The sequence below is a fragment of the Triturus cristatus genome, chromosome 5_2 (genome assembly GCF_964204655.1).
Source record: "Triturus cristatus chromosome 5_2, aTriCri1.1, whole genome shotgun sequence".
NCBI classification, from domain to species: Eukaryota; Metazoa; Chordata; class Amphibia; order Caudata; family Salamandridae; genus Triturus; species Triturus cristatus.
The window spans coordinates 175335485-175407573 of NC_140588.1; positions in this window are offsets into that span (position 1 = coordinate 175335485).

A 72089-nucleotide genomic window follows, 5' to 3' on the forward strand; every position below is an offset into this window, starting at 1 on the left:
AAGCCCACTTGGCATCTGAGATATATTGTTTATTTAAAAAAGAATGAGGTGGTGTCTAGCCTGCAACAGGCCAGGCCCCCACTCCTAACGCTTCAACAGATTTTCTGTCACTCCTCCATCAGGGGAAATCTTGGTGGATTTACCCCCAATCTACTTTTGAGGGGGAAGACATCTCAATGTTCCCAGGTTTATATATCCCTTGGCAAGTCAGAGAGCATTTGGAATCTTTTGGGTGTTTTCTTACATATGGGTCTGCAGCGCGAAGGTAAATACCAATTTTACTGCCATTGTGAATGGCTGCAGTATTCAGGCTCTGGATCAACCAGTTACCCAGGAACCCTACAAGTCTTCACTTTTTCTGAAATACAGGTAAATCCAGTGTGGTGTGTCTTGCCTGGATTTCACTGTTTTCCTACCCAAAATGCCTGCAAATGTCAAAGTTTGGCAAAAAATCACACATTTTCCAGGGATCTGCAAATTCCTACCACCCAGCCTGCTCACACTTCTCCCAATACAAACGTCACCCTACACAAAAACGGACCAAACCAGGTCCATGCAAAGACCAAATTGACTTCATATGGTCCCAGTTTTCATTTGTTTTTGTTGTGTTGATATCCCATCCTCAAACTTTGTTACTGGGAGGAATGCTGAATTGTAGGAATTTTGTGAACCCTTGACTCCCCATGGTGTCTAGTTTTAAAAAATGTCTGGGTTTCGTAGGGTTCCCTGAATGATGACTGCCAAATGACCATGAAATGTATAGTTTTCTGGGTTCACATGTCGGTTTCACACCTGCTTCTACCACAAACTCAAAGTAGGAGCAAAGGACAAAAAATATGAAAAAATGACTACTACTTAGAAACACATTCAAAATCTGTGATGAAAAAAACATATTTTTATGAATCTATTTGTTTTTTAGAGCTGGGAACATGGTGATCTCAGCACAGCCAACATTGGGTTGATGCCTTTTTCCCCTTTTTTAAACAAAACAAAAAAAACACATTCTGCTTTGGTTATTTTCTCTGTTCTATTCACGGAAATCCACAAATCCTGGGTACCTTTAGAATCCTCAACATGTGGCCACAAACTTAGCCAAGATAGATTTTAGGCAAAAAAACACTATGAAGGCTTGAACACGAACTGTCCAAAACATCAAAAAAGGGATCCACACTAGAGGGTGGAAAAGCCTCATGGACTAAGGGGTTAAAGCCTTCTTCTAAATCAGACCCTTGATGTCTTATTACTGCTATTGTTCCTTTGGGAGATGTATTTAGTCTATGATATGATTTTGATGTCATCCAAGAAAGATACATTGAGTCACACAAGTTCTAGCTGCTACATTACATCATTTTCGTTTTTAATTCATCCACCAATTAGAGAGCCTGGGATTTCCTAGCTAGCATGGAGTGCTGAAATGAATATAAGCCTATCTACCTTGCCCCTGTCCTGACATTTTCTCTTTTCTTTCTGAATATTTTCTTGAATATGTAAACTGCTGACAGATATAGTGCACATACCACATCAGTTTTTGTAATAATCAGGAATATAAAAAGTGACCTAAAGTATGGCAAAATTACACTAATAACTGTTTTCTAATATAATACAATTCGCCTCTTTGCAGTTATCAAAGCTGAACAGTGCAACTCTACAATCGTGGCTGAAGCAACGTGGTATATCCACAAGGACAAGAGATAAAAAAGAAGAACTTGTATCTAAAATAATGCAGTTTATCAGCGAGCAGTAGACCAGTGCAAAAGGAGTACGTTATTTATGATTATTGGTGTTTTATGAAAAAAATAGGCAGATAGGTTTGTGGTTAAATTAATCTTCTGCCATTAGATATGTTTATCGGGTTAAACAATGTTTTTGTTAGATTTGAGGGTATTTTGTCCTTTATAAAGTTTCAGTAGAAAGAAAGTCCTTATGTTTCTTGTTTGGTTTGTTGTGCTCTCCTTCCGTCTAACCGTGTACCCAACTACATCAACAACATTCGCAGTGAAAGACACTCACAGTGACAAAAGCATTACATCAACATGGCCATTACCTAGCTATCATGATCTCAACAAGGTTCTAGTGCTTAAACCGCTAGTGCTGGAGTTAGATTAGGAAATCTGCCAGGTTGAGGTCATGTCACGATGAAGAAACGTTCATCCTGATGTCTTTCTGTCTTTTCGGAGAACCTTTTAGTAAATGCATTACTTTGAAAAGATCTGGCTGCTGCTAAACACTTTAAAAGGAGAAGGCATAAAATATCGCAGCGTTACAATACGTAATATTATAAATATCAACTTGCTGCATGAAAGGCTTCCAGTGCAGTTTAAGAAAACTGACCAGGGAAGGAGTGGGCAACACATGAGCTTTTCAAACGGTTGTAATTCCTTCCTGGACCTTAAAATAACAGAGTTAAGGTGGACACAGACAGCAAAAGAAAGGGGCAGGTACAACGTCCCCTCATGTGTGTGGTGGATTTATACTGGCAAGGCAGTGCATGAAAAAAAGAGAGCAATATTAATGTTAACGAGCAAAGAAAAAAGTGTCATTTCAACTTAAATTGTAAAATCCAAAAAAGTACATGTGTAAATTCAACATTGGAATCTTAATCATCATGCTGATTATGCTGTGGTATGCTATTCTATGCTATGCTTGGAAGTGGTTGAAAGGCAGAAAATGGCTGAACTTAAGAAAGAAATATCAAAGGGGTAGGCGCCTCTATCATTCCAGTGGTATAAATTACGTACCTATTAGAGCTCAAGAAGAATTTTCTTCTACCACATATTTTGCTTATATGCTTCCTGAAACCTCTACTTAGAATTTTCTTAGGTTATGTGTTTTATCTTTGCAATCACTGATATAATCACTGATACACAAGGTTTTTAGACGTAGACCTGAGAGCAATTTATTTTAGAAATAGTCCCCATTTATTGACCAAACAAAGTGCTGATATGTAGTATGTAATACAGAGAGAGAGACGCATCACTTCACTAACTTAATGTCTGGAACTAAACCTTTCACAAAGGAGAACTGATAATTGCACATGTCCAGAGATTTCGTTACTTGTCTGATGCTTAAGTTTTACTTTTCCAAACATATTGTACCTTACTGACCATAAATTTGGAAGTTATTATTGACGACCAAGGAAAATGATCATTCAGTGTCAAACTGTTTGTGAATCCATTTCTGTATTGAAAAGATTGTATGTTTCTTTTATATAAAATTTGTTTTTGTATTGTATATTTTTTATTTCCTTGTCTAAACGATCCTGGATAAAATGTTATATGATCTTCACCTCTTAATATGTCTTCAATATTTCTTGAATTGATTAAAGGATTATAACACACTAATGTATGCTTCCTGGTAATCTCTTGGCAAAATAAAATATTCATCACTACTGTTTTATTTAATAGTAACATGCTCTAAGTGATAGAATTGATTCATGATTTAAACATTCCAGTTCATATAATGTTTGTCTTAATGATAACAGAGTGTGCTAAATTTTTCAAAAAGTATAGCTATGTTATCTTTGATACAATCTCCTAGCTTTCAACTTTCACAGAAATATGTAAATGATTCTGGAAAGTCAAGGATTCATTTTGTCAACGTCAGGTTATTCAGGGAGGACAAGATCAGTCAGTTGCTGATAATGTTTTCAAAACCTTTTTTCAAGATTGTAATATCTTACGTTTATTGCTATTATGTTATTTGGATGACCTGTTTTCCAAGTGTGATATCTGTTTGCCCTCAGCGTGTGTTTAGTAAAAAAAATTCATAAAAAAATGTTCTTGACACTGGAACATTTAAACATTTAAATGTACCTATTGCAGCAGTTCAAGAAAACCCTTTTATTGTTTTACAGGACCTGACCCTCTACCTGTTTAGGATGGCAAGCATTTGCTTTGAGATTAAAGGATAATTGTATTCTCAAATACAGTCTTTTACTATATAGTGGAATAGTTTGCATACATTGTAAATTGATGTGAATAGGTACAAGCTGAAAATAATAAAAATAAATGTGGAACTGTGTGCTATTTAATTATTACAATTATACCTAACATTGGTAATTGGTGTTTACCCCTCTGTTCTATTTTTTTATGTTTCCTCTTTGAAGATAACCTCATAATTGTTTGTGTTTTAGCCTCCTTGAATTTCAAACCTGAGATGCCAAAACAGAGTAACACAATTTGTTTTTTCCGAACAATTCTTTTGCATTCTTTGAGAATATAAAACTAAAAGTATGTGCAGCAGCAAACAGGTCACATACATAGAACGACCCCCTCTATGAATTCCTTCATAATGAAAAGGAGAAGGGCCCTTCCTTGTTGTGTTGGACAGGAAATCATTCTGAACTCAAATATATTCCTCTTGACAACTAAACAAGATTTTGGCTTAGAACACAAAGCCTTAATAATTGCACTTCGAATGCTGTTTTCCACTGAAAAGGCCAACGGTCCTTATCATTTTCTTTCACTGTGTCTAGGGGTTTGTATAGTAGCACGTATATCTCATTGACGGGCACCCAACATTCAGCCAATAAGGTAAATGTTCACTGTTTTTTACATTCCGCTAGAGGTTTCCATAGTGCAGAGTTCCATCACTTGTGTGATTGTATGTGCAGGAAGTCCCTGGAGAACCCTCTAACAGTCTCTCAGCCAGGTAGTGTTGGTTTTGGTTTTTTGAGACATTCAAAATACTTGTTTCATTCTTGTAAATGACTGAATCTTCTAAAGAGAAGTCATGTATTTAAGGCCTTGTGCCACTTGTGGGCTAGAAATGCTTTGCAGCTCATCCACACAAATGTGTATTTATTGCAGGTAAGGAAATGGGTTATTAGTTGGAAGGGATGAAAGCCTCACTCAAATAATAAACACAATCATTGTCAGAGTGAATGACAAAAATGACTAAATAAACCTCTGCATAACTCTCTGGTAGCTTGGCCCAAAAGTAGTCTGGCTTAAGGTAGTATAGTATTTATACGTATTTATATGTATAGTATTTAAACAGCACTCAAACTGTAACAAACAGAAAACACAACACAACAAAAACCCCAATCCAATTTTGAAAAATAGAGTACATTTTAATAAATAAAATGACACCAAAGCTACATAAATCCACGAAGTAGAATGGAGTTATGACTTTTAAACTTTCACGTGTAAATATTGCCAAAAAGCACAAAGCGGCACTTGCTGTTATCTGGTTGCGCTGGGCCTGGGTAAAGTCATAAGTTCAGGTCGACTGCAATATAAAAATTTCCTAGCATTCGTAACGGAAAGTTTCAAGTTTCAATTCCATTACAGACACAGAGGCGAGGATCATGCTTTACTTTCTTCGCTTTTATTGAACAGCAGCCACATTAAAAAAATTGTGGAAAAAGTACTTAAAAACCCATGAACCCTTGGTAGTAGTGCTACAATAGTCCATCCAATAAGTACATAGATATCAATTCAAAGTCCTCTGCATTGTCCTTCTTCCTCTTTCATCGTGCAACATCATGCCGAGTAGTTGCAATCTATTCTTGTTTGATGGAGTCGGCTTCTAGAGAGGTCCATAACAATTAGGGAAGCATTTTATCCCGCAATAGACAGCGATAAACAGTAAATAATTCTCCCTCAAACAAAACTTATAATGGCATTCAAGAACTCTTCAATAATAAGGGTATATTACTTGCTTAGAGCTCGTCTATCTGTGCATAACCCTGATTATCATTGTCTACACCGGGTGGGACCTTCGATCCTCAACCCCAGGAGGTATAATCCTCGCCTCTATGTCCTTAATAGAATTTAAACTTTCCATTGAGAAAGCTAGGAAATGCTATATTCTATGCCAAGACCATAGGCGAGGATTAAGCGTGTTCAAAGCTTATCCACCAGCAAAGCTGCCACACTAGGAACTGACTTGAAATGGAAATGTTTAAACATTGAGTCCGAGGACTAGTCTACAGCGCTCATAATGTTTTCCAAATGTGCCCCCAAGGATAATGCTTTAGAAGCCATTGCCCCACTGGTAGAATGCACACCAAACATCTTTGTGTCGATAACGGCTTCTTGCATCGCCCAAAGTACTCACCTGGTAATGGTGGGAGAAGACACACTTTTGTGGGGGGGTTTGAGTGCACTGAGCAGTTGGCGTTTGCCTGGGGGATGAAGATCTTCCGTCATAGCCTCATAAGCCTTGATGCACTGTATCACACACATTTTGGGAGAATCCACAAAGGCTGGATACGAGACAATACATGAGTTGGTCTTTGTTCATTTAGAAATGTGGAAGAAAACTCCTTCCGGAGTAAACACTGTCCAAGTGATGTCCAGGGCCCTGATGTCTGATACCCTTCTACAAGAAATCAAACATAAGAGAGATGCTAGATTTGGCTAACAGTTGCTTCCAAGACAGATATTTGTTTTGGGGCCATGAGAGAAATAAATTGAGCGCTGAATTTACATTCCCTAAAACCAAATATCTTGGTTCAAGTAACTATAATCTGATGCCTCGAAGCAGTTTCCAAACCAATGGGTGTTCCCCATGGAGTGGCCCTCAATCGGGACATGTCCCACTGAGATTGTCTAATGGAAGGTATTTACCGATCTATATGCCATTGCCTCGACTGCGGGGAGGACAAGAAATTCAAGATATGGACAAATCCTGACCCCGGGGGATCCATGTGTATCTGATTACACCAACCCATCCATCTGGACCAAGCTGATCTATATCTCTTGACTGTACTGTTTGCCCATGCCTTTAAGAGTAAGTCTGCAGACTGGTGCTAAAGTCCTGGGACCATCCATCGTCCCCTAGAAAATACTCCACGCCCTAAGCCGCAGTGAACCTTCTGGAACCAGATGATGAAGGTTCTCTGGTAGATCTTTGAGAAGAGCTGGAAACATGGGTAGATGGATTGGAAAATTCCACGAAAGTTCTATTAGAACTGGATACGAGACTTGAGACCTCAAAGAGGGGATTACCACCAGTGCATCGCCCTTTGTCTCCTGATTTGGAACGCATTTTCATGGGATATGGTGGAAAGGTATATCCCATGTCTGCTGCCCAGCTTTGTTAAAAGTCATCTGTCGCAGCAGCCATTGGATCTGGCCTCCAACTAAAATACCTGTCCAAATGGTGATCCAAGCGGGAGGCATATAGATCCACTGAGAATAGGCCCCCACCTGGATGCTATCGCCTTGAACACCAATCCGCCACCTGGTTGGTTGAGCCCAGAAGGTGTTCTGCCATGACCGAGATTTGATTCTTGAGGCAGTATTCCCAGAAGCTCTGAACTAGGTCCTAAAGATGGTTGAACTCTCTTCTTAGTCCAGCACGTCACTGAACACGAACTGGCCATCACCTCTAGGCCATTTTCCTCCTGTGGAGAATTCTCCACAGTGTGCTCCCCAGTCGAAGCTGCTGACATCGGATTCTATCACTAGGTCCGGTTGGGACCTGATGATGGAGCAGCCATCCATGCCTCAATGTGGGCTAGCCACTAACGGAGTTTCGCTTTTGCGTTGTCTGACAGAGGTACACTCTGAGAGTATGTGAGGCCCTTCCACAGATGAGATATTTTTAGTTGCTCTAGGGCCCGATAGTGAAGTGGGACGGGAAAAATAGCCTGAATGGACGAGGAGAGGAGACCTACCACCCTTGTGATCTTTCTCAGAGAGGTGGACGGGCTGGACAACATGCGTCTTACTTTGTGTCTGATCTTAGCTATCTTTCAAGATGGGAGGCTCAGACTGAGTCTACTACGAAGCCCAGAAAGACAAGGGGCTGAGTTGGGAATAAGATTGATTTCTTTTCATTGATAAGGTATCCCAGAGACTTAAGCAGGGAGAACGCCAACTGGAGGTGTGTCGTCAGGGTCTGCGGGCATTGATCCATCAGAAAGATATTGCCCAGGTAGACAATGAGACATATCCCTCACTCTCTGAGAGGTTCCACGGCAGGTTTGAGGACGTTGGTGAAGCACCAGGGAGCCGAGGACAGTTCAAAGGGGAGCATTGTAACTTTGAGTGTGTGTTGATGCCAGGGGAACTGCAGGACGTGCCTATGTGGCGGGAGGATCGGAATCATCCTTGATGTCTAAGCGTACTAGCCAATCATTGGTTAGAAGGAGATCGTGAAAGAGATGAATTCCCTCCTTCTTGAAGTGGCGGAAGACCAGTCCCTTGTTGAACTCCTTGAGATACATGATGGGTCGTGGACATCTGTCTAGCTTGTCCACCACGAACAGGTTGCTGATAAAAATCCTTGAGGGTGAGGGTGTATGGGGGCTATGGCTCCTTTGGAGATGAGGTTCTGCACCTCTGAATGGACCAGAGAGGCCTCCTTGTCAGAGAACCTTAGCGGGGAAGGGGATAGGGTTATACAGGGGATCTGAACCCCTGAATAGTCTGCCGAACCCAGGCATCTTATGTCGCAGATCTACAATTGAGGGCAAAATCTGCCAACCTGCCCCCCAATCTTATGTGGGAAACAAGACATTGCACTCACCGTGAGAGGAGCCTTGGGAATGGCCACCTCTTGGTCCTCCTATGGAGCCCCTGTGCCATAGATATCCTCTGGTGGGGTAGAACTCCCTGAACCTGGTTTGGTCCTGCCATTGTTCACGTTTAGAGGCTCAGCCCCTGAATGAGGCCTGGTGCTGAAAGCAGCTGCTGAGCAGCCCCTATCATGGCCAGCCCTAGCAGGATTTGAATATCTTTTTAATGGATGAATGGGCTTTGTCAAGAGAGTTGAACGTGCCCAGGAAATGTGCTCACTTCTTTTATAAAAGGATCTCTGGAGAGTACTCCTTGGGCCACAGGTACTGCTTCTGAGGTGGCTAGATCCCCCAATTTTGGGTCAATTTTGATGAGCAGGGATTGTCTCTGCTCTGTGGAAAGGGTGCAGTTGGTGTTCCCTAAGAACAAGGCTGGACTGGCCCGTTCCATGCATCGGGTGTTTCCCCGGGAGGCTGGAAGGGTGGGGGGGGGCTTCTGTTGTTGGGGGCATCATTTTTAAAAGCACTGTAGAGTTCCTTGTATATCCAACAGTTTTAAGGCAACAATAAAAGTGCTGATGATTAATGTACCTACTGGAGAGAGATCCAAGTTTTGCCTAGAGGCAGTTCTGACTCCTCTTAGGTAGCGCAGATCGTTAATATGCCTGTTGCAACGAGAGTGTACTATGTAGATCACAGAACAGTATTTTATGTGATTAGATTATCTCATTGGGTTACTGCTTTTGACAAAGAGATCATTTTGCTACTGTACAGTTCATAAGTTACAGTCATATTCTAGGTTAGAAAGTTATGTGTTTTTGTCCAAGTCTTTCATTATCCTAAATTTGCTAAAAAGGGGTTGTTTTGATAGAAATAAATGCCTATTTGTAAAGCTAACCATAACCACTGTGCTACATTCTGAATCCCGAGTTTGTGCATCCCCAGACCAAGCACTCTTAATAAATGCCTAATAGAATGGATGACGTGAATACTTCACCTTGTAGTCCCCTTTGTCTTATGTAACACTGAATTACACACATATGATTATTTTCTCTGTATGTGTTTGTGATGTAAAATGCTCCGACACCCTACACTTGTATGAGATATGCTATAAAAGATATGAAATACATGTGAGAGGGGTTATGAAGACATGTGAGGTATTGTTGGAGGTGATAGTGAGAGAATTATTGAAGAGTTCTACTAAAGATTCCTGTATCCTGCTGCACTGTAAGGTCATCATTTACTGTGTTGGAGAATGCACCATTTCGCCATTTTTTTCTCAAATTTTCTTTGAGGGAGTACCCCCCCAAGCCTCCTTGTAGTAGTAAGACTTGCTTGCTGCTCTTGATCGCTGTGAACCGTGTGGAGGCTGGTCTGACAAAAGTTGCCACGGTGGCTTTTGGTTCCCAGTCTGGCCCTGCCCTGCCTAAGAATATGATAGCCCTTTGCGACCAACCCAAAAGTGCTTCTGGGGAAATGAGGGCCCCTGAGGTTTTTGACACCCTCAGCCATGTCGAGTATTTTTGTGAAGGGCCCAGCGAGATGAAGCAGCTTGTCTTGTCAAGACTGCCAAGAGCGGTCAATGCCCTTCTTGAGGGCCCGGATGTATTTGGCAAGGAATGTCGCCAACCAGGGGCCTATTTCAGCAGTGAGGGATACTTTGCCTTGCAGCGATGGGCCGGGGCGGTTACTGACCTCTTTATCGAGGGATTTGCGGAGTCTCCCCATCACACATGTGGCTGCCTTGTCCGCCAACACCCAGTCTGAGTGGGTGCAACAGGTCCTCGGGATTGAGCACATGGGAGTTTATGTCCTGTGTGCTCCTACTGCCACCGGGCAATTTAGAATTTGAGGAGAGATGCCAGGGCCTGTCTGGCTCTACATTCCCATCCGAGCCGGTGGGGGACTCATCGCCGTCGGGTGGAGCAGGGAAGGCAGGCAATGCTGCCAGACTCGGAATGCTCTTGTGCTGAGAGTATTGTCTGGGGGAGAGGGTCCTACTGGGTCTGGGATGGCGTGACCCAAGAAAGTGCGCTTCAGCCTATCAATAGCATTTGGATCGACACCCAGGTCATGGACGCGCTTTTTCTTGGACTTCTGGGGCACCTCTGGCTGACTTGTAGGCAAAAGGGTGGATGGCCCTTGGGGTTCTTGCCTCGGGGTGAGGGGTTAAAGGCACCTCACTGCAATGTTAAGAAGCTTTTGATCCAAGGGTGCCATATCCTCAGAGACTGTCATTTTTATAGAGGCGTAAATTTCCTTTCAGAAGTTATCATCTATTGGGAGGTAGGTAACAGGCTCCTCCTCCATATAGGAATCCTGCAATTCCTGCATCTCAGGGGCGATTGGGCTGGGGTAACTCGGGTAGTGTTTATATTGGGCCTGAGAAAGGTAGTTAAATGTAAGCCCTAGGGACACCACATGCCCTTAGGTATACGAGGCAGATTGTAAAATGGGTATTATCACTTGCGCCTGGGTCGGTGTCCCCTTAAATAATTTAATTGCACCAAAGCTTAATAGCACTCGACAACGCTGCACTGAGCATTTGACATATAATGAGGTACTTCCAGTACAGACCCCTGTATGGGGTGTCTCTGGTGAGCTTTGGAGCCTCGCAGGTGTTATAATGATCCCACGGGGGCATCAGGCTCCAGGTGAAGTGGGGCGAGGCAGGTGGGTGCGGCCAGTTGTGTTGTCACCGATTGGGGTTTTGAAGCTGATTGGAAAAATCGCGACCGGTGTGCTCGAGCCTAAGAGAAGCCTCACACAGGAGGCATACGGGCGCCCTCTAGTGGTTGGAAGAAGGCACCACACAGTCCCGACATGCCTCGGATAATGTACCCGGCCCAAAAGGGCTCAGCAACCGCGTAGGAGTGGCAAGTGTTCCGTATGTCGTGCTGTGCCTGAAAGGCAAAAGTCGTTTTCAACAACAGTGGTCCCCAGAAAGTGAAATGGAAACCAAAGGAATTAATATAGACTCAATCGTAGCAATATTTAGTGGACTTGTCCAGCCGGACAGAGGTCTGATATTTACTTGTAGGTTTAGGATATAATCATAGAAAACAATACATAAAATGGGACACAATCCTGTGTCCTACTTAGCCAGTAGAGTACATAAACAAGGGAAAAAACGAACAAAAGGGGGCTCAGGCAAAGCTTTTCCGGTTTGTTACACAAGGAGGATATACAGTGTTACAAGAACAGATCACTACAAAACACCTTTACAGCGGAATGAACGAAAGGTTTTTTGCGTATAAGGTGTTTTAGGGTGTCGACAGCGTTTTGATCCGTTTGAAGGATGAGCGGATCATCATCAGGACTTAAATAACATGCCTGTTAAATAGAGCCTCATTAGCCTGGGGGAGCAAGGGGGGAAGGAAGATACATAAGCGAAACAGTTAGGAGGATTACAGATAACTAGGAAACTTAATAGTGGCAACGCAATGACAAAAACATGCATTTCAGACTCTGAAAGTTCTGATTAGCATGCATTAAGATACGAAAGCCACATAGGAAGAGGTAGGTTGTGAGTAGTATGGGATGTGAAAAAGGGCTGGTGTGCTCAAGTGGTATATGGACCATGTACATAGTACAATGTGTAGACAAGGTGTGGTGGTTAACCTAGTAAGGTAAGGCCACGATGGGGCATTGAGAAGAAAGGTTAGATAAGTTGTTGCGCCATGCTAAATAGTTAAGTGCACAGACAAGCGTATGCAGGAGTGTCAAACAAGGCGAGTACAATCGCTGCGCAATAGGTGACAATCATGAGCCATGCTGAATAGCTAAGCGTACAGACAAGTGTATGCAGGAATGTCACCCAAGGCGAGTGCAATCGCTGCAAAATAGGTTAAAATTATGACAAGTGAGGGTGGGGTATTGTAGAACATGCTTGGACTGTGGAGGTTACTCAATTGTACATTGGAGGCAGCAAGGCTGAGTAGGAACTGGTCATATAATTAGTCAGGCGTCTTAGTGCGATAGTATCAGCAGTGATGTTGAGTCTAATCAAGAAGTGTGGGAGGGTAAAATAGTGCACAGGTAGCATCTAGGCAGTAATTCAGACACAATTGAACGGTTGTAACGTGCTGACAGTTGCATACATAGGCTCAGTTACATACTAAATAAAGAAACTCAGTGCGGTGAAAATTCGAGATGGCGGCATTAGAAGGACTTGCTAATTAAAGAACTTCAGTACAGTATAATTTCGAGATGGCAATATTAACATCAATAGGATTATGGAGAATAGCCAGTGCATATAGAGAACAGTACATAAGTATAAGCGATGGCGTGGTTAGAAGTGATCAGAAGTGAGGGGGAGGCGCTAATGTGAGGAGAAAAACATGCAACAGGGCTCATAGAGTCATGTCTTACCGCAATTAAAGAATGGTGGAACTTGGGCGAGGAGACAAGGGCTGCTATAATGGCGGCTCCTAAAGGAAGGAACTAAGTTTTAACGCGGTTCTACATGGTTGAGGGACCGAGTGAAGGGAAAGAAACTCACCAGATATGATGAATTTCAGCTCAGATACGGGAGGAGTCGCCTTCGCGTACTCCAACGGCTCAGTCGCCTAAGGAAGGGGAGGCAAATTAGTATGCAGACAGCAATTGGGAGGTATAAACGGGGGAAGTGGGGCCAGTGCTTACCAGTATGTTGCAGGGAAGTTGCTGAATAGCAGGATTTTTCCGGGTGTGATTCCAGAGTCAGCATCACATGACCAGCTTTTGCAACCCTGCGGGGGCAATGATTGGAGCAATTGGGTCAGGTGGGAAAGTACTAGAAACTGGTAAGGGACTACGGGACAAAACCCCAATGAGTGTTAATAGAAGAAGGACTTGTGCAAGAGACAAGGTGAAGACACCATTTTGGAAGTGTTGGTTGTGCATAGAGGGGAGTGACCTGTAGTTTATAAACAGAGTTATGATGACATATAATTTACAATTGCAAAATAAAACAACTTTTTTGGCAATTTAGAGAACATAAACAGTATCGGTCATACACATCGGAATTATGTTATATCAATGAGGTCCAGTCCTCAAGGCGGTTCAATCCAGTATTTAAGCTGTCTGTTTTTAGGATTCATTTAAGTTCTTCTTTGTTCAGTATTTTCGAGATGTCGCCTCCTCTAAGAGGTAGTTTCACCACAGTGATAATAATCCAACGAATATCGTTTTCAGAGTGTCCATTTTGTTCGAAATGTTCAACCAAGGGTGCATTCGCTGTTTTGCACCTGATTCTGCTCCTGTGCTGGGAGATTCGTAAACGGATCTTTTGTGTTGTTTGTCCACGTATATTTTGTTGCACGGGCAGAAGATAGCATACACAACATTGCATGTATTACAGTTTGTGAACATTTTCAATTCAGTTTTGATATCTTTGAAAACAAACTCTTTGGCCTCAATTGTAAAATCACATACCACGCAGTTACCACATTTCGAGTGACCCTTTAAAGGTGCAAGGGACCAGAGATCATTCAATGTAGGGTGACTTTTTTTGTTGCTGGGTAATGCTGCGCGGACAAGATGATCCTTGATGTTTCTGCTTTTCTTAAAAGCGAACATAGGACGTTCCAAGTTGAGGGTTCCAGCATTGAGAACCGGACAATTTTTTATGATGGTTTTTCGTATTGCATTTGAGACTGGGGAGAAAGTAGTTACGCATACCAGACGGTTAGAGTTGATTTTTATTTTGGGCTCTAGTAGAACCTCACGGGCAGTACCATGCTCTTTTCATTGCATTACGAAGAAGTCTGCGGGGGTAGCCTCTACTGGTCAGTTTGGTACATAGTGTTTTGGCTTCAAGGAAATAATCATCTTTTAGGGAACAGTTCCTTCTGATCCGTAGGAACTGAAGGAATGGAAGTGAATCTCGGAGTGCCCATGGATGGTTACTATCATAGCTCAATAAGGTATTACGTTCCGTTGGTTTATGAAACAACCCTGTTATGAGCGTGCCCTCATTATGTTTAATTTTTAGGTCAAGGAATGAGATGGAGGTTTTATCGTGGGTAAGGGTGAATTTCAAGCCACCACAGTTGTTGTTAAGCCAGAGGAGAAATGATTCAAGAATAATCTCATTGTCCTGCCAAATCATAAAGATATCGTCTATGTATCGTTTCTATTTTCCAATTCATGAGCGAAAGGGATTAGTGTCTGCTAGTATTTGGTTGACCTCAAGAGAGTCCATGTAGAGAATGGCCAGATTAGGGGCAAAAATAGCGCCCATCGAGGTACCTTTAACTTGCTGGTAGAACTGATCCTCAAAGAGAAAGAAAGGCAAAAGTCAGCAATAATGAAATGCAATGAATTAAAAATTAGAGAAACATGGCCCGTAGGCCTCTAGCACTTAACTGTCAGCTGCGGGAGCAGCACAGAAAGAAGAAGAAGGTCAATCAGCAGAGGACTTTGAAGAGATAGCTATGTGCTGATTGGATGGACTATTGTTGCACTACTCCCAAGGGTTCATGGGATTTGTTTTTGTTTTTTTTCAAAAAAGAGTTCTAATGTGGCTGCTGTTCAATAAAAGGGAAGAAAGTAATCATAATCCTCGCCTCGGGTCCAGACATAGATGGGAGTACGTGTCATATACAGGGACCAGGTTCATCCAGCTGAAGAGTTTACCTTCTTGAGTCCGCGCAAGAAGCTGAAAGTGGAATTTCACATTGGTGGAAGCCGCAAGGAGGTCGTTGTTGGGCCAAGGAGCAGGTCGGGCATTGCAGACTGTCACTGCTGTAGCATGAAGAGCCGCTGTTGCTTCGTGTTTCTGGTCGTCAAGAGCAGTTTCTGATGACATGGACTGTCATGGCAGACGTCGTCGATAGAGGTTCGCATTGCCGGGCATCGCAGATGGTTGTAGATCGGTAACAAAGAGGTTGCTTTGCTGTTGTAAGAAGCCCAAAACTTCGGTAATTTTATCTTGAGTGCAGGAAGGACTCTGATGCCAGCCAAAAGTCCAGGACCTGGGGGCTGCCTCTTGGGGATCAAGAATCACTTCAACAGAGGCTAGCAGCAGGACTCCAGCAGGTCCAGTTGGTGCTGGTCAGCTGGGCAGTTGCAGGAGGCCTCTGGAAGCTTGGTGTGTCCCTGTAGCTCAAACTGAAGGTCAGCCGACTGTCACTTCTGGGAGCCAGGGTTCAAGACAAGCAGGTCTAGTCTTCCTTCTTCAGACAGCAGGGCAGCCCTTCTTCAGAATCTTCCACAGTTCCAGAACTTTTCTGATGAGAGTCTCTGAAGGTGCCACTTTATCCTCAGTGCCAGGCTGTGTGTGGGAGATATCCCCTGTGTCTAACCTTCCCCCTCTCTGCGTTTGGCTCCAAACTCTCTAGGAAAACAAAGGGTGGGCAGGCCTATGTGTGAGCTGCATTTGTCAGTTGCAGGGAAGCCAGCCCTTAGAAGTCAGGAAGGGGGTGGGCAAGCTCTGATGCTACGATTTGAAGCACAAGAAGGCTGAGTGCATTCCTCGAGGACATCCTGCTCAGGAGGTGAACTTCCTGTTCCACACCCAATGCCTTTTTATCCAAATGCCTGGAAGGAGTATACAAAACAGTACAGAAGAGGCATTCACAGCCATGTGGCCATGAACAACAGCAGAGAGGCACATTTGGTTTTCGCAGAAAAATGGCAACTTTCCTAAAGTGGCATTTTCAGAATAATAGCTTAAAATACGACTTTACCATTAAAGAGGATTTTAAATTACAAATAATCTGAGTGAAAAAAGCATTTCTCTATCTGGTCCTAAACTGAGAGTTATCACTTATTAACTGTAATAAGGTAACCCAGTGTTGGTCTAGGGGAGAGATAGCCTACCTATAGTGAAAACGGCTTTGGGGTGTTTCACTGTGGGCACATGTAAAACATAAATACACAGGTCCTAATTTTTAAATACCATGCACCTTGCCCTATGAGCCTTTAAACTACTACCTTAAGGGTGACTTGCAAGTATTAAAAAGATTCAGGTTTGGCAAAAGGTTCATTTTGTCAGGTCGTAATGACAGTTTAAAACTACACTACGGCCTGAGGCATGTTTTGCAGTGCTACTTTAGTGAGTGGCACAATGGGTACTGCTGTCCACCAGTCTCATTTAACTCACAGGCCCTGGGTACATGTAATACCATTTACTAGGAATTTATAAGTAAATTAAATATGCCAATTAGGTGTATGCAAAATGAATGAATGACTTTATATTGACTTTGGTCCCAAATCTGAGACCATAACATAAAACGATTGCATAGTCACAAAATAAATAACCTTTCCAACCAGACTGCAAAACAAGGTTCTTACATTGATAATCAACACATGTCATGCAGACTGACTATAAAGATGTATACCAATTTTTTCTTGTTTAAGTGAGCTCGTGCAAGCACTTTATGACTGGTTAGCAGGAGTAACGTGCAGAGAGTCCTAATTCCAACAAAAATGAGTTCAGCACATTAGGGGAGGGAATACCACACCAAGGATGACAAACCTAACAATGCCTTTGCCCTAACTACAAGGGCAGATATTGTAAGATTTGCAAGAAGTTGCTCCCTATGACCTTGAAGGACGGAGGGAGTATTTCTGCTTCATTTTCTTGAGAAATCATCTTTTAACTATACCCCTTTACGAGGGGATCATTCTATAAGGAGCGCTCCCACTTCATCCTCCAAAAAGGCATACAAATTGGAAACGTCTAGAAGTAAACTGCCTCAAAAAATGTTTTTCTGAGAGGATAAGCCTTCATACTCCATTGTTAGAAATGGGATTTCTGATTGGCTAGGGCTTGCGCCAAAGCCAGGCAGAAACCACCACTGTAGTCAGGGCAAGGAAGGTACACGCCAAAGACAACCCCTGCTCACCCCCTTGGTAGCTTGGCACGAGCAGTCAGGCTTATCCCGGAGGCGATGTGTAAAGCGTTTGCGCGCGCACCCAGCAACAACACCCAAGGCCCACCACAAAAGAAACTCCACACAAGGTATTATATAAAAATAGCCTTTGTATTATACCAAAACACATTAGATAAAAACACACACTTTACAATGTGCCAACAGGCACGGGCAGAATTTACAAGGGATTATGTGTACAGGGGACAGGGCCACATGGACCACTGTCAGGAATTAGCACTTTGTAGAAATTAGCCCTTAGAACATAGGAATAATACTTTAGAACATAACACATACAATACTGTAGCACTAAATAGAAAATGTAGCACACAACCAGTAACTACTGGTCACAGGTAAGTACCACCTACGCAACCCTAACCACCTTAGGAAAATATCACGCAGGGAATCAGGATCTCGCTAGCACCACCTGTACTAGGAGAAAAACAACCACCTAAGCATCACAATACCTGAAGGGGCATAAGCACATTACACATGACGCATAAACACATTCAGAGGTGCAGGATTAGGAACAATAGCGCCAAACTCACATTAGCCACCACCTGTGGCAGTCCCTAGGCCAACTGGCCTGGTAGGGGGCTAGGACGCCCTGTGTCCAGCAGAGTCAGGGCCATGCGGCGCAGGCTGCGCAAGCCAGGAGCACAAAGCACAACCTACACGTGGCAGTTGCCCACTAAGTGCTGGGCAACTGGAGAAATGCTGGGGCACCACTGTGCCTTCTCAAATCACTATAGCAGGGGTTGGAGCCTCCCCTGGACTCTACAACAAGAAATGCCCCCCTAGAGCCTCCGTGGCTCTGAACAACTTTGTGGGGCAAGGGGGGAGCGGCCCGCTGCCATCGGGGGCCGCTCTATCACTGCAGAAATGCCCCCTGAGCCTTGCAGGCTCTACAATCACTATACTCCCTGAGCCTCGCAGGCTCTAAACAATGATGTGCCTTTTTGGAGCCTTCCGGCTCTACAGCCAATATGCTCCCGTTCACGTTGGAGCCCTCTCGGGGCTCGAGAGCAAGTCAGCCAAGCACTTGGAGCCTCACGGGGCTCAGACAAAGATCGCCCTCCTCGTTGGAGTCCCGCTCGGGGGACTCGTGGCCAGCAATTCGCCCCGCGGCTGGAGCCTCTCTAGGCCCGAGAAGCATGGCCCCCTTCGGGGGAGCGTCGGCACTCTGACAACCCCAATGCTGCCCCCACTCACCGGGACTCTGGCGGCTGTGCTCGCGGGGCGTCTCGGCGTGGGTTGCCTGGCTTCCTGGATGTCCCGGGCGGCGGCGGTGATTCCAGCGCGGACGAGCTATGCTTAAATTCAATAAAGTGGCGGGGTGGGCACCCGCGGTGAGTGGAAACCTAATAAGCGGGGTGGGCACCCGCCAACGAGCGCACGATGCGGGGTGGGCACCTGTTACAATTCTCGGCAGAAAAGCGGGGAATCCCACGCCGGGGTTCCTGCGCTAATTATTGCAGCTCAGCGCTGCTGGGGTCCCAAAGGAAGCGCTCCTAGCGCTGTAAATAAAATAAAAGCGCTTCCAGGCGCTTAGGGGTGCCAGTAAGCACAAAGTCCAGCAAAGTTCTCCCCTGCATGCAGCAGGGCAGGGGTGGGGGGGCAAGGCTGGACCCAAAGCCAGCTCACTGGGCCTCCAGGCAGGGAGGTAGTCCAAGTGGCGGTCCTCTGGTCCAGCAGCAGCAGCAGGCCCCCCTCAATTTAGGATCAGCAAGAGAACCGTTTCTGTGAGGACACAGCCCCATTTTTATACATGGCTTTCCTTTGTCTCAAGGTGCAGGGAAGGGGCGAACCAGTTACAACTGGTTCCTGAGCACTTTGTTTTGCTCAGCCCCTCTCCCTATTCAGAGTGCAGGCCAGGGTCATCAGTCGCACCACAGGGGGCGGAGCCAGCATTGTGTGGGGAAAATCCAGCCCTATTCAGGGCCCAGGTGTACTCCTCCCACCCATCTAGCTGCTGATCTCCCTATTCACCACTGGGTGACTCCTCCTGACTCTGGGGATTCCCTAGCCCGTCACCTGACCTCAGCTAGCCAATCACGCGACAGGCAGTCAATACACATTTATGCCAGCATCCAGAAGTGGCACTTCCATACTAGCTACATGCACGCCGCACACATCATCGCGCAGCATTTCATCACACGAATCTGTACATACCAGACTCGACCCTGCACACCCCATGCATCAGGAACTACCAGGGACACATACATTCCCCATGCATTCCTATGGGAGGGCAGGCCTATCTCACCACATGCACTCAGAGTGCGCACGCACTTTACTCTGGGACACAGGGAAAGTGCGCAGAAACCAAAAACCACTATCACCAAGTCATCAATAAAAGCAAAAAAGTTCAGGGGTGAACCTGCCAGAAGGGCCAAGTCCAACATCCATGAACCTGCCTCCTAAAGTAAGCAGGAAGTATTAAAAACCTTACAGGTCATCTTCTGATCCTTACGACAATTCAGCAGAACTCTTGTCCAAATAACTGTTGATGACCTCGATGACATTCTTGATGGAAAGAACACCGCCAATGTCATCATCAGGCTGATTATCAATGACCAGCAGGCCTTTTGCTCCCAGATCATTGTAGAATTTTCTGACTCCACCACCATTAGCCCAGCCCTTTCAACAACTTCTTCCTTTTCAGCTGCATCTGGTCGGACATAGTCGACACTGGCGCTTACAGCACCAACGACAACTCTCCTGGCAATGGCAGTTCCATCGTTGATAGCCACTTCACCAACGTCATCCTTATTAATGGCATTCTAATTCACAAACCTGAAGATCACTAACAGAGCTAGGAAATAGGTTGATTGATTGAAATATTTGTGGAGTACAGTTACCAAGTGGTGTCTTGGTCTCAACATCAAAATCGTATTGTAGTTGTTAAAAGTGAAGAGGTGTGCTTAAGATGCCTGTGAAATGCAAGATGGTTCTGTACTAGACATAGATTGTTGGGGAGATTTTTCTAATTAGAAGTTGCAAGTTATGATATAGAATATCCAATCAGATGATCCTTCTTAATCTGAGAAAAAGTAAGCAGTATGTAGGTGGGAGCGCGTGGGAAGCAGTTACCAACTGTTACCTGATAGATCTCTCTGGTTTACTGAGAGGCAAAAGGCAGTCGGCATTCAAATAAACAATTTAGAGTTTGTGTAACCCATTTGGTCACACAGTAAGGACCAGGAATGGATAACTAGGGTTAAATGGGGTTATTAAACATGAATAATTAATCCAGTGAATAGGCAGAATATGAACGTATTATGAGCATGAAGCATTACAACAAGTATGTTAATGTGCTGATATTGATTCTGGCTTGACAATAAAAGGCTGATAAAGACTACCGTCAGAATAATCCAGATACAGAAGAATATGACTTGGTGTTCCTCCTAAACATGAATAGTTTCTAAAGTAATTTAACTTAAGTCTTGAATCTTTCTACGAAAAGGTCCTAAGGGAAAGGTCAGCTGGGAGTTTAGAAATACAGGAAGGTGTCAGCATAGTGGGGATTTCAGTAGACATTTTTTAAAGGGAACAAGTGTCTAGCATATAGCTGTACACTCACAAGAATAGGGCAAGCAGGAAGACTATTCATTAATTGTATCCTTAACTGATCTGCAGTTATATGTTACTTTTGAAAAATTGAAAAATAAAGGATAAAAAAAAAAGAATAGGGCGAGCAGGGAGGTCTGTACCTCTCTAGGTCCAATGGGATCTGCTCTAAACTCTAACAGTGCATACATTAATTAAAATGCACAGATGCTTCATCATTCCCCCAGACCTCACGCCACCCCTCCAGAGAGCAATGATGTTCAACTTCACATTGTGCGATGGCAACATCTTCAGATTTTTTCATCCCACGAAACCTGGACACTCAAAACGACCTTGAGTAGCACACCGTTCCTGATACGTAAAGAATAGGAAACTTCTTCAGCTCGTTAGCTCTCCTCATACCTGACAAGCTTTTGTATTTGTATTTGTAGGGGAATTTATATAGCGCATGTATACCGGCAGGGCTTTTCTCTCTCAGGCCTCCCTTTCACTAATATACAATACCCCTTTCTCTAGCTAACAAAGCCTTGAAACTGCATCTGTAGAGGAGAGAGCATGCAAGGCAAACAACTAAAATACATTTTGAAATACTGCCCTAGTTAAATTCGCTTTGGTTAAACATCACAAGGTGTACTTTGGCTACATGATTATATTGATTACATAGAACTTCAAAATGAATGCAACAATAATTAATGCATTCATGGTTACATATGCCAATGCACTTACAAAAGATGCAATATGACTTGAAACATGAGTGTAAATATAGTTGAGTTGAGTTGATGGTTAAGCTAAACATCAATATGTACATGTTATGAGTCTCAAGTTTCTACAGTGAATACACTTCAGAAGTACATTTGAATGTTCTACTCCACATTAATAAAATGAAAGCACACAGAGCATATAATGCTAAGTACAAGTAAATAGTGCGCTACTGTGAGATGTAAGGGTGGAACTAAAACTGCGCTTCTCTATAGGTAACAAAGCGAAGAGCCCATGGAGAAAGATAGTGTCAAACTTTTGTATGTAGATATGGAGGAACTGAGCAATTAAATTGCCATACACCACCATCCACCGAATTGAGATTGAGCTATCAAACAGTGCATCCTTTCTGTTTTCCACAACATAGGTACCATCCACCAGGGTTACTACATCCTACTGCTATCACAATCTTCCTCTAGCAAAATCGCTGTTGAGCCCCCTACTAAAATATCCAGGGCCATATTTATCGAAAAGTAATGCAGTGCAGCAAGTCACCTTGCTGCTCTGCGTTACAGGGAAAGGACAGGGATGAGCCATATTTATCACAAGAAGTGTGAATTCCAGCCTTTTCCCGTGCTGGCATACAATGTGCTGCCTAGCGACAACGCAGGCACCCTTGCACCAAAGTGCAAGGGTGCCCGTGTTGCAAACAGGATTGTTTTTGTGGAGGAAGGAACACCTTCCTGCAGAAAAACAATCCCCTGAGGCATTTACCTCTTTCTATGTGTGCTGCAGAATTCAGCACACATAGAAAGAGGAAGTAACAAGGAGAAATAAAGATATATGTCCTCGTTAAGCCTCCCATGGGAAGGTGTAGCATTTGGGCGCATTCCCAAGTCTACCAGTAATGGTAAATCGGGGCATGCGTCAAAATACAAGGGTGTTGCATGGGAACACCCACTCAACATCCATGGAAAGGCTCCCTGGGGCAGGGTAATGCAACAATGCTATTTGTGCTGCATTGCGTTACTCCAGATTTAATCACATTTTAGGGTTGCAATGTGCATGCTACCTGGTGCGTGGTGCAAAAGCGACGCAATCCATATATAAATAAGGCCCTCTTTATAGAAAAGGAGGAGATGCAACACAATGGCAAAAAAGGCTTCTAAGGTTTGACTTACAGCTTTGGTCTGTTGTGTGTCAAATACCTTTATAATAAAGAAAAAGATCCTAGCCAGGGACTTTGTCAACCAGAAGAAGAGAGAGAGTCAGGTGAATTGCACTACCACTTTTTCCAAGATGATTCCTAACCTTACTACTCCTAAATGCCTTTTGTGAATTCCAAAAGGCGTAAAGTTAGGATTTTGTCTCAGTTTAAGAGTAGTAAAGTTAGGAATCCTAACTTTACTACTCATAAATGCCTTTTGTGAATACCGAAACTCGTAAAGTTAGGATTTTGTCTCAGATTACTTTTGTGAATCGGGCCCCTTGATACCAAGAGCCACTAATTCTACATGTCCCAGTGGACCTCACTAAAGGTATTAAATGTGTGATGCTCCAGTATGCATTGCACATTTAGTTACTTATGTTGATCCAATCAAGAATTGTAGCCAACTTTGCAGTATTTTCTGTGTTTACATTAGAAACGTTTTCCCAAACGAATGCCTTATTTTTACTCTCTTCGATTTGCTCTCTCCTGTTTGTAATCACACCTTGGATGGTTGCAAATGGCTAATAAAAATGTTCTTGTGTTCTATTTTTGCCATTCGTAATTGCTATTTAATTTATATATTAATCAATATGGCAAGTTTACTAAGTTATGCAAACTTCTAAATACCATCCCGTAAACCACAAGGTAATTTTTCGTCACTTACACCCCAATATTTGTTGAGGACAAGTCCTCGACTTTGAACAGAACACATAACCCTGAGCAACCCAATATCAAAAACGTCAGTACAAATTGCAGTAATCTTTCGTTGTCTTTTATTCTTTCTTCTTTGGGTGTTTCCAAAATTCCAGAAACCAGATCAAACAATCTTGCAGCCAACAGGTGTTTCGTCATTTGGTGTATAAACCATTGACCTCTTCAGGGCTAAAATGTAGACTTCGTTCCGTGCTATTCTGTGGTCATAAATTCCCAAATCGATCCAACAATTCTCTGCAAATCGTTTCCAGTATAGTTGTGACATTCCTCTTCTAGTATAAATTGATGACAGGAGAGTACTCCTCACTCGTGCTCGAACCGATGTGCAAATGACACCAGTTCGAGCACAAGTAAGGAGTACTCTCCTGTCAAAGGCTGACAATACAGTCAGTGTTGATACTTTACACTACTGGACTGTGAATTTATACTAATATTGCTGCACCACCAAGGGATGATCCGTCCTCCTCTGACGATGACAGAGAAGAGGCTGAAATTCACAGCACCCATCCACCTCATGATGAATGGGATGATTATGTGGTACCCACTCTGTCACCACCAGCACTGCATCCCTCTGATTTCCCTCTGGAAGATATCGGGGGTTTCCATAACTTAATGGAAAGAGCTGCAGCACGATTCTACTTGCCTATTTCCGTCAAGCAATCTGATTGCTTCCTTTATGACTTCAAGGAGCAAGTGCGCAAGTCTGTCCGAGCTATCCCAATAATTGACCACATTTGGGAAGAAGTAATTAAACTAATAAAGACCCCGGCTTCAGTGGCAGCTGTAGTGCCACACATTGACAAAAAATTCACCTGAGGATGCTCCTGCTTGCCTGATTGGGCATCCCAAAGCTGATTCAGTGGTTTCACAAGCCGCACAATGGCTTCCAAAGAATCCTACTACTCTGATTTCTGCTCCACCTGACAAAGAGGGCAGGTGCCTAGATAACATAACATCGGGAAAAGCTTCTTCACTATGTCTGCCGTTACAATTTGTGTGGCCATCTCTTAAGCCATCTTAGGCCATTATGATCGATAAATGTGATCCGGCATCAGCGCCTTGATGGATCTAGTGCCTGAGAACAGGAAGTCGGTGCGCGGAAGATATTACAAGAAGGAGAACGCACGTCTTCTGAACTTATCAATTGTACGATGAATATTGCTGCCACTAGATTTCGACAATTAGCGGGACCTGCTGTTCTGCGAAGGTAGGGCTGGCTAAAGTCGGCCTTGTTTAGACCAGAAGTCTAATCTGAAATACTCGATATGGCATATGACGGAGACATTATTTGGAAAGCACATTGCTGATGCCCTGCTCACCATCATAACTGACACAGACACTGCAAAATCATTGAGCACATTGCAGTTCCGTAAATTTCCCTTTCACGGAGCATGAGGTAGAGAATTCTCTTAAAACAGAGGAGTTTACCTCCATTCAATCAATACCAACCCTATCAATCTCAGTTTAGACCTAATCAACAAAAGCATTACAGTCCTCCACCTTCAGTGGCCTACACAAGGCATACAGTGTGGCGTAAGCAACCCACCAAGTCCAGAGACGTCACCCAGAAGCAGTGACCTGGATCAGGTGCCAGCTACCTTCCCCTCATCCTGTGGATGTGAGAATTTCCAACCATTTTCATCAATGGAGGGAAATTACTACAGACAAATGGGTACTGGATCTGGTGACCTATGGTCATACCCGCAAGTGTATACAAACACCTCCAAACAGACCACCAAAGGGTGCGCACTCCCACCATTTTCACTTATTGAAGAAAGAGACTTTCATCATGCTTGGCAAGGGCACCATCTAGCGAGTACCCTTCAACCAGAGGGACACAGTTTTCAACTCTCTTTTTTTCCCCATCTAGAAGAAATCAGGAGAGTGGAGACCGATTCTGGATCTCAGAAAACTCAACAAATTCCTCAGACATCCTGCATCTCCTAAACCATGGGGATTATATGTTGACTCTCGATTTGCAGGATGCATATTTTCACATTCCTATACACCCCAAGCATTGCAAGTACCTTCGCTTCACCGTAGCTGGCACCCATTACCAGTTCAATGTCCTACGATTCAGCCTTAAATCTGCCCCCTGCATTTTCACCAAATGCTTGGCACCAGTTGCAGCAGCCCTCAGAAGACAGTGTCATTAGGAATTCACATACCTGGATGACTGGCTGCTAAAATCACAAACAACTGTACAAGCCTCCAAGGCCACACAAGACTACATGGCACTGTTTCGCAAATTGGGCCTCACTCTGACTATAAAATGTTATCTACTATTCCATAATAGAAGATAACATTTCTAGGCGTGCCAAAACCAACTATTTCTCTGGCAGAATAGCTGATGCCAATAACTCCACTAAAGAGCTTTTTAAAGTTTATAAAGAGATTGCCGTGTGTGGTGCTTCGACTGACCCGTCTCTGGTCTCTGAAGATTCATGTAATCGCATTGCTACCTTCTTTTCGGACAAAGTGGCCACTATATATTCCACCTTCTCGGGAGGAAAAACTAATGGTACAGCTTTCAGGGAGAGTAAAGCAGTCGATGAGGGAACAAACAGCTTGACTAACTTTCTTGTTCCTTCCTCGAAAGAGCTTCAGCGGGTATGTCGATCTATTACGTCAGGATCCTCACGCGACCCGGCATCTCCTAAGCTTCTGGCTGGGAGTATTGAGATCCTTGAACCTTACATCAGACAGGTTTTGGACCTTTCTTTTGGCCCCGGCAGCGTACCTCAAAGCTGGAAACAAGCTGTGGTACTCCCAATCCAAAAGAAACCCAACCTTAGTTGGGACAGGCTGGATAATCTCCGACCCATTTCACTCCTACCCTATATGGCTAAAGTGGCTGAAAAGGTGGTCAATCTCCAACTTATGGCTTTTGTGGACAAAGCCAACTTGCTTCACGCTACTCAGTTCGGCTTCCGGGCCCGTCACTCTACTGAGTCTGCGTTACATTTGGCCACTGAGACCATTAGGAAAGGGGTTGATGAAGGGCACACTATGGCTCTTATACTACTTGACCTTAGTGCGGCCTTTGACACTGTAGCACACTTCACCTTGCTACAGTGTCTAAACAAAGGAGGTATCACTGGTTCGGCACTTATGTGGATTCAGTCTTTTCTTACTGACAGGAGTTTTCAGGTTAGACAGGGAGAACATTACTCTCGCATGTTCTCTCTCAACCAAGGGGTTCCTCAGGGCTCGGCCCTTAGCCCCACCCTGTTTAACCTGTATGTTTCCCCTGTTGCCACTATTGTGGAAAGACACGATCTCCAACTAGTGTCATATGCCGATGACACACAGCTGGTCATCTCACTGTCACGAGCTCCTGACGCTGCTGCATCCAGCTTCAGTGCCTGCATGCAGGAGCTTGCATCCTGGATGTCTAACAACTGCCTGAAGTTGAATGGATCAAAAACGGAAGTGCTCGTGATAGGAGGTGCACCAAATGTGTGGTCATCGGCATGGTGGCCGGACTGCCTAGGACCTATCCCTATACCTTGTCAGCAGGCAAAAAATCTGGGAGTGGTGTTTGATAGCAAGCTTTCCTTCACGGCCCAGATCAATCGGGTGGTCGGAATTTGCTTCGGCATACTTAAGAGTCTTAGGAAGACTCTCGACTTACTCCCAGTCAGTGCTAGGCAGACTCTTGTCCATGCCTTGGTCACATCCAGACTCGATTATTCTAATCTTTTGTATCTGGGTGTGACAGCAAAATCCCTCAACCGTCTCCAGGTTCTTCAGAACGCTATTGCCCGTTTGGTACTGAGGCTTCCAAGAAGAACATCATCTAAAGTGGCCTTGAAATCCCTCCACTGGCTACCCGTCGGGGAACGGATTATCTTTAAGGCACTTTGCCTATGCCACCGCATCGTTACGGGTAGGGCACCCACCCCTCTCTGTAATCTCATTACTCCCTACAGGCCTGGGCGGTCGCTCAGATCCTCGGGCACTGGACTGGTCACCATCCCCAAAGTTCGAAAGGCTAGAATGGGAGGAAGGTCTTTCAGATTCTTGGCAGCAAAAAAATGGAACCTACTCCCGTTGGAGCTACGCCTGGTATCCTCAGAAAGCAGTTTTCGTAAAGCACTAAAAACGCATCTGTTCCGCACTGCACTGGTATGAATTCTTGCACGGGCCGCCTTATTGCTTCTCCTCTTAGCGCGGGGACACGCCGGGGTGCGTAACCATGCGCTCTACAAAACTCCATAATAATAATAATAATAGGCTCCATCTTAGACATCAGGCAGGACAAAGCCTTTCTTTCCCTAGAGAGACAGCAAAGATTACTTCAGCTAGCCCTCAAAGTTTCCAAAAGAAGGTCTGCTTCAGTGCGTCTGTGCAAATTATTGCTAGGGGTGATATCATCTGCAATAAATCTCATGCCCGTATCCCACCTGTAGATGAGACCTTTGCAAGAGGAGCTACAACTCCAATGGATTCAAACAGAAGGGACTTTCGACGGCCTTATCAATATAACTCCCACAACGGTCCAAACTCTCACCTGGTGGACCCACACTTCCCACATCTCCAAAGACCACATATTTCTGCTGTTAGTACCAGTCTTCACCATAACAACCAACGCCTCCCTGGAAGGTTGGGGTGGACAACTACAGGATCTCCAAATCCAGGGGAAATGGTCTACTTCCTAAAGGTCCATGAATATAAACCTCCTGGAACTCAAAGTCATTTTCCTCCCTCTCCAGGCTTTTTTACCTCGCATACAGAGATCTTCAGTGCTGGTACGTACAGACAACACAACCAGCATGCACTATATAAACAAGCAAGGAGGGATAAGATCCCTTGCTCTCTCCCAAGAAGCCCAGGATCTATGGCACTGGCTAACAACACACAACATCACCCTCAAGGCAGAGCATGTTGCGGGAACAAGCAATACTTTAGCTGACACGCTCAGCAGATTCCTCCAAAGTTAGCACGAATGGGAGCTGAACCAGGAGGACTTGAACCAACGTTTTCAACTTTGGGTCAAACCAGAGATAGACCTTATCGCCACCAGTGACAACAGCAAATGCTGCTTTTACGCCAGTCGACACCCACTCCCGTGATCATGGAGAATGCTTTTTTGATAAGATGGTCCTGGATTTATGTGTATGCTTTTCCCTCCACCTCCATGATCCCGAGGGCTCTCAGTAAAATTAAAGTGGAGGCATGCCGATTGATCCTCATCACTCTCAGGTGGCCCAGGCAAAACTGGTTTACCAAGCTTCCAAGCTGGATCGACTGCGGACCAACCAAACGCTACTGACAATGAACCAGAGGCACGTTCTACACTCAGATCCACGCTCTCTCCAGTTAAATGCATTGCTCTTGAATTCCAAAATGTAAACATCCCCCTAGAATGCAGGGTTATTCTGGCAAGTGCCAGGGCAGAATCAACTAATAGATCCTACAGACTGAAATGGAAAATAGTCTGCTTATGGTGTCAACAATTCCCTCTGCACCCGCTGGAAGCATCACTGGAGCAAATCTTACCTTATATTCTTTCTCTGGCTCGTTCAAGTTTAGTGCATTCATCTCTTAAGGTACATCTTGCAGTGATATCCAGATATACACGTTCCTCTCAAATTCCTTGGCTGTGCTCCACAAGAATAATCAAGCAAATCATGAAAGGGCTATTCCAAGTTTTCCCTCTGGTTAGACCTCCTTCTCCGGACTGGCATCTCAACGTTGTTCGTTCCCAACTCATCAAACCACCATTTGAACCAGTCCACAGGGCAGATTTAAAATTCCTTACCTGGAAGGTAGCTAGGTACTACTCTGCTGGCACTAACATCCGCTAGAAGGGTGAGGGAGATTCAGGCATTCACAACCAAGGAAACCTTTTTCCAATTTACAGAAGAAGGAGTTATTTTGCGAACTAATCCAAAATGTATTCAAAAAGTACCTTCGCAGTTTCACCTTAATGAGCCTGTCATTTTATGAAAACGTTTCCCATCCAACCACTCCGGGCGAGCAATCTCTGCACAACCTAGACATTAAGAGATGTCTCAAGTTCTACTTGCATCGTACCAAACAGTTTAGTAAGACAAAACAACTCTTTGTTGCCTATGGACAGGCTCGACACGGCACATCTGTTACTAAAGCAACCATTGCAAAATGGATCTCTGCAACTCCACAATTTTGCCACTGCAAAGCGGGCATACCACTCTCCTCTAAGGCAAAGACCCACTCTACAAGAGCAGTCTCCACATCAGCTGCCTTTTTCGCAGGCATTCCTTTGGAGAACATATGCCATGCTGCAATGTGGAAGAGCATCCACACTTTCATTCAGCACTATTGTCTAGATTTAGCAGACTGCAGTGATGCTGTAGTCGGACAGGCAGTGCTACAGCATCTATTCCAATTAGGTGAGCCTCTGTTATTTTCCATGTTTTTCTAACTCAATAGCTGGTCTCTTTACATTGTATTTATATTTCGATGCATTTCAAATGTTATGTATTCTTCTTCTTATTATTGTTATTATGATTCTGATTCTTATTCTGATCATTATGTTACTACCCACCATCTGCAAGGATAATGAGATCACACTACCTAAAGTTTACACACTGCTTGCTATTCTGATTCAAGCATGTGAATCTATGAAAGACCCAATACTAGAGAAGAAAATAGGTTGCCTGTAACTACAGTTCTCCAATATTAGTATCTTTCATAGATTCATATGGGACCCCCCCCCCCCTCCGTTCCTCCACTATGAGGCTCCCCTCATGGATCGGGATAATTAGTACCCACTACTGCTCGAAAATCTGAGGGAATTTGCCTCTGTAGTGAATGTTCTAGAGGGTGCTGTCGCCTGGTTGGTTGTAGTTCAAGAGTGGTCCTTTTTTAAATGGACATAGATTGGCTATTAAACATACTGCTTTATTATAGCACCATGAGACTCCCACTTCAACGAGTAACTTATTTTCTTTTCATAAGTGGGCACTGACCCTGAGGGCCTGCTTTTTATAGGATCTATCCTTTACTTGTGCCCATTAGAGGTGTCCAGGAGGTGTACAGACTGACAGCTTTTGGCTTTCTTCCTCTCAGTCTCTCTCTTGACATGGTAAGGTTGCTTCCTCAGGGCCAAGAATGGGTTTAGGGGGGGAAGAAAGAAAGAAAGGAAAAAAGAAAGAAAGAGAGCGCTAGAGGGAGAGAAAGAGAGATCACGCACTCTTGTTTTTAAAGAATAGTGGAGGTATTGCATTTAGATCACGAGAAAGCTGAACATTGGCAAAGCAGTGGGTTTGGTTTAAATGTGCTAATACATGCAAACAGAGGCATGTGTAAATGTGTAAAGTCTATTTGTGCCATGTCTCTGTGCAACCTGTCTCGTTCTTTCTCTCCAATGCCTGTGCCCTGTTTTTATGTCTCAAGCTTGTGGTGCTGCTGTTTATCATTGGGCAAGCAGCACCGTGACCTTGGGAACTAAAAAAATAAAGCGCATACGAAGGAGGCATAGAAGGAGGCAAGTTGCATAGATATAACATAACTACTCTGTACATATGTATATCTGTGTGTGCTTGTGTTATGACTTTAAAGTAATACCTAATGGGTTTTCCAATGACTTTTCCATCTGTCCATATTATTGTATCCAACATTTGAGGCCAGCTTTGCCTTTTGTCTAACTTCTTGACATATTTCAATTGCAAATAAGCAAACCAGTTCACAAAGTTGATAATCCTCAAAGTTTATGGTATGCTCTTTCTATTTAATCTAATTTAGAGGCTAGTTATAATGATACATAAGGCTGCACTGATAGTTTGTTTAACATTTTTACTGCTAAAGAATCTAGCCATAACGATAATATTGCTTGCTTCCTAAATAACAAATAATAATTTGGTAATGATGACTGACATCTCTGTTAAATCTGTAAAGAAACATCAAAGGGCATTTTAAAGAAACACACCTCATTAAAGCAATTAATTCACAGAAAACATATCATGTCTTGCAGACTTGCAAAGTTTTTTCTCACTGGCTCAGTTCCAGGACTTCAGGGAGATTAGCTTTTGACAGTTCATTTGTTGGCTCCATAAAAGTCACATCGGAATTCCTAATGCTATACTTTTATTTTTTTACTTTTAAGACCTTTTGTTATTTACTTGTGTGCCGTGAAGCCTAAAACAGCTTGTTCGTGTCTGCAGTGCCTTTTGAATTTGTTTCCTTGAGTTTGTTTTCTTAGTTTTATTGCAGCTCCTTTTGTTGGGCTTTTAAAAATGCTGGATTGACAGTTCCGTAGTTGTTTGTGTTACTTTTGGCAGGAAAACCAGTGTATTTAATTTGTGTAAATATCTTTTGGGAGGATTCCGTGAAACCTACGATATGCTTCTTGGTGTCAGTCAACTATCATGTTAATACATGATGATTTCAAACTTAAATTCTGCTTTGCAATTGTGAACAGCCCAATTTTGGCCCATCATGGTTGCAGAAGTCAGCATTTTCATGAGGCGCGCAGATCGGCGTGTGCTGTAGCTGTAAACTCAAATCCCAGATCCCCAAATGTTTTCATAGACAATTTATAACTGAAATTAAGGCCAGCTGTACTGGGAATTGATTCGCAAAAATCGATTCCAAAATACACACCACATTTTTGCGAATAGGTTCAAATTTTGCGAACTCACCTAATTACTAATAGGTCGGTGCACAAACTGAGGAATCGGAGTGGGTCACCATCCGACCTCCCTGAATGATATTCATGTAGTAGGTCGCAAATCACTCTAATTGGCCACAATCACAGTGGCAGGGCGGGAGGTGGTGGTGGGGGACGGGATGAGGGGTAAATAAAAAATTAAATTAAGCTTACCTCATCGTAGGGTGACCAACCGTCCATAAATTTCACGGACCGTCCGTAATTTGGACCTCACGTCCGTTGTCCGTGAGGATCCTTTTTACGGACGCCTTTTGTCCGTAATTCTGGCCCTAGCAGGGAGCAGAGCTGTTCCCCTGCGAGAGGCCTCAGTTCCAAGGTGTGGCGACCTGGCACTCATTCTCGAAGCACAGCAGCAGCCCACCCGCCCATTGTCATTTTGGATGCGGCTGATGGCCACATGCAGAATGACAATGGGCAGTTTGGGGTGTTACAGCATGTGGTGCTCTCCTCCTGCGCAGTAGCGGCGGCAACATTAACAGCTAGTGAGGAGGATTCCCAAAACATCTCACCGGAAGTATGTTGCTGGTCGCAGGGTCGAAGGCCGTGACCGTCTCTCTCTTCTTTTGGGTTTTGGCACATGTTGAAAGGTAACACATGTGCAACATTTGAAAATTAACAGAGGCTATAACGTGTTTCGAATAAAAGTTCAATCATTTTAAGGCTGGTTTATCACACTGTTTGGTCTAAAATGAAAAAAAGCTGAGCAGGGAAGGCTCCTGAAGGGCTATTTATCAGTGAGTCGAGTTCCCAAAGAGGCATGCTAGTGATGAAGGGCTGAAGGCTGTCCCTTCCCTCCAGCCTGCGCGCTCAAATCACAGAGGCAAACACTCTGCAACTGGCTGTGCATAAAAGGCTAGAACCACCCTCTTCATTCCTGGAAAGGTAAAGAAGCATGCAGGGACGCCCCACTCCACTGTAACTTTTGGGATTCCTAGCTCTTGCACAAGAATCCCCAAACACCCCGGATGTGTTTCATTTGTGTCTGAAGTGTTACGCATGTTTGTGCACTTTATGCGGTTTATTCAACATAACAGGATGCAATCGTTTTTCAGGGAACGCGTGTAAAAGTGTTAGGTGCCCTAATCTCATGCTGCTGTCTCAGCCTTCTATCCTCACTAGATCGATACAATGATGATAATGAATTTGTGTAAGGAGTCTAACATATCGGGTATACTGCGCCAACTAACCTTTCGGAATGAATGAGCGCTTTACAAGGGCACTTTATGTCGTTTATGTTTTTTCCAGTGAATGATGTACTGGGGTCATCCTAGTTCACACGCGCACCCATTATTAGGGTGACCAACCGTCCGTAAATTTCACGGACAGTCCGTAATTTCGGCCGTCTGTCCGTTGTCCGTGAAGGATTCTTTAACGGACGCCATTTGTCCGTAATTTTAACCGGGCACCGGTCGCACCACCCTAAAGCCGGCACAGCTCCCACCCACCTCCCTGCTTGACTCCGATGCTGCTGAGGTCGGGTGTAACAGACCGATGCTGTACCAAAGCTCAGATACCCGGCAGCATTGAAGAGGCACAGCGGGATGGCTATCCTCACACCTTCAGCCCTTGATGAGCTGTTAAGAGGGGCTTGAAGGTGACTGAGAGGGAGGGGCTGCAGCTTCAGGCGCAGGGGCATCTATTCAGATGCAAACATCCCTGAATGCGTCATGTCTCTGCAGTTTAGAGGGGCCTCACACATTCCCTTCCTGCCAGGGCCCTGATTACAATTGCTGTTACTAAATTGTAAGCAAACCTCGGTTCTTCAAACATGCAGTCTATAATGTAATAAAATAAAGAAATAGCACAATCGCACACACACTGATTAACAAAGTATGGAGGACAATCAGGTAAATCAGTTCTCTTGGAGTATCTCCTTTAAGTACTGTACATCACAGTGGGGGATGGCAAAACTAACATTTTAGAAAGAGAGCCTGTGGTCACATTGTCTTGTCCAGGAGGAGGTGAGGAGCCCTACCCCACTCTGGAAGAGACCAAGATGATACTAGAATACTGCATGCCCACCCTGGTGGATCCTGTTCCCCCCCCTCTGCCTGTGATGGCTCCTGTCCCCCCCTGTGGTGGATCCTGTCAATGCCCTGGCTGGCTTCTGTCCCAGTCCTGGAATAGCTCCTGCAGTTAGGGTGAAGTTATTGATGGGCCTCTTCTCAAAAAGGCTCAGCTCAAAATTAATATGAAAAGGTGAGCGAGTGAGTAAGTGAAGGGATGGGTGGATGAATTAGTGAAAGGGTGAATGGATGAATGAAAGATTGAATAAATGGATAATGAGAGAGGATGGATGGGTTGAGTGAGTGGAAGGATGGATGAGAGAAAAGGTAAATAGCTGGATGTATGGGTGGAAGGGTAGCTGGATGGGTAAAACGGTGGATGGATGAGTGAAAGGATGGATGAGTGAAAAGGTGGATGATGAGTGAGTGGGTGGACGGATGAGTGAAATGATGGATTGATGAATTGATAAGTGCAAGGGTGAATGAATGGATGGATGAGTGAAAGGGTGGATGTAAGGATGGGTGAGTGAAAGGAAGGGTAGGTAGACAAAAGGATGAATAGATGAGTGAAGGAGTGAAAGGAAATGGATGAGAGAAAGGATGGATGAGTGATAGGGTCAATGGATGGATTCATCAGTGGATGAGTAGATGGATGGTTAGGTGGATGGATGGATGGAAGGAAGGATGGCTAAGTGAAAGGGTCGATGGAGAGAGAAAGGGAGGATGGATGGATGACAAAGGGTGGATGGGTGGAAGGATGAGTGACTGGGTGGATGGATGAGTAAGTGAAAGGATGGCTGGATGGGTGAAAGGGTAAATGGCTGGATGGATGAGTGAATGGATGGATGGGTAGAAGAGTGGATGGATGAGTGTACAAATGGATAGGGTGAAAGGATGGATGGATGAGTGAAAGGAGGAGTGAAATGATAGATGGAAGGATACATGATGGATAGGTTTGCAAATGGTTGAATATGTTTGGATATGGCTGGGCTTACTTCTATACTATTGGGCGACCTCCTCTGATGTGTCTGTAAAACTTACCTATTGTCCTGAAGTGTTGTCCTGAATTTTGACCTCCTGTCCTGAATTTGTGTCCTGAATTTTGACCCTTTGTCCTGAATTTTTACACTCACCGTCCTGAATTTGCACCAATGCCAGTTGGTCACCCTACCCATTATGCACATTTCACAGAGCTTGAAACCTGACAAATGTACATTCCTATTGTTTTACAGGCTGGATGGGTGAAAGGGTAAATGGTTGGATGGATGAGTGAATGGATGGATGGGTGGAAGAGTGGATAGATGAGTGAAAGGATGATTGGGTGAAATGGTAGGATGCATGAGTGAATGGATGGATGAAGGGATGGATGAGTGACTGGATGGATGGATGGATGAGTGAAATGATGGATGGAAGGATAGACAATGGATATGTTTTGAATGGTTGAAAAGGTTTGGATATGGATGGGCACACAGAAGAAAGGCCAGAATGAATGGTAAAAGACTGAATGGTGGATGAAAGAATGAATGGATGACAGAATGTAAATTTGAAATGGTGGACATCACAGGTTTGATGGAAGGATGAATGGCAAGATCCTTGGACAACAGAGCTCTTCCGGGGAGGTTTGTGATGACTTGCTTTGCTTTCTTGGTGCCATAAGAGCTTCAGTTCAAAGTGGGAGGTGTTTACATTTTCTGGCTACTCCCTTGCCTATATGTTACTATTCTGTATTTGTTGTGTGCTTACGTGTGGCATCTATACATCATGCATATGGCATTTTGAGTGACACCCAACTGCTTCTTGAATGTTACATTAGTGATTGTAAATTTTTGCATGTTTTGTTTTAAGTGTAAGGTTTTAGGGAGAGCCTCATAGTGCCAATAGCTGTGCTTGACATGTATATAGTAATTGTAGCAATAGGCATGGCGTCAAAAATAAACTATGTAATAGTGTATTGACAGTAGATTCTTTAAGAAAGCTGCAGGGAAAAGCACCTTTGTGACTTCCGTCAGCTAGTGCAACTCTCTGCGAAGCCACCTTTGGCAAAGCAAGATTCCATATTTTAAGTTCCACTTGCTGAAACACCCATAATGCGTTCCCTATAGTTGGTTCATTACAGCATTCCTCGATTTAGTTCACCTATGAGTGCCGCTTTACATCTCACAATGGCACTCAGATATGAGGTGCTAGTAACAAAGTCTATCTGTGAAGATCTTCCTGACCCCTTCTCTCACCAAACATGCCTGCCAGGACCATGAGTTGTAAACAAAACCATAGTAACCACATAAATAGATTATTATCAAATGAAATACCACAAAAAGACCTGCGCAGTTGCTCAAATCTGCACGCATACCGAAAAACGATTGTCTCAACCTAATCCAAAACTTATTTTACTTGTATGTAGGTGGCTGTCTATTTACGTACTTTTATACTATTGCGCCACTTCCTCTGATATGTCTGTAAAACTTACCTTTTGTCCCGAAGTTTTCTCCTGAATTTTGACCTTCTTTCCTGATTTTTTGTCCTGAATTTTGACCCTCTGTCCTGAATTTTTACACCCACTGTCCTGAATTCGCACCCATGCCAATTGGTCACCCTACCTCACTGCCGTGCCCTCCCTCGCCGCGTCTTCCCCGTCACCTCTCTCGTCTGGCAGGCCGGAACACAGAAGAGGAAGCACCCAGGCTGAGGCTCCCATGAGCCAATCACAACGCTGCAGTGCAGCGTTCTGATTGGTCTGAGCAACGTGGTTTGGCGATAAGATGGGGACAGGGATCCTGGGCATGTTCTCCACCCAGGCTGTAATGTAGCCTGGGTGGAGAACATGATAAGTGCACATGATTGTTTGGCCGGCCCGAGCTTACGCTGCTGAAAAGCAGTGGGGCGACGCTTCTCCGCCTTAGCGGAGTAGCTCCCACTGCACAATCACCATGTCCATGATGGACTCTAAATGAAACATTTTTCTTTAATTCATCTTCTTTTCCTTCTTTTTTTTTTTAATTGTTTGTCTAAGAAGACTCCCCTCCCTTTTGAAAATGGCTTACCACCCCAATTTAGGATGTACAATGCTTTGCAACTGGATTACGGTTGCCAAACATTGATACATCTCACAATGATGTGCAATTTGGAAGGGACGCCTACAGCACGCCTCTTCCACATAACAATTCAGTATGGCTTCACAAAGCCATTTTAGGAGTCAGTAAAACATTACTGACTCCTAAAATGGCATTAGTACATAGTTCAAATCGTTTTTGTTTTCGCAAACAGCTATTTGGAAATGTGGCAACTCCTGATGGTCACATTATAGGCACCATGAGTATTCCTGGCCTACTAAACAGAAGGGGGCTGTCACTATTCTTCGAACTCTTCCTTGGATAATAATACAATACATCTTTCTTGAGCAATTTTGGAAGCCTTTCTGCAGGAAGCAGTGACAAAGATCCTGCCCCAGCCAGCTTCCTTCACACGTTTAGCCCTGGCAAAAGGTCCTATGATAACTACAAACTGATAATAATGCCTTGATATCTTGATTACTCATCACAGATATTTGTCTTTACAAAGCCCATCACTCGTGTTCTATTAATATAATAATATGTATTTTGTTTTCTACTTGTTCATTTTCTCATAAACTTCGTCTAATGCATATGAATTTCACATCAATCATCAAAATTCTTATATAAAGAGCTAGTCTCACTTCCTGGCCTACCCACTATTTGAACGTTTTATGTATCAATGTTAAGCCACCTTAATGCGCCTACTTCTTTTATATTTACTGTTTTGAAAACTTTCAGAATTGTGTAATTTAATTATATAATGTTGTCACACAACCAGATGCAAAGAGCTCTCCCAGGTGCTTCGATGTGTCTCAACAAATTGAGCAAGCTATATGTCTACGAGGGCACCATAGTACATCCCTCCACTGCCCTGGTGTAATGTTGTACAAGCCTTTTTGCTGCTCTTAGTGGAAAATATTTTGGAACAGCCCTTAGAGACTTGGAAAAGCATGCCTTGGAAGACCGGAAATTTTCAATGCCTTTTCTTGGGAAATAGAACTTTTTATCAGACAATGGCGCAAGTGCTTGGATGCTATTCTTCTTGTAGAAGAGGAAGAGGACAGACAAAGTCCATACCTTCCAAGCCTTGAAGGTGCCAGAAGCCCACCTTGAAGCTGCTATGATGTTCTGATGGATGCAGCATCCCGGGGATTCCTCAACTTATGAATCATCCTTTGCTATAGACTGGTTAGGAACGCTTTTCCACTGCAAAAATCTCCAGCGCTGCCATGTGGCACTGTGTGGCTTCAGCTGCGACTATTCCTATGGACATGATGACACAGGAGTATTAGGCACTCACCTGGGCACTGGCTTCAGTTCATGTTTTTCTTCGACTCTTCTACATGCGCTTGGATCTTTCTTGACATCTTTCTTACTAAATTCCTCCACATTAGACCGTGACCACATCAAATGTCTCTTTGAAAACTTTCATGTTTCCGACCTTATGCTAGGTTCTGCTAAAAGACGTACCTTTTGAAATCACATGACAACTGTATGTGGTGCATTGGATCACAGCAGTACTCTGAGGCCTGCGATTCTTGTACTTCTCTACACACAATGGCTCTCAAGTAGTGAGAGAGATAGTTATTTTTAGTTAAAAACCACAAGGAGATGTCTATTGATATTCTTCTACCACAGATAAGTCAACTGTAAGAAAATCATCTCCCAAAAGATCTTCCTGCAGAAAATTCAAAAAGCGCCCCTTTCCATGAGGAGAAGGTCCTGCCCCAAGTACTGTTGGGAGTCTTCATGCATTTCTGGATGCCAAACTCTTTCTTGAAAAAACATGAGACTAGAGTTTCTGGGTCTGTTGGCCAACCCATACAGGTTGACACTGTCTGGCAATATCACTCTTGATCATCTATAATAAGATAATCTTTGCATTAGCTAAGAAATTGCATTTGGAGGGCATTGGTATCCACTCTGCTAGAGCCAGCACTGCCTACACAGCTCTCACTAGAGGCGTCCTGGTTGCTGACATCTGCTAGGTGGCTCCATGATCATCTTTGCATACTTTTGCCAAGCAGTTCTGCCTCATATCTCAGGCATGCAGTGATGGGTACTTTTCCCGAGCCCTGTTGTGTGAGTTGCTTGGCTAACTGGCACTACTCTATTCCACCTCCAGGAGAGATATCGCTTTGACTCGTTCATAGGATGAGGAAGCGGCAGGAAGATATATCCATCAGAAGAAAAATGTAATTACCTTCAGTAATGATATTTCTGCAGATTCCTCACTTCCTGACCTTCTCTGCTGAGAAAATAGTGCCATGACTAATAAGATCAAGAGCTATGCAAACATCTTATGTGCTGTAATTGTCACGGTTTTTGCTCTCGCAGTTTATGCCTGTACACCTCAATATGGTTCAGAAACATTCAGGAAATAACCGGTTGGTGCCCAACATGCTCCATTGTCAAGTCTAGATTGTGGGTAGAATGCTACAGGGCTGTTACTGGGGAAAGTTTTCCCAAGCAGTCTAAAGAATGGAAGGATAATTCATAAGGTGAGAAGTTGCGTGAAGATTGAGTATCCACCGGAAATATTGTTATCAAATGTCATTCACTTTTTTATTTTAATGTAATTGGGTTAATCTTAACGTCAAACTGTTTTTGTGGAATAGGAGAATGTGATATGTCGGGTTTGCTTGGAGCTTGCTAATGTCAGATTAGTGGGTCCTAGAAATGATCAACTCTGGTTATTCCATGGCAATCATTCGTTATTTTGCCTATAAAGATCTTTGGAGACCCAATAAAGCAAAGACCACTGATGGAGTGAATCTCAATTCAATCCAATTCAAATATTTATTGTATAGTTACTAAAAACCATTACAATTCTGCAATGAACAAAACATTGAATAAAACACAAATAAGTTTAATGGAACAAGCAATATATACACAACCACAAATTTTATTAAAAATGAAGGTGATTCTCTTCTTAATTTTATCCAGGTAAAGTGACTGAGTGCATATCTTTTCCAGAGTCGTTAATGGATTTAATTCAGAGCTTCAACTCCTCCCACGTTACTCATGTGCAGTTGCTCTAGTTTATCAAATACCACATTAAAAAATATTATGAATCTGCTTGCAAATTGAATGTCTGTTGGATACAATTCTAATATTAATTTGTGGTCAATGCTTTTTATTTTATGCTCAGAGGTCTAAAAGAAGGAAATATGAGTTCTGACCGCTCAAAGGAAAACTCCATACAATAGCAAATGACACGTGCAAGTGATTCCTTTTAATATTGGCAGAAATTACAGCTCTGTGATTCATGTGCAAACCTCCACTATTATCTGATTTCATGCACCTCAGAAATACCAAATGTTAGCCTAACTAAGGGCTCAATTAGGATGGCGGGCAAACTTTAGTCCGTCCGCCACCCTGTCGCAGACGGGACCGCCCGACAGGCTGTTGGTGACGGTCTCACCGTCATCGTAATCTGCCCCTAAGTTAGAGGGAGTCTCAGTCATTCTACAGAAAAGAGCAATTATTCCTGTACTGGTTGATGGTCGGGGAACATTGTTTTATTTGATCCTATTTCTTGGGTGGGTAGACAAACCTGGCAGTTACTAACCAGTAATCGATCACAAAGTTGTTAACAACTTTGAAGTACATCACCTATTCAGAATGGCAGCACTACAGACATTCTGGTAGGTTCCAGGGAAGTCTCCGGCAAACATGCATCAGAAGCATGACTGACTGTATGGTCTAATTCAGCAGTCATGAACAATACTTGAGATTTACCTTGGGGCTCCCATCTTTTTTTATTGCAGGTGCTGTTGTTTGGTCTCCCTTCATTTCTTTAACTATTTCTCAAGGCCCTCGTTACCATAATAATACTAGCTTCTTTTTAATGTAGAGCTTCATGACACACAGTTTTTAAGCTTTGTAAATAACAAATGCTATTGTTACCCAGTATAATAATAATCAATTTACCTACCTCAAAAAGATGAAAGCAAAGTAAGCTATGTCTAAATTGAAATTCAAGCCCTGCTGACCATCCCAGGTTTTAGTAGCAACTTTTCAAGTCACTGAGCCTTCCTGCCATTTAATAATAGGAGTATTACACATCAAAGGAATCAACATATTCTTATACCTGAATGATCAGCTGATTATGGTAAGCTCTAAGAAGCAGGCTTCACTGTCTGGCAAGATAGTCTGTACCCTGGTCGGGATCTATGTGTGGATAATCATCCAGAAGGAACATTTGTACTGGCAAGACTCCTCTATCATGTTCCTATTTCCTCTCCCTCCCAGAGTCCTATGCAAGATCCTACTTGAATAAGTGGAAATGGTACTCACGCTAAAGATAGCTGCAAAGATTCCAAGGTTGAGGTGTATCTCCTTTGCAGTTTGGATTCTAATATCTTGTTGTGCGCTCATCCGTTCTCCATTGGGACCATGTTGACTCTGCTACCTTCTTAAAGAGGCCCCCACAAAAACCTTCGGGAGAAGATTCTGCCTTGACTCAACTGTTAGGTAGGACATTGTTTCTGGTAAGAATTTCATCAGCTCTGGGACACAGTGAGATTGATCATGAACCCCTATTTTGGTAAAGTGGTACTTCAGACAGGTCGCTCCTTTATTCCAAGAGCATATTACTCCCTCCATTCTGAGCGGGAATGTTCTAATAAAGTGTAGCAGTCATCCAAGAGCCTCGGATGACCTCTCTCTGGGCATTTAGTGTGGCCTACTGTGTTACCTGATAAAAGTATACTAAGAAGTGATGGATGAAATGCTTGATTTAAACTCAGCCACTAGTAATTATGCAGGGCTGCATCCCAATCCATCGTTATTTTGCAGGTCATGACACCCATTTGTTTATTTTATATGGGCAAGGGCCCAGGGGTCAACATCTGAAGGTCATCCTTTTGAGTTGGTGGATCAGACTTGCCATCTTCGTTTCATATGAACACGCAATAGTTCAATTACCATCAACAGTGCAGACCTGAGCTGGCCATTTGCTCCTCTTCATACTGCTGTGCAGCATTATTGACTGGTGTTGGCGTTGTGGGCGGTATTGAATGTTTTTGATGTAGGGATGTTTCGTGCTGACTGTCATTGTTTGGTAAATATAAAATATATCACAACTGTTTAATGCCATGGGTGTAAATTTGTATTTGCATTTCTTGGGAAATTATCCTTCAGCCTACACCAGAACAAGGAGATGGAGAAAGGTGACCTAATTACCCACTGATAATGTCTATTAAGCAAAGTCTAATTCTTCCTTATCACAATCCTTCTTAACCGCCCTCCTGAGTGGTTACATCTTATAGGTCAAGGAATTCCCAGTTAGACATTCCTCTTTATTGTTATAGAGGTGCAGGGCTTTGGACGTCTTTCCAAATTAAAGTGCTAGTGTGGTTGCTTTATCTTCAAGATTTCCCTTCATTTAGTAAGGACTGTGATGTGATAAGGAAGAGCTGGACTTGGTTTACTGCTAAATTATTGAGCCTCTTCAAGGCACCAAGATGGTAACACCAAGCCGGGCCTCATCATGAGATTCATTGAAAGCTCTGAATTCTCTTCTCCCATAGATAGAAACTCATGGTCCCCCATCTTTAGGGGTTTATTTACAAGCCTAGTGCACCGTTGGAACGTCACTTTTAATGACGTTTTGGTGGTGCACTGGGCTTACCCATATCTACTCGACCACCTAAAGCCACCCTGTGTGGTTTTTCATGTCCTCGTAGATAAGGTGTGAGGCAATGCAGCGTAAGTTACTGCGTTGCCTCACACTGCGATGGGGAGACGTGCCATGAGTGTTACGGTGGCTGTTCCACTAACATCCATGACATTTGACACATTCCCAGATTTACAACAACTTGTAAATCTGGGAAATGCATCACAAGCGTACGCCTCCTCAGGGGTGCTGCAAGGATTGTTTTTGTGGGGGAAGGTGTCCCTTCCCCCACAAAAACAACCTGATTTCAACGCAGACACCCTTGCACCCTTTTTTTTAAAGAGTTTTATATAGCGCGAACTAGACCCGAGATATCGGGTATCAGAGTGCTTTACATGAGCACCAGTTTAGTAAAAGATGAATACATTCATTTTTGTTAGGCACGGGGAGATTAAGTGATTTGCCCAGAATCCCAGGGTGTTGAGTGTCGTTGCCGAGACTTGAACCATGGTGCAAGGATGCCTGCGTTGGTGCATGGCAGCCATTTGTGTGCCAGCACTGTGGAACAGGACAGGAATGCGCCATATTGCATTCCTTAGCTCATAGAAAAGGCGCATTCCTACTCTTTTCTTTTGACGTGGGGCAGCGCTGCAGGAAGGCTTGCGGCGCTGCCCTATGCCAAAATATAGTAATTTAAGCCCCTAATACTCTGTTGCAGATCAAGCTACCACCTTCTTTCTTCAATTTAGCCCCATCTGACCTAAACTACTTACCCACTTTGACACTACATGTGGACTTATTCATTTGCCCTTTCCTTTCTCCTCCCCTTCAGAAAAGTGTATTGGGTCATATCATTCCACATGGGTTTTCCTGACCTAGCACCAAGCCAGTCTTATACTTCTCTTCTACCTCTCCATTATTCTTCTTTCCCACTTTTGTTTCTCTATGGCATTGCATGTCCATTCAGAACGGGTACTGACAGCCCACTATCACAGCAGGTATTGGTATTGCCATTGTGTGATGGAGGACTTGCCTTTGGTTTTGGAGTGGTGATGTACAGTATTCAGCTGTAGTCCTGACGGCTGTGACTTTAGGCCTCACGTCTTTCTAATAGAGTGCTGCGTAGAGGTACTGAATACCATACAAACTGTGCAAATCTCATGGGTTTAGTGTGCTCCAAAAGCCCGTCAAATGTGCAGTTTTTGTTTTTTCACTTATGATCACTAATGGAGAGCGAGAGATAGTGAAATCAGTTGCACTCTCCCACTGTCGAACTTCACATACACACAAGCAACTGATTTATCAAGGATTCTTCAGGGAATACATCCTGTTCCCTCCCTACCTTCTGAGGGAGTATCCAAAGATATCGGAGTAGACGCCTCACTCACTTATCATGACATGCTTCATCATCGGCGCCTATCCACACCCTGGTAAGATGGTACTACCATGGCAGACTCAACCATAGGTGGAAATGGTAGATAAAGCAAAACTGAATGAGCAGGGACCCAGAAAAGTGATATATTAAAAATACCTCAAGGTATACCCAAAAGCTTTACTTTATTAGGAGGGTACCTGGGGTATGGATAAAAACGTGAATGTGGAGGGTTCTATTGAAAGAAAATTATTCAATTGTAACCTTATCTTGATGCCAACATGTTTCGGCACTCGCTGTGAGCCCCATCGGGTCAGGGGCCTTCATCAGGGCTGTCTCGTCAAATTCCCTGCCCTTATTAGTGCACGCGCTCCATGCACACTCGTGAGGCCTAATGCTCTCACCTATCTTATTTCTTTCTTTCCATGAGATTTTCTGAAATACAGAATGAACAAGAATGAAAGGAGAGGGAACTCAATTCCAGTCGTCCATCTTGACTTTGTTACACATGTCCCAAAACATATGTAAAGGTGGACCATATTTGTGAAATAAACAGACAGCATTAGGCATTATTTTTATATATACCAGATTCACTTCCCTGTTGAAATCGATATTGTATCGCTTTAAGGTACTTGTGGATCCCGGTGTGCCCAAAGCTTTTTAGAGATGGTTACATGTCCAGAGAAATGGTTTGGGGGTTGGTGCTTTTTTATAGTGATCTAATGTCTAGGTCCAGACATTACAGTGGTTAGATTTTGGAGTGGATTGTTTACTTAGTGCGGCCATCCGCTATCACCTGCATACTGAGTCATTCATACGAGTCCTGTGTATGCTTACCCTCTAGTATGTCTCTTCGAGGGTCATGTGGTACATGTGGGATGGTGTCGTCTTGTAGTCACACACTTTTTAAAAAAGAGTCAAAATATGAGCATTGTAGGGGGTATATACTTAAAATTAGCTAGCATTCTCTGTAGAGGGGGAGGGGGTTGTAGTCGTACAGAGACCACCTCCATTGAACCTTTAATATTGTTATCTAAACCTTACTTTCTCTTATTGTATGAGTTTTTGAGGCCCCTTGTTGTTGTTTCTATTGAGGTGAGCAGTTCTGAATAGGTCTCCTTTGTGGGGCTATACATTGCCAGAGTTATCATTGTAATGGGCAGTTCCCCTCCACTTCACCCCCAGTGGTATTCCATTCTCTGTTGTTGTCACACTCCCAAATACCTAAGGTGTTTGTGTAGTGGGGAGGTATCCTCCCTCGTACATAAGTTGTGTTGCGTTCTGTTTTTAATGCCTGATTAAAGTTGTCAGATGCCTGATTGGTGCTTGCATAAACATAGCCATTTTTAATAGTTTCAATAGTTTTTTGACTGTGGCCCATAGCTGTACCATACACCCCCAACTGTGGAATTCTACATGCTCCTTGTTGACAAAAACCTCCTGGAGGGGGTAGTGATAAGGTTAAAGGGCAGATCAATGGAGCAGGAGTGATGTGCTGTTTCTAAACCACACAACACTAGTGAGATTCCAGTTCTGATCCACGCAGCAGCGGCAATGAGACTGTTTGACAGAAGATGCATGGGCTTTGCTGTAGCAAGAACCTTAGGCCCACTTCCAAGGGTCCAGGACTGGGGAGGAACCACTTGGCAGGGCAGATTCACAGATGGTAGAGTTCAGGTGCAAAAGCGGGTAGTTTGGAAGTCTTTTATGTCCCTGAGATTTCAGATCAGGAGGTTAGCCAGCTAGCCCTTGGAGGCACTCTAGGTTCAAGTGATGCAGGTCCAGTCCTTCTCGCCCAGGCAGGGGAACAGCAGGCAACAGGGCTGAACAGCAAGGCAGGAGTCCAACAAATCAGCAGAGTGGCAGTCCTTCAGCAGTACAGCAGCCCTTATTTCTGGCAGTCTTCAAAGGTCCAGAAGTGTACTTAAGTGGTGGTGTCCGAGGTCCAGTACTTATACCCAGTAGTGCCATGGAAGTGGGGAAGACTTCAAAGACATGCCTTTGAAGAGCACATATATCCTGCCCTATCAGCCCTGCCTCCAGACTAACTACAGGGGGTAGGTAGCCCTTTGTGTGGAAACAGGACACAGCCTATTCATGCAAAAGTGAGACAGGGTCTAACTCCACCCTTCTACCCCGTCAGGATAACCCACTCAGTCCATGTAAGCTCCCATTAAGTGTGCTTAAAAAAAAAATCTTTATTGGCATTTCAACAAGTAATATCCATATACCACAGATAATATAAAGACAAGTGCAGAACATCCCTTGCTCCCCCCACTCCAACCCACCCTCGATCTATACTGACCGTACCAATCTTCATGAACAGAATTAGAAAGTGACTGTTGAGAACATTCTAGCATTCAAGCACACACTATCATGGACACAAACATTTTCTATCATATACCTTTTAGGGTCTTAGACACCAAACATATCTGCTGAGGCTAGATATCATTATATCCCATTGCACTACACATATACCATCACAGTATCTAAAACCAAGACATCGACAGTCCAGGGTGGTCTAGTATCAGGGGGATCAAGTAAGTCCACCAGCATGGCAGTCCACACCTGTAAATCATCCACCAGCTATACCTCTTTCCTACATTTACTCATTCGTCCATCCTCAGTCACTGCCCAATCAGCCACATCTCACACTCGCACTTCGGGAGGGTTAGGGGAGAGCCAGTGCATGGCGATTCATAGTTTTGCCAGGACTAGCCCTAGTAAAAGGAATTTCCTACTCAGGGACTTTTTTTGCAAACAGGGAGCAAACCCAGAAGACATTGCTTAGGGTCCCTCGGGACCACCCAGACAGTTTCCATGTGCAGCCCGTCTGTCACAGACTGCCAGTACGTGTATATTGCCCGACATTCCCAGATCATATGCAGGAAATCCGCTTGTTCCGCAGAGCAACAGGGCAAAGCAGTGGTCCTTCCCGGGTATTTTATGTGTAATACAGCCGGGGTCAAGTATACTTGGTGAACGAGGTTATACTGAATCAATTTAAACCTGGCGTTAGCTGGGGTTTTTTTGTACCGCCACTTGCACTGAGTTCCACTCCCTCTCTGTGATTTGTTCTCCTAGCACAGCCTGCCAATGATCCTGTATCAGTAATGGTCCATTGGGAACATCCTCTCAGAGGGTTCTATATGAAAAGGAGTTCAATCACCTGCCTCCCGCCATATTCTACAATGTAGCTATTGTACCAGACTCCTGAGGAGCCCCAGGAATGAGGGCCAAATGCCGGGAGCAGTGGCCGCCAACTTGGCAAATTGTAAGAATTGCCCCTGACCGAGTTGAAAAGTCTCCTCTTCATCCTGAAGCGTGATAAACTATTGTTTGGATACATATTCTGGAGAGTGGTACAGCCTCCTGCACCCAAACGATCCATCATCATTGTCTGCGTTATTTGAAGGAAGTGCTGTAGGGATCATATAGACTTGTCTGCTGAATAAGGGGCGTGATTGTCTCATTGTTTGTGGTTGTCAAGGTGGACTACACAAAGCCCAACTGCCAACTACATCCTTTTATGTGACCGGAGACAGGCTGCAGGCACCTACTGACTAAGCAAGAAACATTGCATTTTTAGAATTGTAATTTAAAATCCAACTTCACCATGTGTTAGGATTTTAAATTAGGATTCCAGAGACACGAAACATGTTATATCTTACCATTTTGAAATGACACTTATAAAATGAAATAAGCTAATCTCAAAGTTTTCCTGTGGGAGATAAAGGCCTTGCAGCAGTGAAAAATCAATGTAAGAGTTTTTCACTACCAGAATATGTAAAACTTAAAAGTATATGTCCTGCTTTTTAAATACATTGCACCATGCCCTCTGAGCTGTCCAGGGCCTACCCTAGGCGTGACATATATGTATTTAAAAGGAAGGTTTGGGTCCAACAAGAGGTTTATCTTGCCAGTTCGACATGGCAGTTTAAAACTAACACACAGGCTCTGAAATGGCAATCTTGAGACATATTTAAAGGGCTTCTTAGGTGAGTGGTACAATCAGTCCTGCAGACCTACTAGTAGCACATAATTCACAGGCCCTGGGCACTTGTTGTACACTTTACTAGGGACTTATAAGTAAATAGAATATGGCAATTGGGTGTAAGCCAATTCTACCATGTTTTAAGGAGACATTACAGGCTCTTTACCATTGTTTATCAGTGTAAAGTGCACAGAGTCCTAAAGCCAACGAAAACGAATTCAGCAAAAAGGGGATGAGGAAGTCAAAAAGTCTGTGCTGACCCTTCAGAGAGGGCCATTTCCAACACCTGCTTTCCTGTGTATGTGCTAGATTGATGCTGACCCCCCTCCACCCTTTCTCTCTGTAGACTGCCCAATGAAAGAACGTAAAGGTTGTAATGGACAGTGAGGAAAAGGGTGTTAGGTGAGAGAGAGAAAGAGAAACTTGTCTGGACTCAAGACCTCAATGTGTCCTTGCCGACATAACTATTATAGGAGTATTTCACCAGTGGTTCTGAGAATCCCATGTCAACTGGTCTCATTTTCCTGTCCGCTACATTGACAAGGGGAAGAATGTGTCAAAGGTCTTAGAGTCTTTACCCAAGTACATCAGCACTTCAATACAGATCGTATAGCATAGGCAATTGGGTATTGTACCTTTACGCCTAATGCTTGTAAAGTTTTGCTGGCTGAAGTACCAATTTGATATGTCACATGGAATTAGAGACTCTAGTTTTGCCCAACAGAATACAGTGCATCAATCATTACACAATACATTATTACTATCTAATCCTGCACATTAGTTTCCTAGAGGCACTGACCATTCTTTACTTCGTTTTTGTTCTAGGCTATAGAAAGCAATGCTCAGGATCCTAGGCTTTTCTTGTGACAAATCCGGTATTTCTACAACAACAGGTGAGTACTAGGATTCAATAATTTAACTTAGGATGCCAGAATTTGGACAACCAAGGAGTTTGGAGGGACACAACCACCGTTCTGAAAAGATTCAAGGACTCACACATATTCTAGAATGGGTGCAACTTAAATACAAAGCCAAGCTTGGCCACTGACCTTGTGTGATCAGAGTCCTTCCCATGAGAAAAGCTACTCTCATGAAAAGATCCCCAAGATGATAGGAGACTGCTGCCATCTCCTGTACATCAACTGGCCTGTTCTCTTTTGGGGCTGTTGCTGTATTCCTGATGTTGGAAGCCCCAAGGCTTGCAGTGGCAGCACCCAAGAGGAGGGCAGTGAAAGACAGGTCCACAGGTGAATTGTGTGGTGGGTATCCAAGTGGACACTGAGGCATGAGTTTGTGCTCAAGGAATGATCTTGGAATGATCTTCCTTATAGTAGACCATCAGTCACTAGCTGACCCTAGCCGTCTATTTTGTAAGGAGAAAGAAAGTGAGGAAAACAGGCTGCGTGTAAAAGTAGGAGGTGGGGGCACAATGTAAAGCGCAACTGAGAGTTAGAAATGGTAGAATATTTAAGCATGGTTGAGCAAGACAGAGACTGGTACGCATAGTCATAACATAGTGCACACAGGCGTCAGGCCAGGTTACCCTTAATGAAAATTATAGGGACCATAGGGTTCTCTTACTGAGAGGAAGATCAAGCTTCTTGGAAATCAACACTGTAGTGACAAAGTCCACAACAGAAAGTGGGGGTGACTTAAGTATCCTTGACTGTCAGTACGGACGTGAGCAAACAAAATAAGGCTAAACTAAGGAAGGTTGTATGGGGTGAATGTACGTTCATTGCAACATAGAATCCAAGCCACAAAAAAGTATAAGGGCCTGATTCACAAAGGAAAACCTATACTTTCGTGTAATTTCACTCTTTTTCAGCATACACAAACTATGATTTAATTGTAACTTTATGACTACAGATACTTCACAGTCAGGGTGGAGATCTCCACACATAAAAAGATAGGCCTGTCCTATCTTTTTCTGTGCAAAGTTCTCCACCCCGACTGCGGAGTCTCTGTAGTTGTAAAGTTAATATTAAATTGTAGTTTGTGAATACTGAAAAGGAGTAAACTTACACTAAAGTGCAAGTTTATCTTTGTGAATCAGGTCCTAAGTGTCCAGTCAAGAGTTGTGCATAAGCAACACATTTAATAATAGCTGTGAACGTACAAATCAGGTACACTTGTCTGTTAATGAGAGAGAGAAATCAAACACAGCTGTGGAGACATATTTGTTTAAGCTCAAGCTTCAGAGATACGAAGTGGTCAGCTTCCAAGTGTGCTCTGCCAGACACAGCTGGCGCAATCTTTATATACAGTTTGAACTACTTTGACATTCATTGAAATAGCTGAGTCGGACATCTGTGCAGACAGGAGTTTCATAAGTTAAGCTTTATACAATTACAGACAGGAATCTTAGCATAGGCATTAATACATTCTCACAGTGTGAGGACAGGTGTGGTTACAACATCAACTGATATCAATCTTTCTTATCTGCTTCTTAACTACGTGTTCCTTCATTTCTTGAAAACAAAGGGGAAACTAACAAGCATAAGCAGTTCTCGGACCTTATCCACCCCTCCTCCTGCCTATGTGCAGAAACCAGGGTTTGTACAGCTGCATGTGTCATGACCCAGTTGTCCTGTTCCACCGCTCATTTCTGACATTGGCCCTAGTGTGGCCCCCTCCCCATTAAGACATTACCTGGAGTAGAAATTCTCTAATAGCAATGGTAGTGTACATGCAAGTAGGTTTGTGTTTTTTTTCACTAGTGCTTTTGTTGCCCCTACTATGGCTTTTGACCTTTGAAAAAAGAACAAGCTCTTATGAGATATTCATGTGTTTAGATATGTAATAGACCACTGGTTTCCTACACTGGCAGAAATTGCTGATGACTCAGTAATTAATTACTGCCAGTAACGGCTGATGACTCACTGATTATTTCCTACCAGTAATTGTTGATGACTCACTGGTTATTCTCCTGTTGTAATTACTGATGACTCAGTGATTGTTTCCTGCTGGTAATTTAGGATGGCTCACTGATTGGTAATTACTGATCATTGCTGAAATAGTTCCTACAGCCCCAATCTAATTTCTGATTACTCATTGGCACCACACTTTGCACCTACTATCTAGTTAAACCCCCCAGGCTCTGGAACGAGCCCTTGGCCTCCTTGCTCAAACCCACTCACCTGACCTCCGGACTTCTCATGCTTCGAATCCTGCTCACCTCCTCACAGCAGCTCCAACTCTTCTCATCGCAGCAACTCCTGTTGTCTTACTTGTCACCCGGTCTGGCTCAGCGTCTTCCAGGCCCCCACAGCAACCACTCAGATCTCGGATCTTCTGCCAGCTGAGCTCCTCGTCCCCACGCTGATTCAATCTTCCTACAGATAAAGGAGGAAAGAAAAAAACAGAATAACTCACCACGGACCGGCCATCTGATGATCATATCTCAACCAGCATTTAGGTAAACCAATTCCTTTATTAAAGGCAGGCACAATAAGAGCAGAACATATGTTTGAAACACTAACGAAAGGTGCAAAAGGACAGTTTATGAGTTTTGGGAATCATAATTAAATTGTAAGAAGCATATATATAAATAGATACGAGTGTATTGCATCTTGCATACACTCCCGGAGGCGCTTGTCTCTCAGACTCATTTTGAAAAATACATATTTATGCTTAATGGACAAACCTCTGTCTAAGGATATGTTAAGACAGTTTCATTGTAAATATAAAAAACTCTGGATACAACGAGACCCAAGTTTGATTTGGACCAAGGCTATACCTTTTGCTAAATCAGCTAAAATAACTCTCTTTCACATTTGGCAATGACATCCCCAAGGACTGTTTTAAAAGGAAAATCAATTATCCAGTTAGCAAAAAGTAATTACTCTTTATCTGTTTTTGCTTAACAACTGTGTATTAACATAACTTGTTCTTTACAGAGATCAAGCACCTCACCCTCCAGCCAAGGCAGTCCAGTTTCCTGAGAGACGTGCAGAGCCTGTGCGTTCTGTTTCTTTGTTTGTCACATATTCTCATTCCCCATTCCCTTTGGGAACTTTAACTGGGGCAGTGTGACTACCATTCATTGCTGCCAGAGAAAGGTCCCTAGCGGGAGTCGGGTTCTATATTCACAGCATCGGAACTTCCTGGTGTTAAGGTGAGTGGCTCTGTTAGACCTGGCACCATTGGCGTGGGTCTCCCTTCCATTTTTTACTGTTGCCTCATATGTTTTTGCTGGTTTTAGATGCTATGGGCACTGTGCCACTCCTAATCAGTGCCACAGTGCAATAACTCCCTATTGTAAATTGATGTATGGATTAGTGACTCCATGATTGGATTATTTGATTTACTGGTCAGACCCTAGTACAGTGCACCATGGGTGCCCAGGGCTTTTAAATCAAATGCTGCTAGTAGGCTTGCAGCACTGGTTGTGCCACCCACCAAAGCAGCCTGTAAAGTGTGTCTCGGGCCTGCCATTGCAGAGCCTATGTGCAGTCTGGTACTGCCATGTTGACTGGCCAAGTGCACCCACTTGCCAGTCCCTAAACCTTCCCTTCTCTTCATATCAGACACCCCTAAGTTAGGCCCAGGGGCAGGGTGCATTGTAAGAAAAAGGTAGGACATGCCCTTATGTGTGTGGCATGTCCTAATAGTGAATTACAGCCATTTTCGTTTTTCACTATTGCAAGGCTGCCTGTTCCCCATAGGCCAGAATGAGCAGTTTGATTATAACACCTTCTAATTCTAACTGACCCGGGGAACATGGTAGAAATTCGAGTTTAGTATGCCTGATCTCAGAATGATAAAATACATCTTTTAGTGAAGTTGGTTTTAACATTCTGTGTTTGAAAATACAACTTTTAGAAAGTAGGTATTTTCTTGCCTAACCATTCAAGCCTGCCTCTGCTAGGTTGTGTATTCCTTGTCTGGAGTTTGAGTGACAGGGGCTGGGGGATTCCAGGAGACAAGGTGAGTCAGCACAAGGCTGAATAGAGAGATCTGCATGTAGAGTGGTGGGAGGAGTTGCACCTGGGACTTGAATAGGGCTGTGCCTGCCTTCCACAATACTTCCTCCACCGCCTGTGGTGCGTCTGATGTCCCTGGCTCACACTGTCAAAGGAAAGAAGGAGTCCTGTAAACAAAGTGCTCCAAGACTGACCAGCACTGGTTTGGACTAGGCAAAGGCCTCTCTGCCTTCAGAGAACAAAAAGAATATGAGTATAAATAGTGGGGCCCAGACCCCAAGACTTTAGATCACTTCTGGGAAACAAGAAGAAACTTTGCTGAGGAGAGGAACCAGAGAGAGAGACTGCAGGAGGAGACTATCCCTATGCTGTGTACTGTTTGAGGATTGGCCTGCAGTGGTTACCTGATTGCCAAAGAAAGGAGAAAGGACTTTGTGCTACTTTCATCAACTTGTAAGAAGATCTCCAAGGGCTTGAACTAGAGCTTGCCTCCTGCCTGAAGGCTCAGTGATACAAGACTTCACCAACCAGCTCCCCTGAGTTCCCTTGCCGAGAATCTTTAGTGTCTGCTGTTGAGTTGGACCTTCTGAGGACTGCGTGTCGCTGGGAGCTGGAAGCGTGCCTCAAGACAAAGAAGCATGTTGCCGCCGCAGCAGTTATCATCGCATAGCTGAGGAAGCGTGCCGAAGCACCTCGCATCACCGGAGAAGAGTGTCGCCGTTGCAGCAGACGCCGTTGCATCACCGGGGAAGCGTGTCGCTGCCGCAGCAGCTGTCGTCGCATTGCTGAGGAAGCGTGCCGCCGCTGCCGCTGTCGCCATCCATCGCCGAAGCGCCCCGCATCACTGGAGAAGAGTGTCGCCGTCGCAGCAGATGCCATTGCATCACCAGAGAAGCATGACGCAGGGCCTGTCGCGGCTCAAGAAGATTCACCGAGTCACCACACGGCCTTCAGGCGTGCATGCATCACCCCTTCGTTGTCACAACATCAAGGATACGCCATTTTTGTTCATTGCACTGGGTCGTCATTGCATCGCGGCGTTGCTAGTCGCATCGCAACAGAAGCGCAGTAAGAAACCGAGGCATCACCTCTCCACGCGGTGAAGAACCGACGCATCACCTCCTCTCCTGTAAGGAACCGACGCATCACCTCCACCGAAGCAAGGAACCGATGCATGACCGTTCTTGTGTGTAAGAAACCGATGCATCACCTTCCCTGCAATCCTTTTGTTTGTATAGCGTTACGCATCCAAAGGTACATTGAAAGTAAAGTGTTGCATTTACCTTCTAAAGAGAACTAAGCTATTTCTACCATTCTAAATTACAGTATTGTGGATTTTTGTCGCTTGTTGTCTTGTGTTAAGTCTATATAAAAGATACTTATTTTTACTATACAACTTGTGTGGTGTCCACCTGTAGTGTTGTCACTGGGTTACTGTATGTGTTCACAAATGCTTTACACACTGCCTCTGAGATAAGCCTGTCTGCTCGTGCCAAGCTACCAAGGGGGTGAGCAGGGGTTATTTTAGGAGTGTACCCCCTTACCCTGACTAGACGCAAGAGCCCCTATTTGGTCAAAGGTACCTACCTCTGCCAACTAGAGACCCCCAAATCTAACAGGCACGTTACAGCATGGCTCATGAAATCATGGTGAAGACAGAACATGTAGAACAGTTGCCCAATATCAGATTTATGCTCCCACATAATGCACAAATAGACTAAATGCTGTATAGACAGCCCAGAATTTCAAATAAAGATAAAAAACTCACAGTACTTCACAATACCTCATACATCAATGGTAGTCAGTACTCTCACTACAATTCTATCTTTTTGAAGGGTGAGCAATGAATACAGGCATAGCAGCTGTAAACACAATATAATATCAGAACCTTGCCCATGGGAATCACATCACAGTAAAGAATTCAAACTTCCAATGTGTACAACGTTCTGATGTCCACAAAGCTCTAGTGATCGTGAATATTAGTACGTACATTGAACTTCCTGTAAGCAGAAAAGACAAATTGGCAATTTAGTTGAGTATGGATGCATTATCGAGAGTTTGCAATCAAGTACTACTTGGGAAGCTCTAAAGATGTGGACACTTTTAATCTGAATGGAGGAACATGAAATCTCCCTCTCAGGTCCCACTCATGTCGTGACCCTGAGACACCTGGCCTTCAATTTGAGGGCTCCCTAAGAATTAGGGGCCCTGTAGACTGTAACCAAAGCAGAAATCACAAGTGCACCCCTACTGCACAGCTTCCAGGTAATCACACCCTAAAAGACTCTAACATGTCTTACTTGTAGAAATGCGAAATACACCCGTAATATACAACTTGTCAAAGAAAATGCTTCATGGATGAGGGATATTCGGGTGTAATTGACATGTACCGCAGACGTAAGTTTTTCTCTCATAGAACATCACACACATTACATCTCCATAGAAAATCTCCCTGAGCAGTAATGTCATCTTGAGTGCATCCCCAAAGCTGTCAGAAGCCTGTTTGTACTTAACATTATGAACTATTCTGATGGTTAAATCGCCACATAAGTTAAGTTGGTAAAAAGGCCGTGTCGGTTAAGAGAGTGTCGAGGCGGGTTATATTAAAAGCTTATATCCTAAATAGCCTTCAGACAACCTGTGGCTGTATATCCTTCACCCGAGAAGGGAATGAATCCGCTAAGATAAACAAAATACTAATCATTTCAGTTGCATCTGGCCTAGATTTTTTCAGCTACATTAATATTTGAGTAATGCGATGCAAATGTGTGATCTAATAACATTTCAGATGAAGGAAACGCGTTTTAGAAGGTTCAAACGGAGAACTTCGCATACCTCCACAGGGTACGTCTAAGTCGGACGCAGAAGGGGAAATATCGAGCCCAGATGCCTGAAGTCAGCATATAAATTAAACATGGGGGCGATCCCTGACCAACCGGTAATTCATTGCCAATTTCCTGTGGAGCTTGACATAACCTGGACTGCACGCGGAGCACATGGAAGAGATGCAACCCCTTGCATGTACACACACACACACACACACACACACTCAGATAGATTGGAGGGGTCGAGTTCTGCTGCGACCCCAACCAAGTGTGTTTTTATGTCACTTCTTGAGAAATGCATTGGGAAAACTGTTCCTTGCTGCCCATAGCATTCCATAGTAACGTTGTGTGTGTTTTTTGCTGAAGAGCGCTTTGATATTAGAATGAAAATGGGTCTTTAAGTTCTTAAAAAGCGTGTCGGCGGGGAACAGCTTTAGATTGCATGTGATACGGCTAGGATCTGGGGGCATATGTATCAACCGAATTTTGAACCACGCACCAAAGTATTGCGAATTATCCTTAAGAAATCGCAAATTACCACCAACTTCTAGGGGCATATGTATCAACATCTCCATTTGCGATTCTCAAATAGCGATTTTTAAAGAATCGCTATTTGAGAATTGCAAAACGGGATGTATTTAAAAAATCGCAAAACTTTAGCGATTTCTTAAAATTCCTTAATTGCGATTAGCAAATTGCGAAATCGCAATTAAGGAATTCCTTCCCATTCATTTCTATGGGCCAGGAGACCCATAGGAATGAATGGGAAGTAATTCTCAAATTGCGATTCGCAATTTGCTAATAGCAATTTGAGAATCATTTCAAAGGTGCAAGGGTGTCATGATGACACCCTGATGCACCCCTGAAATGAGCATGTGTGTGCATATGGCGCACATACATGCCCTAAGGGCATGTATGTGCGCCGCGTGGCACTTTGTAAAATTACAAAAAGTGCATTTTTAACAGAAATCGCAAATTACCACCAACTAGAAGTTGGTGGTAATTTGCGATTTCTTAAGGATAATTCGCAATACTTTGGTGCGTGGTGCATATAATTTAAGAAATCGCAATTTGCGATTTCTTAACTGCTTACGCTAACTTAAGAAATCGCTAAATTAGCGATTCCTTAAATTGCAATGAGATTTTGCCTCATACATCCCGTTTAGCAAATTTTTAATCGCAAACGCTGTTTTTTGCGAATCGCAGCGTTTGCGATTAAAAATTCGGTTGATACATATGCCCCCTAGTTGGTGGTAATTTGCGATTTCTGTTAAAAATTCACTTTTTGTAATTTTACAAAGTGCCACGTGGCGCACATACATGTATGTGCGCCATATGCACACACATACTCATTTCAAGGGTGCATCAGGGTGTCATCATGACACCCTTGCACCTTTGAAATTATTCTCAAATTGCGATTAGCAAATTGCGAATCGCAATGTGAGAATTACTTCCCATTCATTCCTATGGGTCTCCTGGCCCATAGCAATGAATGGGAAGGAATTCCTTAATTGCGATATCGCAATTTGCTAATCGCAATTAAGGAATTTTAAGAAATCGCTAAAGTTTTGCGATTTTTTAAATACATCCCGTTTTGCAATTCTCAAATAGCGATTCTTTAAAAATCGCTATTTGAGAATCGCAAATGGAGATGTTGATACATATGCCCCCTGGTCATTTTCTAAACTCCAGGTGGTGGGGAGAGTGAACTCACACTAATAGGGGGGCTCCCTGGGGCCCTTATCACTCCCTTCACCTGACGTTTCCAGCACGCGGCTTGCCTAGAATGATTCCATTGAAGCCATCGGGCAGTTAGATAACTCCATTTCCTTGCGGTTGAGAGGGACTCTTATAAAAACATAAAGGTTATAGTATCTCAACATCAAATGTCAGCCAGAGGGCAACACGCAAAAGAAATATAACTTAAATGGTGCATGTGTAAGCAACATTTGAGCATGAAGCTAGTTTGCTCACGTGCAAGCGATTAAGAGGTAATTCTGTAAATACTGGGGTTACCTTACATAAAATACCTCTAAAGCACACAATGCCGTTCACGCGGAGGGGTAGCATTTTCATATCGCGAAGAGGGAGGCTGGGCTCCTAAAAGCGCGTTTGTTAATGCGCAGTGCTTGAAATGGAAAACTAGAAGTGTAGGTGCTCTGTTTCTGAGAAGTGCCGGTACTCTCCAATTAAAAGTATTACTGTTCTCTTGAGAGCTGCCGGTTATCTCCCTCTCCAAATAAACAAGCATTGGCATAGCCAATAGGTCTCGTCTTTGGGACCTTATAAGTGTTTAGCCATGCAACAGTTGCATAACTAAAGACTTATAAGGTCCCAAAAGCGAGACCTATTGGCTATGCCAAGCGGCCGTGGGTCTGCGAAAGTGATCGCGATCAAACATCAAAGCGGACCTGCGGCCACCAAAGTGAAAGTAATCGCGGTAAAAGCGGCGCGCGCGCCCGTGCACATGCACTGTAGCTCTAGGCTGGCCTGGTAGCACTTTTTGGAGCCCTCTCAATAAGTCTCGCCAGACCAGCGCATGCGCTGGGTCAGGCGAGACCTAAAAAGGGCCGGTACTCTGTACCGGACAGTACCGGCCCATTTAAAGCACTGACTAATGTGGCGTTCAAATGTTCACAGGGTCGCCTGCCTAAGAGAGAGAATGCACCTCCCTGCTTGGAACATTCCCGGGTTTATTTCTTTATTTACCTTTGGAAGTGTCTGTACCATTTTTACCCGGAGATGCCCATGCATAGATGGTGGTAGTCTAGTAGGTGCTTCTGTAGGCGGTTTCTTTGTGTGCAGCGCTTGGGGCGGGGAAGGAAGCAGGTGGGGGGCATTCGAAGTGCGCAGCACAGTTTGGGACTCTATGCACAGATGTGCTTTTCAGGACCACTCAAGACCAGGGAACCCCAGGAACATACTCTTGAATCAGTGGGTCACACCCTACTTATTAGAGGGGAGCGGTATTCCTGGATGGAGTATATAGTTTGGGTTTCCCGCACTCAGCTTTTCTGGTTGTGGAAATACTGGACCCGCTCTTACCAGCTGTAAAGTCAAGCTACTAATATCACATTAGGCCCAAGATGTAAGCAAATGCAGCACAGAAAAGCTTTGGTACCAGCTGACTCTCTTCCGTGGCATGAAGGGAGGATGGAACACTCCCCTGTGTCCCCCACAGCCTCTGCTGTGCTCTCGCATCTTCCTCATCCCCACCTCTGCCACCGCCCTGCAAAGCAGGTAAGAAATGGAAGCGTAATGGTTACTGGATTATGGACACTGCATGTGGATTTGGACCTGGTAAATTTGGGGCCGCATGTTATTCCCCATTCCAGGAGACCACTACTCATAATGGCTGGATTTGTGTGCCTGGATGTGAGGAAGAAGATGTTATTTCTAGCCTTAAGGTATACCTGCACATAAATCTGTCCATCTTGTAATCGGGGCCTAAGAGTCTTTTGTTCTGCACACTTTGACCCCTAGCTTGAATGCAGGAGAATGTGCATTCTTCTTTTAGATGTATCTTAATGGAGCATGTAAACTTCGTGCCTAATTATGGCTCATGATATTAGCCCACTAAGGGGTTTCTCACTAGAATTGCTTTCGATTAGATGGGAGGTGAAGCTATGCAACAATCCCAGTTTAGGAAAGGAGGTTTGATCCGTCACACGCTAATTTATTAACTGTTGTTTCCATTATCTGTGCACTGGCACTGGTACAAACACAATAGGTTTATACTTCTATTTTTTTAATAGGATTTTGTTTTGGTAGCTCGTGGCTCATTTCAATGTCTTTTGGCTAATGGTAGTTTGCAGTGTTTCAGTTGCCTGGGCTATGAAGGGGACATATTATGTAGACTATGTAAAACTGGAGAGGAGAACATTATTCATTTATTATGTATCTGCCCTGAACTGCAAATTGAAAGAAAAACTATACTTAAGATACTTTTTAATGCTCAAGGAATAAGGTAATGTAGGCAAGCTTTAATAATGTGTCTGCATCCTAACGATATAATCATGAATTCTGCTTTTGTAAAGTTTTATTAAGAGTAGGAGCCAAATTGAAAGATAACAATTAAGAAAACACTAGCACAGTATGAAACTTTGTTTACATTATAATATGAACACTTTATATATACATACCATGAAATTGATTTTATCTATTGCAACAGGCTTAAAACAAATTTGATGCTGCATTTTTTATCTTGTTTTAGTTGTTTTATATTGTATCATATATTATATGTATAATTGTATTGTATATCGTGTATTGTATTGTATTGTATTGTATTGTATTGTATTGTATTGTATTGTATATCGATTTGTAGAGCGCGATTGCTGCCCAGCGGGCGTCCAAGCGCTAAGGATGCAGCCAGAGTGCGGAGGTACGGCGGAAGTTAGGACAGGGATTAGGTCAGGGCAGACCTAGCAAACAGAAGAGTCTTTAATTGTTTGCGGAAAGATTGCAGGTTGGGATTGCATCTAAGTTGAAGTGGGAGTGAGTTCCACAGTTTTGAGGCATATAATGTCGCATTGTAAGATTTTAAGTAATCAAACAATAAAGAATTATCTTATCAGTGTTTCAGTTGCATGGAATCAATGGTCCGATAGTCAGGAAGAAACTTATGAAAATGGGTAAGCATCATAACTGAGATTATCAAGAGTTACTCAGGGCTGCGTTGTGCAGTGTTGCTTGAGAATGATTTGTGCTTCCATACTCCATTTTCGTGTATCCCGGATGCACAGGATTTACTTGACAGCGCACCATGAAGCAGGGCCGAGAGATGCATCATGCAGTGTGGTGCAAGTGGTAAGTTATGGCACACTTCGCTGTAACGTAACTACTACCTGTGTGACGCAAAGGTGATCTGCTGCTGTAAAACACCTTTAAGTGGCAGAAGTCAGATTTGTTTCATGCAGGAAGCTGTTGTGTGGTGTGAAAGTTCAAAAAGCCATACAGCGCCAAGCACTTGTTTGATGCATCACACTAGCACCATTTTGGAGTCATGTAAGATGCTTCAGGAAGGCAGAGGGGCTCCAACCCTGAAGATGGTTCCGAAATCCAGGGCAAAAGGAAGATGAAGCTAAACTTCACAGATGACAAAAGCCAAATATTGATAAGTGAGGTGACAAAAATTGAGCATCTTTTGTTTTTCACCTCTAAACTACCATTAGCCAAAAGTGGACAAAATCAGCTGCGTGGCACCAACAAGAAGGACTGTAGTAGCATGCAAAAAAGTGTGATATGATCACAAATGCAGGACAAAAGGAATAACTGCCCGTGAACCATAAGGCTGTAATGAGGAATGGAGGAGACCCAGATGTCCAGGAGGAGTTGAACCCACAGGAGAAACAGGCAGCATCACTCATTTCAACTGAGTTGGTTGCTGGAGTTGAGGGCCAGGACCAACAAGACAAACAGGGTGAGTGATTACCTAATGAATGAAGTATTCGGATCTCTGACAGAATATCGACAACAGTAATATCGACCTACAAAAATATCGTGAAAAAAAATCGTTCTCAAAAATATCGACCTATCTTCATAATGGTAAGTACAAAAATATCAAGAAAAAAAATATCTTTGTTAAAAATATCGAAGTAGAAAATAACGTTTTTTTAATATGTATAAAAAATAATATAAAATAAACTAAATTATACATTTAACTTAAAAAAATAGATTTATTTGTGCATTTTAACAATTATAAGTAATACATCTAATATAAAAATAAATTAAACATACATATTTAAAATGTAATATATATATATATAATTAAAAATAATTAAATAATAATTTTAATTAATTATAAAATGTTAGAAATATATTACAAATTATAAATAAATATATATATACATACACCTGTAACATAAAAAACATATTATAAATTAAAATATTAAAATATGTAATATTTTTTCAACTTATATTTTACACTACATTGACTGAAACAGTAGGGAAAGAGTTGGATAGTGGAGGAGAAAAAACTTACTATTCCCACTCCAGCGAGTGTAACGGTAGGGAAAGTGTTGGATAGCGGAGGGGAATAATTTAATATTCCCTCTCCAATGAGTGCAACAGTAGGGAAAATTTTGGATAGCGGAGGGGAAAAAATTACTATTCCCATTTCAACAAGTGTAACAGTAGGGAAAGTGTTGGGTAGCGTAGGGTTAAAAATTAATATTCCCACTCCAGTGACTGCAACAGTAGGGAAAGTGTTGGATAGCGGAGGGGAATAATTTACTATTCCCACTCCAGCGAGTGCAACAGCAGGGAAAGTGTTGGATAGCGTAGGAATAAAAATTACTATTCCCACTCCAGGGAGTGCAACAGTAGGGAAATTGCTGGATAGCGGAGTGATAAAAACTACTATTCCCACGCCAGCGAGTGCAACAGTAGGGAATTTGTTGGATGGCGGAGTGCAATTATTTACTATTCCCATTCCAATGAGTGCAACAGTAGGGAAAGTGTCGGATAGCGGAGGGTTAAAAACTTACTATTCTCACTCCAGTGAGTGCAACATTAGAGAAAGTGTTGGATAGCGGAGGGGTAAAAATTACTATTCCCATTCCAGCGAGTGCATCACTAGGGAAAGTGTTGGATAGCGTAGGGGTAAAAAATACTATTAATCACAACTACAATAGAATCGGGGGGTCTCAGAGAGAGGAGCAAAAAACAGGTTATCACAACAACTAAGATTGAAAACACCCAGCGTGTGTCCAAAAATGAAATGAACCCAGAAAGAGTGTATAAAGAGAGGCAGCATTCGCCAGATGATAGGATGTCCATCAACTACCAAGGGAGGTCAGTGTCATCACTTGGATATCCTTCCTTCCCACCACAACTCTTCCAGATCACTGAGAGAGATACTGTGGATCGGATTGCGATCAGGCTACATCAAACAACAACAGAAGGAAGGGCAAACAAGAAAGAAGAAAATTACTTGATTTGTTGTTATCTCCTTTTGAGAGTGGATGTCGGTAGCTTGGGTGATGGAGTAGTCAGTGCAGTGCTAGTGAGTGAGATTAAAAATGGATATGGGAGAGAGAGAATTACTTTAATGGAGATATCTCTGCCAGTCCAGTTAAAATAGTGCAAAAGCAGCTTTCAACAAATAGTCTGCTTCACAATATGGTCGACTAGTTTCAGCCTAAAGGGCCCCTAGTCCAGGCTTTCTTCAGGACCTAAATAAGATTGCTACTGCATTCTTCGTAAAAGTGAAATGGGCTGACAATAGTCGTCAGAATACAACCTTTATAAAAATACCTCAATACAAGCGGAGTGATCGTCACACCTGCAAAAGATAAGCACATACATCTTCATTGTCAACGATGAACCAAATTTTAAGTGCTCTCCAAAATTGGTATCTCATAGCTAAATATCATTCAATAGCTACGTAAATCATAACTGATTTGCTTGCTTGCACCGCCATTCAAAAAAACTTAACCTGGTGCACTCACCTGTTTTGTATGAGATAAAAACCTTACCTCACCCGGTAATAACTCAGGTACGGGAGACCCCACCCTTAGGGAAGTAAATAAAATATGTTATTCAGAGGAGCATGTAGAACAGTTCTAATCACTATCTCTGCACCTTCATGGTGTGCTATATACTCTGATGCTATACTCGACAAAGGGCTACTTTGCTTACAAAAAGGAAGACTCCTGAGAAACCACCCCGAAAGACATGGTTAACTTATTCATTGGATGTTTGTCACTTATATTTATTGTTAGAGTTTGTCACTTGTACAATTCCTAGAAAATAATCAACTTATGATATGTAGTCAAGGAATAAAAACAAAAACACAATCATATTGAATGGTCCCGAGTGTTAAAAAAGGGGGCCTTTGTTTTATTCATATTAAAACTAACTCTCAAGTGCCAAACTGATAACCAAATATTAATGTCAAAAGACTATTCGTCTCGAGAACGCGCTCTTTGTGGAGAGACATACTCCTAGATGCTAATGCCCCAGTACTGATCTTGCCCCTATTAGCACAAGATCGCTCTATGTATATTGAATGCGCAGTTTGTTCAGATGAAATTCACCCATTATGAATGCACAAACACGCGCTTATCAACTCTCTATATTTGCACCATTTATATCGCCATCATGGTGCATCCGCTGCCTCCAGGAAATTGAGTACGAATTAACATTAACATGCCTCGGTTACGAGCAGCGCGCTAGAGCACACAATGTTGCAGGCTCAAAATGCGGTTATTGTGACAAGCCTTTACAGTGCTCAAATTGTAAAAAATCCGATTGGCCGCACTCTGCTCGTCCTACCAGCATATTACCCCAAGGAACTGTGTTCAATGTAGTGGCGACGGCGATTACGCCTGTGCCAAAAGTGTTTGAAGAAAGTAAGTGTCGCATTAGCCATCCCTGGACACGTGTTTCGAGGTAGTTGCCTCTCGTCAGCAGGGAGTAGGTGAGTGTGTGGGGTTGCCGCGTAGACTGCCAAAAAAAGTATTATCAGGTAAAGTACCACTCATGGCGCGCAGGTGCTGGTCCGGGGCTCGTCAGCCCAATGGCTCAAGGGAGCCTTAATACAAAAAATCCGATTGGCCGCACTCTGCTCGTCCTACCAGCATATTACCCCAAGGAACTGTGGTTAATGTAGTGGCGACGGCGATTACGCCTGTGCCAAAAGTGTTTGAAGAAAGTAAGTGTCGCATTAGCCATCCCTGGACACGTGTTTCGAGGTAGTTGCCTCTCGTCAGCAGGGAGTAGGTGAGTGTGTGGGGTTGCCGCGTAGACTGCCAAAAAAAGTATTATCAGGTAAAGTACCACTCATGGCGCGCAGGTGCTGGTCCGGGGCTCGTCAGCCCAATGGCTCAAGGGAGCCTTAATACAAAAAATCAGATTGGCCGCACTCTGCTCGTCCTACCAGCATATTACCTCAAGGAACTGTGGTCAATGTAGTGGCGACGGCGATTACGCCTGTGCCATAAGTGTTCGAAGAAAGTAAGTGTCGCATTAGCCATCCCTGGACACGTGTTTCGAGGTAGTTGCCTCTCGTCAGCAGGGAGTAGGTGAGTGTGTGGGGTTGCCGCGTAGACTGCCAAAAAAAGTATTATCAGGTAAAGTACCACTCATGGCGCGCAGGTGCTGGTCCGGGGCTCGTCAGCCCAATGGCTCAAGGGAGCCTTAATACAAAAAATCCGATTGGCCGCACTCTGCTCGTCCTACCAGCATATTACCGCAAGGAACTGTGGTCAATGTAGTGGCGACGGCGATTACGCCTGTGCCAAAAGTGTTCGAAGAAAGTAAGTGTCGCATTAGCCATCCCTGGACACGTGTTTCGAGGTAGTTGCTTCTCGTCAGCAGGGAGTAGGTGGGTGTGTGGGGTTGCCGCGTAGACTGCCAAAAAAAGTATTATCAGGTAAAGTACCACTCATGGCGCGCAGGTGCTGGTCCGGGGCTCGTCAGCCCAATGGCTCAAGGGAGCCTTAATACAAAAAATCCGATTGGCCGCACTCTGCTCGTCCTACCAGCATATTACCCCAAGGAACTGTGGTCAATGTAGTGGCGACGGCGATTACGCCTGTGCCAAAAGTGTTCGAAGAAAGTAAGTGTCGCATTAGCCATCCCTGAACACGAGTTTCGAGGTAGTTACCTCTCGTCAGCAGGGAGTAGGTGAGTGTGTGGGGTTGCCGTGTAGACTGCCCAAAAAAGTATTATCAGGTAAAGTACCACTCATGGCGCGCAGGTGCTGGTCCGGGGCTCGTCAGCCCAATGGCTCAAGGGAGCCTTAATACAAAAAATCCGATTGGCCGCACTCTGCTCGTCCTACCAGCATATTACCTCAAGGAACTGTGGTCAATGTAGTGGCGACGGCGATTACGCCTGTGCCAAAAGTGTTCGAAGAAAGTAAGTGTCGCATTAGCCATCCCTGGACACGTGTTTCGAGGTAGTTGCTTCTCGTCAGCAGGGAGTAGGTGGGTGTGTGGGGTTGCCGCGTAGACTGCCAAAAAAAGTATTATCAGGTAAAGTACCACTCATGGCGCGCAGGTGCTGGTCCGGGGCTCGTCAGCCCAATGGCTCAAGGGAGCCTTAATACAAAAAATCCGATTGGCCGCACTCTGCTCGTCCTACCAGCATATTACCCCAAGGAACTGTGGTCAATGTAGTGGCGACGGCGATTACGCCTGTGCCAAAAGTGTTCGAAGAAAGTAAGTGTCGCATTAGACATCCCTGAACAACAGTTTTGAGGAAGTTGCCTCTCGTCAGCAGGGAGTAGGTGAGTGTGTGGGGTTGCCGTGTAGACTGCCAAAAAAAGTATTATCAGGTAAAGTACCACTCATGGCGCGCAGGTGCTGGTCCGGGGCTCGTCAGCCCAATGGCTCAAGGGAGCCTTAATACAAAAAATCCGATTGGCCGCATTCTGCTCGTCCTACCAGCATATTACCGCAAGGAACTGTGGTCAATGTAGTGGTGACGGCGATTACGCCTGTGCCAAAAGTGTTCAAAGAAAGTAAATGTCGCATTAGCCATCCCTGGACACGTGTTTCGAGGTAGTTGCCTCTCGTCAGCAGGGAGTAGGTGAGTGTGTGGGGTTGCCGCGTAGACTGCCAAAAAAAGTATTATCAGGTAAAGTACCACTCATGGCGCGCAGGTGCTGGTCCGGGGCTCGTCAGCCCAATGGCTCAAGGGAGCCTTAATACAAAAAATCCGATTGGCCGCACTCTGCTCGTCCTACCAGCATATTACCCCAAGGAACTGTGGTCAATGAAGTGGCGACGGCAATTACGCCTGTGCCAAAAGTGTTCGAAGAAAGTAAGTGTCGCATTAGCCATCCCTGGACACGTGTTTCGAGGTAGTTGCCTCTCGTCAGCAGGGAGTAGGTGAGTGTGTGGGGTTGCCGCGTAGACTGCCAAAAAAAGTATTATCAGGTAAAGTACCACTCATGGCGCGCAGGTGCTGGTCCGGGGCTCGTCAGCCCAATGGCTCAAGGGAGCCTTAATACAAAAAATCCGATTGGCCGCACTCTGCTCGTCCTACCAGCATATTACCCCAAGGAACTGTGGTCAATGTAGTGGTGACGGCGATTACGCCTGTGCCAAAAGTGTTCGAAGAAAGTAAGTGTCGCATTAGCCATCCCTGGACACGTGTTTCGAGGTAGTTGCTTCTCGTCAGCAGGGAGTAGGTGGGTGTGTGGGGTTGCCGCGTAGACTGCCAAAAAAAGTATTATCAGGTAAAGTACCACTCATGGCGCGCAGGTGCTGGTCCGGGGCTCGTCAGCCCAATGGCTCAAGGGAGCCTTAATACAAAAAATCCGATTGGCCGCACTCTGCTCGTCCTACCAGCATATTACCCCAAGGAACTGTGGTCAATGTAGTGGCGACGGCGATTACGCCTGTGCCAAAAGTGTTCGAAGAAAGTAAGTGTCGCATTAGCCATCCCTGAACACGAGTTTCGAGGTAGTTGCCTCTCGTCAGCAGGGAGTAGGTGAGTGTGTGGGGTTGCCGTGTAGACTGCCAAAAAAAGTATTATCAGGTAAAGTACCACTCATGGCGCGCAGGTGCTAGTCCGGGGCTCGTCAGCCCAATGGCTCAAGGGAGCCTTAATACAAAAAATCCGATTGGCCGCACTCTGCTCGTCCTACCAGCATATTACCCCAAGGAACTGTGGTCAATGTAGTGGCGACGGCGATTACGCCTGTGCCAAAAGTGTTCGAAGAAAGTAAGTGTCGCATTAGCCATCCCTGGACACGTGTTTCGAGGTAGTTGCTTCTCGTCAGCAGGGAGTAGGTGGGTGTGTGGGGTTGCCGCGTAGACTGCCAAAAAAAGTATTATCAGGTAAAGTACCACTCATGGCGCGCAGGTGCTGGTCCGGGGCTCGTCAGCCCAATGGCTCAAGGGAGCCTTAATACAAAAAATCCGATTGGCCGCACTCTGCTCGTCCTACCAGCATATTACCCCAAGGAACTGTGGTCAATGTAGTGGCGACGGCGATTACGCCTGTGCCAAAAGTGTTCGAAGAAAGTAAGTGTCGCATTAGCCATCCCTGAACACAAGTTTCGAGGTAGTTGCCTCTCGTCAGCAGGGAGTAGGTGAGTGTGTGGGGTTGCCGTGTAGACTGCCCAAAAAAGTATTATCAGGTAAAGTACCACTCATGGCGCGCAGGTGCTGGTCCGGGGCTCGTCAGCCCAATGGCTCAAGGGAGCCTTAATACAAAAAATCCGATTGGCCGCATTCTGCTCGTCCTACCAGCATATTACCGCAAGGAACTGTGGTCAATGTAGTGGCGACGGCGATTACGCCTGTGCCAAAAGTGTTCAAAGAAAGTAAATGTCGCATTAGCCATCCCTGGACACGTGTTTCGAGGTAGTTGCCTCTCGTCAGCAGGGAGTAGGTGAGTGTGTGGGGTTGCCGCGTAGACTGCCAAAAAAAGTATTATCAGGTAAAGTACCACTCATGGCGCGCAGGTGCTGGTCCGGGGCTCGTCAGCCCAATGGCTCAAGGGAGCCTTAATACAAAAAATCCGATTGGCCGCACTCTGCTCGTCCTACCAGCATATTACCCCAAGGAACTGTGGTCAATGTAGTGGCGACGGCAATTACGCCTGTGCCAAAAGTGTTCGAAGAAAGTAAGTGTCGCATTAGCCATCCCTGGACACGTGTTTCGAGGTAGTTGCCTCTCGTCAGCAGGGAGTAGGTGAGTGTGTGAGGTTGCCGCGTAGACTGCCAAAAAAAGTATTATCAGGTAAAGTACCACTCATGGCGCGCAGGTGCTGGTCCGGGGCTCGTCAGCCCAATGGCTCAAGGGAGCCTTAATACAAAAAATCCGATTGGCCGCACTCTGCTCGTCCTACCAGCATATTACCCCAATGAACTGTGGTCAATGTAGTGGCGACGGCGATTACGCCTGTACCAAAAGTGTTCGAAGAAAGTAAGTGTCGCATTAGCCATCCCTGAACACGAGTTTCGAGGTAGTTGCCTCTCGTCAGCAGGGAGTAGGTGAGTGTGTGGGGTTGCCGTGTAGACTGCCAAAAAAAGTATTATCAGGTAAAGTACCACTCATGGCGCGCAGGTGCTGGTCCGGGGCTCGTCAGCCCAATGGCTCAAGGGAGCCTTAATACAAAAAATCCGATTGGCCGCACTCTGCTCGTCCTACCAGCATATTACCCCAAGGAACTGTGGTCAATGTAGTGGCGACGGCGATTACGCCTGTGCCAAAAGTGTTCAAAGAAAGTAAGTGTCGCATTAGCCATCCCTGGACACGTGTTTCGAGGTAGTTGCTTCTCGTCAGCAGGGAGTAGGTGGGTGTGTGGGGTTGCCGCGTAGACTGCCAAAAAAAGTATTATCAGGTAAAGTACCACTCATGGCGCGCAGGTGCTGGTCCGGGGCTCGTCAGCCCAATGGCTCAAGGGAGCCTTAATACAAAAAATCCGATTGGCCGCACTCTGCTCGTCCTACCAGCATATTACCCCAAGGAACTGTGGTCAATGTAGTGGCGACGGCGATTACGCCTGTGCCAAAAGTGTTCGAAGAAAGTAAGTGTCGCATTAGCCATCCCTGAACACGAGTTTCGAGGTAGTTGCCTCTCGTCAGCAGGGAGTAGGTGAGTGTGTGGGGTTGCCGTGTAGACTGCCAAAAAAAGTATTATCAGGTAAAGTACCACTCATGGCGTGCAGGTGCTGGTCCGGGGCTCGTCAGCCCAATGGCTCAAGGGAGCCTTAATACAAAAAATCTGATTGGCCGCATTCTGCTCGTCCTACCAGCATATTACCGCAAGGAACTGTGGTCAATGTAGTGGCGACGGCGATTACGCCTGTGCCAAAAGTGTTCAAAGAAAGTAAATGTCGCATTAGCCATCCCTGGACACGTGTTTCGAGGTAGTTGCCTCTCGTCAGCAGGGAGTAGGTGAGTGTGTGGGGTTGCCGCGTAGACTGCCAAAAAAAGTATTATCAGGTAAAGTACCACTCATGGCGCGCAGGTGCTGGTCCGGGGCTCGTCAGCCCAATGGCTCAAGGGAGCCTTAATACAAAAAATCCGATTGGCCGCACTCTGCTCGTCCTACCAGCATATTACCCCAAGGAACTGTGGTCAATGTAGTGGCGACGGCAATTACGCCTGTGCCAAAAGTGTTCGAAGAAAGTAAGTGTCGCATTAGCCATCCCTGGACACGTGTTTCGAGGTAGTTGCCTCTCGTCAGCAGGGAGTAGGTGAGTGTGTGAGGTTGCCGCGTAGACTGCCAAAAAAAGTATTATCAGGTAAAGTACCACTCATGGCGCGCAGGTGTTGGTCCAGGGCTCGTCAGCCCAATGGCTCAAGGGAGCCTTCATACAAAAAATCCGATTGGCCGCACTCTGCTCGTCCTACCAGCATATTACCCCAAGGAACTGTGGTCAATGTAGTGGCGACGGCGATTACGCCTGTGCCAAAAGTGTTCGAAGAAAGTAAGTGTCGCATTAGCCATCCCTGGACACGTGTTTCGAGGTAGTTGCCTCTTGTCAGCAGGGAGTAGGTGAGTGTGTGTGGTTGCCGCGTAGACTGCCAAAAAAAGTATTATCAGGTAAAGTACCATTCATGGCGTGCAGGTGCTGGTCCGGGGCTCGTCAGCCCAATGGCTCAAGGGAGCCTTAATACAGAAAATCCGATTGGCCGCACTCTGCTCGTCCTACCAGCATATTACCCCAAGGAACTGTGGTCAATGTAGTGGCGACGGCGATTACGCCAGTGCCAAAAGTGTTCGAAGAAAGTAAGTGTCGCATTAGCCATCCCTGGACACGTGTTTCGAGGTAGTTGCCTCTCATCAGCAGGGAGTAGGTGAGTGTGTGGGGTTGCCGCGTAGACTGCCAAAAAAAGTATTATCAGGTAAAGTACCACTCATGGCGCGCAGGTGCTGGTCCGGGGCTCGTCAGCCCAATGGCTCAAGGGAGCCTTAATACAAAAAATCCGATTGGCCGCACTCTGCTTGTCCTACCAGCATATTACCCCAAGGAACTGTGGTCAATGTAGTGGCGACGGCGATTACGCCTGTGCCAAAAGTGTTCGAAGAAAGTAAGTGTTGCATTAGCCATCCCTGGACACGTGTTTCGAGGTAGTTGCCTCTCGTCAGCAGGGAGTAGGTGGGTGTGTGGGGTTGCCGCGTAGACTGCCAAAAAAAGTATTATCAGGTAAAGTACCACTCATGGCGCGCAGGTGCTGGTCCGGGGCTCGTCAGCCCAATGGCTCAAGGGAGCCTTAATACAAAAAATCCGATTGGCCGCACTCTGCTCATCCTACCAGCATATTACCCCAAGGAACTGTGGTCAATGTAGTGGCGACGGCGATTACGCCTGTGCCAAAAGTGTTCGAAGAAAGTAAGTGTCACATTAGCCATCCCTGGACACGAGTTTCGAGGTAGTTGCCTCTCGTCAGCAGGGAGTAGGTGAGTGTGTGGGGTTGCCGTGTAGACTGCCAAAAAAAGCATTATCAGGTAAAGTACCACTCATGGCGCGCAGGTGCTGGTCCGGGGCTCGTCAGCCCAATGGCTCAAGGGAGCCTTAATACAAAAAATCCGATTGGCCGCACTCTGCTCGTCCTACCAGCATATTACCGCAAGGAACTGTGGTCAATGTAGTGGCGACGGCGATTACGCCTGTGCCAAAAGTGTTCAAAGAAAGTAAATGTCGCATTAGCCATCCCTGGACACGTGTTTCGAGGTAGTTGCCTCTCGTCAGCAGGGAGTAGGTGAGTGTGTGGGGTTGCCGCGTAGACTGCCAAAAAAAGTATTATCAGGTAAAGTACCACTCATGGCGCGCAGGTGCTGGTCCGGGGCTTTTCAGCCCAATGGCTCAACGGAGCCTTAATACAAAAAAAACGATTGGCCGCACTCTGCTCGTCCTACCAGCATATTACCCCAAGGAACTGTGGTCAATGTAGTAGCGACGGCGATTACGCCTGTGCCAAAAGTGTTCGAAGAAAGTAAGTGTCGCATTAGCCATCCCTGAACACGAGTTTCGAGGTAGTTGCCTCTCGTCAGCAGGGAGTAGGTGGGTGTGTGGGGTTGCCGCGTAGACTGCCAAAAAAAGTATTATCAGGTAAAGTACCACTCATGGCGCGCAGGTGCTGGTCCGGGGCTCGTCAGCCCAATGGCTCAAGGGAGCCTTAATACAAAAAATCCGATTGGCCGCACTCTGCTCGTCCTACCAG